Source organism: Alexandromys fortis, unplaced genomic scaffold (assembly GCF_014885135.2).
Source record: "Alexandromys fortis isolate MF-2015 unplaced genomic scaffold, M_Fortis_MF-2015_v1.1 scaffold_70, whole genome shotgun sequence".
Classification (NCBI taxonomy): domain Eukaryota; kingdom Metazoa; phylum Chordata; class Mammalia; order Rodentia; family Cricetidae; genus Alexandromys; species Alexandromys fortis.
In genome coordinates, this window is record NW_026067955.1 from 4,413,525 (window position 1) to 4,483,727 (window position 70,203).

Consider the following 70,203-nt stretch of genomic DNA (forward strand, 5'->3'; position numbering starts at 1 on the left):
TCTATCTCCAGAACCACAGAAAGATAGGAGAGTCATGACTCCATAGGACTATCCTCTGATTGCCACAATCACACTGTGAAACGAAACTCTCATTAGCAATATATTAGCAATATATTTTAAAAGACGGGTTATTTTATGTGTATGGGTGGGTTTCTTGCCTGCATGTCTGCATACCCACCACATACATGCTTGGTGCTTGGGGAGGTCAGAAGAGGATGTTGGATCCTTTGAACCTGGAGTTAGGGACTGTTATGAGCCACAGAGCATCAAGTGATATAAACTCCTGAGCCATCTCTCCAACCCCTATTTTTTAAACTAAAATAAAAACTTAGTAGAAGATTCAGAGGGTACCCCAACACCCCCACAACTCTTATCCCATTAGCAGCATCTCCTAGGAGATGACATGTGTATTGCAGTCCATCAGCCAACACTGACACACCATTATCATCTGAGCCCATGGTTCACACCAGAGTTGCATAACTCTTTGATTACTTTTGGAAACACATTGTCTATGGGCTTGACACATCCTGTTATTTGACCAGCATATGACACGCATTGGGTACATTGCTGTATGGTAGAGACAGCTGTCACAATCTCACACAGGGCAGGTTTATTGCCCTAACAAGTCTCATATGCTTCCACCTCATCCCTCCTCTTCCTCCACCCCAGCAACCAACGATCACCGTTTTGCCTTTTCCTATCACTTCGCCCTCAGCCCTTTCAGATTGGAAGCTGCTTTCAGTGATTTGCATTTGGGTTTCTCACCTGTCTTTTGAGGGCTGAGCGGCATATATCCTGTTCATCCGTGAACAGTATTCCATGACTTATCTGTTCAGGGCTGAGCAGAGTGTATCCTGTTCATCCCTGAGTAGTATTCCATAACTTGTATGTACCACAGTGTAGCCCTTTGTATCTTACAGGACATCCATGTTGGTTGTTCTCCAGGTTGGGAAATTACAAATAAGCAAAGATGCCAAGGTGAAGAAAGCCGCTATGCATGTCCATGTGCAGGCGACCAGGGCAAGATCAGCTTCCAATTCATTGGGCCAGTTGTTTGCAGATCATGGTGGCTTGGTTTTGCTTCTGTGGTGGTGGGAGTGGAACCTGGGCCTCACACACTCTAGACAAACCCTGAGCTGTATCGCAGCCCTATCTTGGTGATCTTTTTAGAATGACTCTTGCCATCTCTAGGCTCACTGAAGTGTTCTTGGGAGGCAAAGACTGTGTCTTGCCTTTCTATATCTCCGAGATATATGTAACAAGTCCTTAATGAACATCTGCTGACACGGACGATGCAAATATATCCCAGGTTTTCCAAGGCACTTCAGATTTCCTGTCTTTCTGTTCTTTACAACAAAGGTGATTTAATGCAAACACTGCCAAGTGAAGATTGAAAATGCTGCGTAAAGCCTTCTGTGCTAAAACATGTCACTGACTGGCTGATTTGAAAGTCCTTTGCCAGATGGAAGTTTGGATATTCAGCTGCTGGAGGAAGGCAGGGGGGGGTGTTAGGAGGACTGGATACCCTGAAGGCCTCTGTGACCTTAGTTGCTTCCACATGAGGCCCTGGTACTCCGCTATAAACTTAAGCACAGGGGTTGAACCATCACACTTCCAAGTTCCCTCAAAGGGGAATATGTTGTGGGATTTCATGCGATAGGGAGATTCTAGGATCTTAGGCCAAGGAGCGTCCTCTACAACTCTCCCTGATTAGACAGAGGCAGAGAAGGCAGTTGGGTGAGAAGGATAGGACTGTGTCAGGTGAGGGCTCACTCATTGAATGGGTCCCCTCCTCAAGCCTGAACTGGAAGGAAGAATGCAGAAGCCTCCTACCTCTACCTTATGGGGGTGGTGTTTTGTGTCTTCCGTGTTCTTAGCCCATCCATTTTAACATATTAATCCTAACAACATCCTCTGAACACTTTCTGAGAGCCAGGCTGGACTCTGTGTCCCTAATGGATTCACACACACACACACAAGCGTGTGTGTGTGTGTGTGTGTGTGTGTGTGTGTGTGTGTACCTGCATGGATGTGGCAGCCAGAGGCCAATCTAGATCTACAGTATGTCACCTTATTTTCTGAGACCGGGTCTCTCACTAGGACTTGGGGCTTACTGACTAGGGTAGACTGCCTGGCCAATGAACTACAAGGTCCTTCCTTTCTCTGCTTCCCCAGTGTTAGGATTAAAAGGGTGTGCCACCACACCTGGCTCTTAACATGAGGGCAGGGATGAAACGCAGGTCCTCGGACTCTGCATGGCATGCACTTTAGTGACCACCTGTATTTACTGAGTGCACGTCCCTCCCCCCATACACACCAGGTGAACTACTGCAGTGAACAACGTGGAGGCCCTGGCCACATGGAGCAGACCCTCCTGGGCAGGGGACAGGCAGCCAACTTGAACCAGTTTCATGGTTTGCTAGGAAATGAAGACATCTGTATTAGGCGGGTGTCAGCAGTGGTGAGGCAGAGTGAGGCCGACTTCAGTCTTAAATGAGTGACCAGGGCGGCTCACTAGCTCAGAGTTGAGGTCTCCACAGGAATGTGATGGAAGCGGGGGGGGGGGGGGGGGGGAGGTGCGTTAGCTCAGTGAGTTTGCGGAAAAGAACCTTACAGATTGGGATCAGCCAGCATGAAGGCCCGAAGGGAGAGCTATGTCCATTACAGAGGAATGAACCTGTGATGGGGGCTGAGGACACCAGAATAGTCCAGAGGGCCTGCTGGACCACAGAAGGACCTGAACTTTTCTCAGATAGAATCGGGAAGCCAGTGCAGGGATTGGAGCAGCTGAGGGGCCTGGTACCTACAACCTCCATGAGCAGTAAGTAGATCAAGACTAGTGGCCGGGAAGAAAAAACGGGCCTGTTAGAGTCACCACGGCATCCAGTGGCCCTGGCCCTGGTGCTCCTTGACACTCACTTTAAACTTGGCCTGGAAGCTATAACCTAGGTCCTGTGCCCGGGGCAGCCCTCAGTGACCAGGGGACATGGGGGGTTCCCAGGCTACTTCTCTTCCAGGTAGGCTGGGGATACCAGCTACCCAGGAGTGGAAAGTACCTTCCACCCACTTCTGGGCTGCCTGCACAGGATGCCATCCTAGCTGCATTTCCCATTCCTGCCAGTTATATGGGGGAGGAAGGTAGCTTCCCACTGCACACTTCAGAAGCTAACTCCCAAACACTGAACCCAGCATTCCAGTTAAAGAGGAAGCAGGAAGACGCAGAAGCAAGGCTCCTGCCCAACCCTATATAACCTGCTAGTCCAGGAATCAGCTGGGTGGGTGGGAGTGGGGTCAGGGAATAGCATAGGGCTCCTCCCAGCATTCTGGAAATAGTGCGTGTTGGCCACGGAGTCAACTGGCAGCCACCAACCATTGCTAAGTCCAGTAAAGATTGGGAACAGCACTGGACCTAGAAAACTGAGCCCTAGCCTGCTGCAGTCTCCAAGTGTGGTCTCTATCCAAGAAAGCCGAAGGAACTTAGGAGGGAAACTACCCAATTTCTAGTGCTGTCGGAAGGTCAGACTTGTGGCACTTCGGTGACTTGTTGACGCAATACAATGCCTGACAAAAGCAACTTAAAGCAGGAAGGGCTCATTTGGCTCCCAGTTTGAGGGTCCAGTCCGTTATCACGGTGGGAAAGTGACGGTAGCAGGCACTTGAGGTAAATGGTCATGGTGCCCCCACAGTCAGGACTCAGGGAGAGGCGGATGCTGGGGCTCACTTTGCCTTCTCCTCTTTACTAAGCCCAGGTAGGCAGCCACGGAACAGTGATGCCCACATTTAGGATGAGTCTTCTCACCTCAGGATAACCTAGTCTAGAATTTTCCTCACAGACGTGCCCAGAGGTTTGCCACCTGAACTCCACCTACAGTTGCCTAGCTGATTCTGAATCCCGTTAAATTGGCAATCAATATTAACCTTATAGGTGTCCAGCTGCAGAAAGGCAGGACATGCTGGTGAAAGCATCGAACACAAATCAAACATTCCTGGGTAGCACAGCATACAAGTGAGTTTTCTGACCAAGGCGGTACTACAAAGTCTTCCCAGAAGAAAAGGGTCTTCCCACCTAAAGGAGGCAAGGAGTCCATCCAGGTGGAAGGGCATGGGAGGCGAAAGGACAAGGCTGATGGCTACAGGGAGCTATAGCAGGGTTTTGAGCGGCAAAGTCTAAGTGCCTTATTTGTTCAAAGGTCACACTGACTGGGAGAGCGGCATCCAGTGGAATCGCTGGGCTGGAGGCAGGTTGAGGCTTGAATCTGCTGAAATCTGCAGATTCCAGCCTCCCTCCACATCCAGATCCTCTTGGAGAAAGGCAGCTAAGAGTGGGAAGCCAGTGAGGGTGGGAGCTTGGGCCAGGTTGAGCCAGCTGGCTGCTGGCTCCCCTCCCCCAAGTCCACAGCCCCTGGGAGCCCCCAGACTTGTTTGTTTTCCTTATAAAGGGGGGAGTCCTGCCCTTTGTGGGATTTCTGCTTGGGATGGGGAGGAGATGTCTCCGTGGGCTGTGCCTGGATTTCCAGCTATTGACACAGACTCTGACAATGAAAGCAAAGGCCAAGAGAGGCAGCGACAAGGTGGCTGATTAAAATGTTCTTCCAAGGGGTTGCTCAGCCCTGCCTGGGAAGGCGGGTTGGAAAACCCGGGCTGGAGCTCTTTCCTCCAGAGCTGGGGGTCCAGTCAGATACAGGTGGTTCCTTACAAATTCTTGGGGGAGCTTTGGCACCTCACCCGAACCCCTGAAACTCCTGCTTTTGTTTTGCGCCTCCATAGTAACCAAAGTCACACATATAACCACAACTCTGAGATTCAGTTTTCTGTTTCTAAAATGAAGATGCCACTTGCTGGGGTTTGGGGTCTGATCCCCCAGAAATGACTGCAGGTAGAGCAGGGCTGCCAGGCCAATATGGAGAAGCAATCCTGTCAAATCCGAGAGCCGGGTAAATGGCTTTGTCTGTTTCTTTGCTTAGTATGAATTTGTCCCAGGCAATATTTGAGAGATTGTGCTGCTAAGTAACATCCAGTTGTTGTTTAAAGGAACTCTGATTAAACTGGAGGGCCTGCGGTTTGACCTGCTAAACCTGGCCAGGGCAAAGTGTAGAAGGATCTGTGGGACTCCTTGGAAAGCTGGATGGGGAGTGGGATGGGAGGAGGATTTGGTGAAGTCATACGGAGGTCCCCCCAGAGAGCTCTGTAGGCTTTCAAAGTTGTTCTAAGCTGGGAGAGGTCACAGGTGAAAGGTAACTTGACCGGTCTCTGTGTACCTTTCTCTCGAGTCTCCAGGTGCTGACTTTCCTGGGCAGGGCATATGAAGGCTGTCCCTGGGGTCTCTGGGCTGCTGGTGCTGGGAAGCAACACCTCTGCAACCTTGACCCTGATGCCCTACTGCCCCTTGAGCGGGCTGTGCAAACAGGACTGAGCCCAATCCTGACACCTACCCGGTTGTTATTGATTTGGGTAGTTTGTGAACACCGGCCAAGTTGCTTAGCCAAACAGTCAACCAGGACTGAGGCTCTCAGTTCCTTCGGGGGAGCCCTTTCTAAATGTGTATGTTGGCATTTCATCTACAGGTTCCCAGTCCCCAAGTGTCACTGATGCCATGGTCAGGCCTCTCCAGGCTACAGGGCTATGCTTCCCCCAACACTAGAGTTTCCCACAACTCTAAAGCTCAGTCACATGGACCTGTTGGGTAGAGCTCTTCCTGCCAGGGTCTAGCCTGGCTCCCTTGAGTTGGGAGTCCCATTGTTTCCAGCTACCCAGGCTGCAGTGGACAGTCTACTCACCAAAGCCCTGCAAGTCAATTGTGGGCAGCTTGATTCTGCCTCTCAGTCCTGAGCAAAACCTCCTTAAGGAAAGAGGCTGCAGGTGGCAAAGACAGGATCTCGCCATTTCACTCCATCACACATGTATGCTATGTTCTACTACCTCAAAAAGTCACCCAGGCTGCTTTTGTGTGTGTGTGTGTGTGTGTGTGTTTTTTTTTTTTTTTTTTTTTTTTTTTTTTTTTTGTTTTGCTTTGTTTGAGTCACAGTCTCATTATATAGACTAGACTGGTCTTGAACTCACAGAGATCTGTTTCCTCTGCCTCTTGAGTGCTGGGATTAAAGACGTATACCGCCATGCCTGACTCCATGTTGCCTTTGGGCCCATGTTTAGCACTGACTTCTAGTGTTTGAGTCCCTGGATATCCATCTTCTTGCCTTCCTGGTCTCCCAAGAATGTGCGACATATTTAAACTCCAAGTGTAGAGACTCTAATTGCAGGTAGAAAAGCAGGCAAGCTTAGACTTAGATAGAAGCGTGGGAGTCTGAGCTCACTGAGACAAAGAGGCTGATGAGTCCTTACTCATTCGGAATCACTGACAGGCACAGACGGCTTCCACCAACCTGTGACACCCTGCTCTATCCTCACTGCGGCTCTGCAGGAAGGAGCTGTCATTATCCCATGTTACAGATGAGGAACCCACGGTGTGTGTTGCACAAAACCCCACAGCCAAAAAGGAAAGTGCTCTTGCAGAGGACCCTAGCACCCATGGTGGGTGGCTTACAACTGTCCATAGTTCTAGTTCCAAGGGATATGGTATCCTCTTCTGGCCTCTGAGGGCACTTGTACTGAATTTCACATACCCTTCACATACACACAGTTAAATAAAATAAAAACAAAATCATTATAATCCAAGAAGGTAAAGAGAGTCAGGAGGAATCTAACCTGTCTACCTGTCTATGAACAGTTTGAGGGTTACATGTTACCAGGATCAGTGTTCTTTCTTAGTGTGTGCACTTGGGAACCTAGAGATCAACCTGGGATGTCATTCATTAGGAACCATTCACTTTGTCTTTTTGAGACAGGGTCTCTCACCAGCCCGGACCTCATTGAGTAGGCTGGGATGGCTGGCCAGTGATCCTCAGAGATTCACCTGTTTCCAACCTCTCCAGCACCGGGAGTTCAAATACATGCACTACACTTAGCTCTTTACGTGCATTCCACTGACTGAGCCATTTCCCCAATCCCAGAACCACTATTGTTATGAATCAATAGTATCAGGGAGGGTCAGCGAGTTGGTCCCATAGGTAAAGGGGCTTGCCGCCAAGACTAGTGACTAGAATTTGATTCCCAGGATCCACACAGTAGGAGAGAACTGATTTCCCCAAGTTGTCTTCTGATTCTCATATGTACACCATGATGTGTGTGTATGTGCACATATGTACATTTGTGTGTGCATATACATGTGCACATTCACGAGCAAATGTGCGTTCCTGTGCGAACATACATATGTACACGTGTGCACATGCATGTGCATGCACACACACATTAAGTAAATTAAATATACTTAAAAAACAGTTTTTAAAAAAAATTAGGGAAAGGTGACATATTCACAGTAGCCCAAGCCAGGTTGAAGGCATCGTGGTAAAGAAGGTGCTGGAAGAAATAGAACTGTATGGTGCCAGGCCAGACACTCTTCTGTTTGAAGCAGACCACACTAGTATAAGGGATTACTGTATTAGGGCTAGAAGAGAGGACTAGTGCCATACTTCAGGAACTGAGCTTAAAATGCCACAACTCGCCGGCCGAGGGGGCTGCCTCTATTTTTTTTTTTTTAACTGTAGTGAAAACCGTAGTACATAAAACCTGCCGCTGTTAAATGTACAAAGGATAGTGCTAACTATTCACAGCCATGCAGCTAATTTACTTTGGGCTTGTCTTGCCAAGTCGAAACTCTGTAGCCCTCGCCACTCTACTGGGCCCTCCCCAGCATGGCAACCAGCATTCTACTTTCTGTTTCTCTGAGCCTGACTGCTTTAGCAGCTCATTAAAGTGATTCATAAAACATTTGTCTATGACTACCTTCTCTCAGGGTCAACCTCTCAAGATTCATCCTCATGTAGCATGTGATTGGACTGCTTTCTGTGTAAAGGCTGGGTGATATTTCCATTGTATATGTGAGTCAAATATTCTTTATCTATCCATTTACCTTGCGGCCTACACTTAGGCTACTTACACCTCTTGGCCATGGCGAACAATCCTGCAATATAGGTGCAGTTGTGCAACTATCTCTTTCAGACTCTGTTTTCAACTCTTCTGGGTACACACACAAGAAGTGGGCCTGCTCTGTCACATGGCAATTCTATTTTTAACACCTCGAGGAACTGCCACACCGACTTGGAATCAGTTGCACAACTTTACAGTTCCACCGACAGCACACAAGGGTTCCGGTCTCCCCACAGTCTCCATAACTCTTGCCATGTTCTGTTAGATCTTAAAATGTCTTTATTTGTTTGTTATTAGTGGAAGGATGTGTGTTTGTGCATAAAGGGGCACATATTTCTAGGTCAAAGGACAATGATGCTCCAGAATCATTTCCATCCTAGTCCTGTGGATGTCAGGGATTGCACGGGGGTGGGGAGGCTCTATTTCCCTTTCTTCTCCCTGCCCCATTACCTTTCGAAGGCCCCAGAACTTCCCCAGAACTCTGTTGGAAACCCTAACTGGTTTATGGAAAGAATCAGTTTCAATACCAGAAGACCTAACTTCTACCACCATGTCCTCCCCACCATGAAGGACTAGACCCTTCAACTATGAGCCTTCCTTCCCTAAGTTGCTTTGATCATATATGTTTCATAGTAAAGTAACTAATACGGTATATGAAAGTTACCCAGCTTTGTCACTGTTAGGATTAGGAGCCAGATAATACACATAATGTGGTGACTTTTCTTGGCACTCCAGGATGCTGGGAAGCTTCTGCTCACTGAAGGTATCAGTCGTGGGCTAGCAAAATGGCTCACTGAGTTAAGCCATTTACAGCCAAATCTGACTACCTGAGTTTGATTGCTAGGACCCAGAGAGTGGAAGGAGAGAACTGACTCCCAACAGTTGTCCTCTGACCTCCACATGCATATTAACACAGAAATAAGAGAATGAAAAATTATTAATAATAATAAAGAATAATAATAATCCCAAACCAGATAACAGTGCGCCCCTACTACTGAGTTGTAAGAACAAAAATATCTCTGGATATTGCCTAATGTCCCCTAGAGGGCAAATTTACCCTCAGTTGAGAAGCAGCAGGTAAGCACAGCTGATAAGCAATCAAAGCATCCATCTCTGTGTGTGCACGACAAACACACTTTTGTAAATCCACTGAACAAAAGAACGGAAAGAGGAGAGTAGAAATAGGAGGGTAAAACAAAAAAGGCTATCAGGTAAGTAATTTCTCCTCTCTCCTCCAGCTCCAGCCCAGTCCCACAGTGAAAGAGCATGTGCACGGGGCCAGAGTTCTGCCCCAGCCTTCATCCCTGCTTGATGCTTCCCTAAAGCACCTGCCCCCTTCCCCCAGCACTGGCCTCGGTAATTCTCCGCCCTTGCTAAGATGGATGCGTTAATACCAGCAAACTATTTCTTAATCTCCTAAGCCTCAGCTTTGAATCTTTAAAAAGGAAAGAGAAACGGCACAAATCTCTTAATTAGGACGCCCAATCACTTCGATAAATATTTACCCGGTTCCAGCATGAAGCATGGAAACCCGGCGCCATTAGTCAATAGAGGTCAGCAAAGTGCACCTTGGGAACAGCAGGATGCAATTCAGCCTAGCTTAGGAGGAGGTGTCGGGGAGAATGTTTCCAGTCTCAGGCTTCTGCTAGAGACAGGTGAACAAACACATTCCAAGCCTCCTCCGCACACCTGCCCCCCACAAAGGCCCAGGTGGACATGATAGCCTATTTGTAAATCATCACCTGGAAGTCTGGTTGCCTTAGTTTTCTAGACAGAGCGAGTGGGGCCACCAAGCAGATCCAAAAGCCCAGGGCTCTCCCTAGCTGAGCTGCCTTGCTCTCGGTCAACCAAGGCCACAGCACTTCACAAGGCAGCTGCTCCTACAGTCAACTCCAACTCAATACCTGGCATTATTTCCTGTGCAGCTCTAACACGGAGGTTTGCGCACAGCCTAGACTTGTATGCAGCCTAGCCCGGGATAGCCTTGTGTCTACCCGAAGGCTAGGGCTTCTCTCACATTCTTGTCCTTGCATACTGTGGTTTTTCAGCATGCTTGCCACGAGTCAGCACCCAGATACTATTCTTCCCATTCTACAGTTGTAGAAATGGAGACTGTGGGAGTGGATCCCTCCCTCCTGACCTTAGCAGCCTTGGGGACATCCTCCATTGGGTGAGAAGGCTCTTAAGATGAGTGTGGGATGAGGACAAGGCCTTTTTAGAAAAGCCAGCGCTTAGCGTCCTTCCTCAGGTCTGGATGACGGCCTGCTAGGAGGTAAAAGAAAAGCTGTAAGAAGGGGAGACGACTTTGGAAGGCTGTGGGAGAGAGAAAGCCCCTGCTGATCTCCTCTGCCCACCAGAGCTTTTGTCTACAGTCCTGTGCTGAGTTCGAATCCTACTTTGCCAATAAGTCCTCAGAGAAGCCCTCGACACCACTCTCCACTGTGGTGGTACTCAGCTTTCTCTCCACCTCTATCCATCCCTATCCCATCAAAGGTTAGTTTCGGATTATCCTTCCTCCCATTCTTTCCTTCCTGCCCTCACCCAGCCTTTCCCTAATGGGCTCAGGAGCTGTAGGGATAGCCAAGGTTATCAAGGACTATGGAAAAGAATGGAAATTCCAGAGTGGAGAGATAGGTCTGCTAGCTCTAGGGTTTCCCAGGGGCTCCGAGGGAGTCTGGTGCTCCTGGTTGGCTCTGATCAGAACCATGCTTGACTTTTCTGTCCTCTGGCCGGACCACACACGTACAGAATGTTCCAGAAGCTGAATCCCCAGCTGTTGGTACGTCCTCATCAGGGCCTCCACAGCTAACTGTTATTGATGGCTTAATGTGCCAGGCCTATACCAAGTACCACTTGAATGATCTCCATCGATCTCGGAAGCAATACTCCAAGGTGGACAGGACTGTTATCTTCACTCCACAGATGAGGAAATGGAGGCTTAGAGAGAGTCCACAAGTACCTCAAAGTCACAGAACTTGACCCAGCTAGAGAGTTGGAAGGGAGCTGAAGAGACCGTGGGAAGTCCCTTTCACCAATTGGAGCCTCAGCCCTCTTCCCTGAAGTGAGCTGGGTTCATCTTGCTGGCCTGACTCCACGGGGCAAGTGTAGTTAAGTTGTGGACTCTGGAGCTGAGTAGCTTGGATTCAAGTCCGTCAACCACCACAGTGACCTTGAGTAAGTCATTGTACCAGGGAGTAGTATCAATTACCCATCTGCTCCGTGGGAGTGCCCTCAGCGGCTCTGCCCTCATTCTCCGGGCGAGGATTAAATTTGTTAATATTTGCCCAACCAGCGCTTAGAATGGAATCTGGTGCAGAGCAAGCACTGGGTTAAGTTTGTTAAACAAACACAAATTCCCCTTCTTCTAGCTTCATGGTGAGGTGCTGCCTTGTGGAGGAAGATCTGGGATTACTGATGGATGGGGGTGAGCAGGGAAGGAGGAGCCGACTCGCTCTAGCCCTGAACATAAGCAATAAGGGAACCACAGAATTAACCAAAGGGAGGTGGGTGGTGATGAGGGAGAACACTGTCCTCTTTGGCCAGCTCAAACAAGAGGCTACCCAAAAATCAATGCCAGTAGCTGTCAGGGTTTGAGGATGACAAGAGGGGAGGTTTTCAACCCCACCCCAGGCCTTGAGACCAGTTCCTCAAAGGGCAGGCCACAGTCTGGTGGCTGGCCAGAGACAGTTCCCTTAATTCTGGAGAAAAACATGTAACACTCATCTAAGGTGTTTCAGATTTATTTTTAAGGAACCAGAGAAACATCTCTGTCCCCACCCCAAGTTCCCACAATCACTTTACAACCCAAATGAGGAGCTGGGGGGTGGGGGCTCCGCTGCTTCAGATCCATCCCGGGCTTTCCATCTCACCGTGTGACTTTTTTTTTTTTTTTTATGTGCCAGGAATTCCTCTCCCACGTGGGGTGGACTCCTAGGTACTCAATTAAGCAGCCAATGAAAAGTCAGCTCTCCGGTAGCAAATGACCCTGACACTTCTTGTAACATAAACAGTTGAAACGTTTCCAATTAGAACCGGAGACAGAGCTGTTTGAAGTCTTTTTCTTCAGTCCCCTCCTTTAAAAAAAAAATAATTGTCAAGCGCTTCGGACAGGGTGTCTGTGCATCTTTCTCTAGCATAAAACAAGCAGATTTTCTTTCCTTACAAAATTTGTGGGGTGGCATAGGGGTGGGACTTCTGAGCAGTAATGAGCTTTGAACTTAAGGGTCCTGAACCTGGTTATCAGCACCCAGCTTCAGGTTCTGGTACCAGAGACAGGATTGGGAGCCGAGGTGAAGGGGCGAACCAGGAGCCAGAGACTCCACCTCCAGACCTCCAGAGAGGGCTAGAATGAATGAATGAGTGAATGTTATTCAGCAAGTGCTCATATGGATTCGTCTTGCACAAGGATGTTTCTGAGTTTGGCCGTGGATCTAGGGCTGTCCTGAATTCCAGTTCTGATCTCTCTGCCTAGCTCAGAGCCCATTACTAAGCTTTGGGCGTTTGTTTTCTGTCTCTCTTTTCTATCCTATAAGCCAGGCCTTGGGAGTGAAGTGAGGACGTAGTGGATAACCATGGCCTGCTTTGTACCTATTAAACACTCAAGGGCTGTCCTTCCTCACTGTGGGGCGCACCGCTGCAGTTCGGCTCGGCTGTGGGGGCGGCGCTCTGCGAAACCGCATCCATCACACTTATCCTCGGTGCGCCAGGCCGGGTGCTGGCGCCTGGGTTCACGGGAGAACTCAATGTGGAGGTTGCCTTGCACCAGCTCACGCTGATTCGTGGGGTTCTCAGGAGCACCTCTGCCCTGGCAGGAGACACGCAGACCGGAGACAGAGCTGCAGTGCTTTTCTGTACACAGTCCGCGTAGACTAGACCTGGAAGCCCAGGACCTCGGTGGCCGTCAGCGGAAGGACGCCGTTGGAGCCAGTTCGGAGGGAGACCGAGGAGAGGGAGGCTGAACTAGGCGCCTTGGCCCGGGCATCTTGAAGGCATTGTGTTTAATAAATCTGGGCGACAAGCACACCCGCTATCTCCCCCCCTTCTCTTTTTGGCTCCCAAATCAAGACCTGCTGTAGGACCCCCAGTTTAAGGGGTCTTAAAATCCCTGCACTTTGATTAGCAGCTTCAAAGAGATCCCTTTAAAGTTCTCCTTTCTCCCCAACGCCACATCTCCTCCCCCTTGACACCCTTCCCCCACCAATCCTAGGACCAGGACAACAAAAACACTAAATGCAAGTTTAAAGAGGGGAGGCGGAGAGGGAGAGTCTCAGACTTCTTCCTTAACGTGGTCCATAGAAATTACCTATTTCAGACGTGCGCACGAGTCGGAACATCGTGGAGTTTGGTTTTTGATTTTCTTTTTTTCTTTCTCTTTTTTCCTCCTTTTTTTTTGTTCTTCTTTTTTTAAACAGGGTTTGTGTGTGTGTTTTTACCTTTTATTATTTAAATTGATACGTTTCATTACTAGGGAGAAAAATAAAATATTCCTTTGATACACAAAATCAAATTGATATTTAGCCTCTGCTTACTTTTTTATGCATGGCTCCTTTATACCACATGGTAGTGACAGATTGTTTGAGCTGGAAGGAAAAGCCATTCAAAGCTAATTAAGCAGCCATTCCAAGCACTATTTGCAAGCGGGAGGCTCAGAAGCCTCGGCATTTGTCAGCGCTCCCCCACCCCGCGTGGTTTTGACTGACAGCTCTGGCCAAGGACTGACAGCTACCCGCATTTTCACCAATCAGTAGTTGAGAAGCTCTTTGCTTGTTTATGATTGGTCTCTAGGCTTGCTCTGGGGCGTGGCCGGCGCTTCCCACGTGGGGGCTGGAGCGAGAAAGGGGTGGGCCGGGTAGAAAGCGGGTGCGCCCACCCGTGACGTAAGGGGGAGGGCAAAGAAGGGGGAGGGGAGAGGGAAGCTCAAAAGAGGAGCCATTTTGAGACTAATGGATGCTGCGGCCAGATGCTCGCATCTGTCGAGCTGGGCTTCTCCTTGCCCCCTCCCCTTTTCGGTGCGCGCCGTACACGATTTATGTTTTTATTTAGGAGAATAAATAAATGAAGAGGAGAGCGCGGTCGCGGGCGGCGGCCGGAGCGGGTTCTGGGAGGCTCCATCTCGGGGCGGTCGCTCACGTGGAGGTCCCCGCGCGCTCCCTGCTCCTCATTAAGATGCAAACGCGAACCTCGGGCTCCTAATGAGGGGAAAATATAGATTCCGGGGGCGCGCGGCTGGCTCGCGCGCGTCCGCAGCGGGCCCGGAGTGCGTGCTTGCGTGTGTGCTTGGTGGGAAAGCAGAGAGGGACCCGGGGACGCCTGGGCGGTCCACTTAGCTGTGACTCTCCGAAGCCTGGGGACCCAGGGTGGGCAGTATGCCCTGACGTGACCCCTGTCTGCGAGCAAATGGGCCCCAGAGTCGAATGCGCCCCCTTGGGCGTTAAGGCTGGTGACCGTGGACGCTCCAGGCTCACAGTCGCTCTTCCACGCGTGGCTGCTGATGCATGTGGTACGGGCCGGCCAGCAGGCCAAGAAACCAGGTTGGAGCTCTGGGTCGTAGCCAGGAGAGCCCCCAGCTCTGTGCATGCCTTCGCCACTTCGGCCCGGAGCGCAGCTGAGGAGCTCACCTCGACAAGGCTGCGGCCAGGACGTAGCTGTCCCCAAAGGGCAAGAACCCCAAACGGGGCCAGCCGCACTACTAAGCCTGTTGTCCGCAGACAGCCGGGCCCTTCCATCTGCACTGCCCGCCAAGCCAGAGTTCTCAGACTTCCCCCTCGGCGGCAGCCGCTGCGCATCAGAGGCGCTGTTTATTTGGCTTTCTGAAAAGAAGGGCGAATGAACAAAGGAGGAAAGCGGGGCGCCCAAGGGTGTGAGAGGGGACAGAAACGGATAAAAGAAAAACTCAGTTTGGGGAACAGTCTTAGGGGTCGGAGGTAACTTTGGGAGCCAGCATTTTATCGGTCCTAAATCTTCTGAAGTGAAAACATTAAACTGACAAAGTGATTCTGTTTGTTTTATAGTATCTAATTGGGCTGCTTTGCAGCCCTAATGAGATTAGAGGGGGGCAATCGTTCGCCGCCTTTACAGAATCAACTGATCCATTACTACCAGCCACAGGTTTTGAGGATTGTACAGCTTGTCCTTTTTTTTCTTTTGTTATTCGTTTTCTCTTCCTCCCCTCCCGCCAAATAATTATTTGCTAGTAGATCGTGGGAAAAAAGAAAAAAAACCTAGCAGCCCAGCACTATAATATATATCTATTTATTATATGTCTTTCGGTTAATTCCTGATGTGAGGAGCGCTGTTTTTCACTCCCAAGCGAAAGTCACCAGCGGGTAGGGCCTGATTGCTACTTTTCATGCATAGTTTTAGACACAAGAGGGCATTGTGACGTCTCGCCCAGCGGCGCCCAGTCGCAGTCCGAATACCGCGGCCCCACGTGGGATCCTCGCGCTCCCATTGGCCAACGCTAGGCGAAGCCGCCACATTATTTTGTTACTTTTCAGTCCCTATTTGGAACTGCTCTCGCGGCAGTTCAGACCTCGTGCTCGGCCCCCTTCGCCTGTCTGTGTGTGGTATCCGTAGGTCCGAGGCACTTTTTGTGTGTGTGTGTGTGCGTGTGTGTGTGTGTGTGTGTTGAGTGCGTGTGTTTTGGGGGTTTGTCGGGGCGCGGAGAGGCTGGGAGGAAGCAAAGAAGCCGCAGAGCTCCCGGGCTCGGGCTACGTCTCCCCCTCCGTGATCTCCAGCCTGCGCGCTCCGAGGCGGCAGGGACGCCGACCGCTCCTCGCCAGGGACGCTGACGCTCTACTTGGGAGCAGAGAGGACCCCTTCGCCCAGGCTTCTCATGCCCGCTGGAGTTAGGATGCCGGGGCGCATGATTTACGCCGACTGAGCCCGGAGTTCCTCCTCGGCCCTGGGAAGGAAGGGCTGGCGGCAGCGACGGGAGCAGAAGGAACAGCAGGCTCTCCTCTCCGAGGGGGGGCGTCGAAGCACCCTCACTGGGCTCCAGCCCTCACCCTCGGTCCTCAAGCCGTCTCCTCTGTAGCCTGCCTCCTTTCTCGTCTCACTGCGAGTTCCGGGCCCGGCCACCTCTGAGACCCGACCCACGCGCCCCGGATGCTCTGGGCTGCCCAGACGCGCCCCCCTCCAGCCTCATCGTGCTGAGTGACCCGCGAGGGGACAGGAGAATCCCCCCACCCTCGGCCTTGGGATCCCGCACTGGAGCCACCAGGGAGCCGACGATGTCCGCACAGCCCCGGCTTCTGACACTGTCCACGCAGCCGGGGGAAGGTGGCCGGCAGAAGCCGGCCGAGCCCTAGGCGCACAAAGCGCGAGCCCGCCGACGACTTTGCCGCTCGCTCCGCCGCTCTTTGTCTGCACTTGGGGCGCACGCCCGACTCTGGGATTTCGCTGCGAGAGCGGGCTGGGGGGGCCGGGGGCGAGCTCTCGGTTCCCCGGCCGCCCCCCGCTCGGGCTCGCCTCCCCCCTCCCCCGCACATCCCCGGCTCGGGCTCTCAGCGCTTCCAAGCTCTCGGAATCGCGACCCCTCCCTGCCATGTATCCGCAAGGCAGACATCCGGTGAGTAATTGCAACTAGGCTTATTTAAGCATCTATCATGGCAGGGTAAACGAGGCAGTTTATCTCGCACCTCCATTTTGCTTGTTGCTACCTTTATGGTGCGCGCGCGCGTGTGCGCTCACACAAAGGGGCTGTGGTGTTGGGGGGGGCGCAATAGAGGGCCAAGGGTAATTGCGCTCGAGTGGCCGGGGGCGAGGGCGGCCTGCCTTGGATGAGGGACTTTGACTCCCTCTTCGTACCCCTCTCCCAAGTCTTCCAAGTCGCCCTCGCGGCACTTGGTCATGGGAACCCTGCTGGCTTTGGGGGTGGTCGGGGCGCCCCCTTCCCGGCCCCGTCGGAAGAGCGGAGAAAAACTTGCTGGGAAGGTTTTGGGGTATGGGGTGGTAGCCTTGCCGGTGGCGCCCTGAGGGAAGGAACCAGGGACCCTGCGGAGGCAAGGGGTTTCGTGGAGCCCGTCTGATGTGCCCACTCCTCTCCCCTGTGTTGTCCTCATGGGCTCCAGGCTCCCCATCAACCCGGGCAGCCGGGATTTAAATTCACTGTGGCCGAGTCCTGTGACAGGATCAAAGACGAATTCCAGTTCCTCCAAGCTCAGTATCACAGGTAAGGTGGGCGGGGGGTGGTGGCCCCCGGCTGGCGTGGAGGGCGGCCGCGCGCGCCCGTTACCCCCCGCGGGGACGGAGGGGATGCGGGCCCCCGGACTGTGGGGCGGCGGGGCCTCCGCCTTTTGTTTCCCCTCTCGGTGTGCCCCGCCTTAACCCTTTGCTCTCCACGAGCGCCCAGCTCCTGAAAGCTCGCCCGGTTGGGGGGGTGGGGGTCAGGGTCTTGATCCCGCGTAAGGGTCCGCCCCCGCGTGGCCGCGATGAGTGCCCTCGCAGATCAAGGGAAGTTTGGAGTTGGTACAGCCAGGCTCCGGGTGGCAGGCAGCCACCCCCACTGCCCAGAGGATGATGGATAATGGGGGTGCGCAGGGTGCTGGGGAAGTGGAGAGAAATGGCTCTCCGAGACCCTGGAGTCCGGGTCTCTGAGGAGGCCATGTAGGCGCCAGGCCTGAGCGCCTCCTCTTGCCCTTACAGCCTCAAAGTGGAATACGACAAGCTGGCGAACGAGAAGACGGAGATGCAGCGCCATTATGTGATGGTGAGAGGCAGCCCGCAGCAGGGCGGAGGGAGGGCAGGGCAGGGCACCCAAGCTGTGGGTCCAGCTGGGACTGAGGCAGGCCCGAGGCAGGCCCAGCTTCAAGACAGCCCCCTGGAGGGCTCACTTCTTTAGCTTCCTCTTCCCGGCCACTTGGAGGAGGGCTGGTGAAGAGTAGGGGCCGAAAGAGAAACAAACCCGCGTTCAAGGCCACCTTTGTAAAGCTTCTCATTTGTGTTTTGGAGGTTCCCCCCCCCCGGGGGGGGGCGGGCGGCTGCTTGCCTTAAACTGGTTAGTAACTTAGAGTTGAATGAGCTTGTATAAAAACCCTCCTGAAGTTCTCCTGCCAGTGTTCGGAAACTTTTCTGTTTGGCAGCTGGGATCTAGCTAGAATGGGACAGAAGAGCCTGCCTTCCCCAGAGGTTTTTTTCAGATTGGAGGAACCTTTTAAAGCCTCCCCCCCCCCCCACACTTCCCTCCTCGAGGATTTCCTCAGTTGGAGTCTGGACCTCCCTAGCTAGACTATGCTCTAACTTAGTGTCTTCCTTCAAGTTAACATCTTCCTTTGGGGAGTGGGCATGGGAGCCACTTGAGGACAGGCCAGTAGCAGTCTTTCCACACAAGAGACCTTCCACCTAGTGCTAAGTAACTCTCAGAGGACAAGAGGAGGCGGGTACGCAGCATTCCCTGTAGAGCCGGCACCTTGTATAAACAGCCTGTATGGCACATGGGTGCTTGTGGGAGGGGAGGCCCGGGTCTTCTTACTGTGGTGTGTAATGTTCTATTGGGTGGAGAGGAGCACTTGACCACTTCCCCGAGTGAGCTTCTAAACCTCCTTAGGCTGTCTTTGTGGGTGGACTTCAGCTTCTGTGGACCCAATGAATGGCTTAGCCCAGGCCTGGGGGAGGGGAAGGTAAAAAAGAGTAGTATCCCTGTGTTGCCTGCTAATGGCAATTTTTTTTTAAATTTGTAGTACTATGAGATGTCATATGGCCTGAATATTGAAATGCACAAGCAGGTACGTGCTTTTCTCTTTTTAAAAATATACATGTATACGTATAAAGCAGAATATGTGGATTTGGGGGGAAGGTGGTCATTCGAAAATGAGCCTGGGGCTGGTCTCCCACTTGGCCCTAAGAGTGAGTGTTCAGCGATGCCTGCTGCTGGGGCTTTGCTCTTCCTTGGTTATGTTGAGTTGTTAGCATTTGTTCTTGTGAACTTAGGCCTGGTCTGGGATCTGGGTAGAAAGTTGCTGGTCGGGGAACTGGGTAAAAAGTTGTACTGTAGGTACCCCAGGATCTGTGCTACCCGCTCCTGAAGTTGACTGACTGCATTTATCTGTTTTAATGTTTCCCCCACCCCTGCTTTTCTTTTTTCTCTTGCAAAAAGAAAAACCCAACAGTGATGTACTGCCTTGATAAGATTACGCTTCAAGGGCCTTAAAAGCCAGGCTGAGCTGTCGAAATGGAAGAGAATGAAGCCACTAACGGCCTAAAAAAAAACTTAAAGCCAGAGTGAAATGCAATCCTCGTGCTTTGCGTTTAGGAGGGAGTTTCTCAACTCCTCATTCGAAGGTGGCTACGTCCCCATTTCACAGGAGGAAGCTGAAGCCCTGGGGTGAAGTAGCTTGCCCAGGGGCCAGCCTTGCCAGGCGTTTTGAGGTGGCTGGCAGTTGAGCTCAGCTTTGTAATCCTGAAGTCAAACCAGTTTAACTAGTGTGGTATCCTTTGATGGATATGTAAACTACCTCACATTGTCTCCCTTCTAATAACACTATACCTCAAATCCAGCAAATAGAAACACCCTTTATCTCAGTGCATATCAGTAGCCGGGCCTGAGCTAGGCCAGGCTGTGGGAGAGGCCTGTTTGTCTATTTGTGTTCTGAGGAGAGGCTGCCTATAATTTGGCTTGGCGGACGATTAGCATTGACTTGGCACGTATAAATGGCGCAGGCCGGTTGTTCTTTTTAACAATTGGTGTTCTTGAAATCTCAGAAGGCTGTTGACTCATACCAGCCTTTGGTGACCGTGACTTGAATGGATTTTCTGCTCTAAATTAACAGTCATTTACAAGGTTTAAATTTTACTCTTTAAAGGGGGCAGGACCCACTGCAGGTGAGAAGGGCAGGTGACCCTGAGGGGAAGCATGCAGATTCTTGCCCGCTCCAGTGGCTTCCTATAGAGCCCTTTGAATCTTGTTTCCTTTCCCTTGCTGTCGGGCCGGTGAAGGGGAGCCAGAAAGGGGCCAGCATTTAGTGAGCAATGTGGGAAGCCAGCTGTGGTTTCCTGAGGAGTTGGTTCCCTAGGCATGCACACATGGAGGCTACCGCATCCTCACTTCTTGGCCCACAGAAATAATAAACAGACATTGCTTTATACGTAAAGAAGGTTCTCCTGGGGAGGAGAGACCAGAAGTGGGTTCTGCCTTAGTCTAAGTAGAGCTGGCCCAGACCTGACTGGAAGACTGCATGAAATAAAACTGGTGTCTCAGGTGTTTTAAGGACTTTGGGGTATTTTGCAAGATACCACTTCCTCCCTTTCTCCAGTCCTTCCCTTCCTCTGTGTAGTATCTTGGGCGTGTTTTAAAGAGGGTAATTGCACCCAGGTTCAAAATTTATAGCAGTAGTTGTTGTTGTAAGAGCTTCTAATTAAGGTGTAATATGTCCTTGCATGTTGAGGTCTGCATGGGTGGTGTTGCCCGTGTCTGAGTGGATGGTTGTTGGGTACAAAGAAGTCACTTTGGCTGGCAGAGCAAAAGTGTTCTGAGCCCTGGGGAGGCAAGGAACCCAGAAGGGTTAAGTATCTCAGTGGTGAGGCTTGTGTACAGAGCAGCTGTGTTCGTCTGGGATTTCTGGCCATTCCCTAAACAGGATTCTAAGACAGGAGAATGCCTGAGATCTGGCCACATTGTCTTCATAAATCCTTTCAATGGTGGGATAGAGGGATTTTTGCCTTCTTTTTATAGGTGGGGAAACCACGGCATCAAGGAGCATGGCAAGAGCTAGGGCTCATTTTAGAACCTCTGGGTTCTGCACTTAGGTCCTTTGCTCCTGGTGCCTTACCTTTGCCTTCCAGCCCCTTCCTGGCATGAATGCCAACAAGTCTCTGGGTTGGGTGAAATCACCCTGTGGCTGTGTAGGAACAAAGAGGCTAAGAGGTGGAGAAACCCTGACTGAGAAGGGAGAAACGCAATACAACCCTGACCTAATGGCGTACTGGCCACTCCCTAGGCTTGCAGGGTTCTGTTGAAGAAACCCCGCCACTAATTGTAGTGTGGGTCTTAGGTGCATTTGGCGATGGTGGTTAGGCCTGAGCAAACAAGTTTATCAGCTGACCTGTTTAGCGGTTGACTGGTGTTTTATCTGCACACACAATCAAGTGACTGGAGTGCTTGAATTATTCATGCAGTGTCCTGCCCTCTAGACTTGACTGTGTGATTACATCTGCCTGGAACAAACAGGCTGGATTCTTCATCTTTAAGTGAGTGGGGGCGGGGACTGTATGTACTTTTATATAATAGATGGTCTACAGGGCTCTAGCACCTTGGGAAAGTGTGTCTGGCTGGTCATTCTTGGCCTGTGTACACGTGCATGCGCGCGCGCGCACACACACACACACACACTCTTCATCATCACCACCATCACGTATTTTTTTCAAAAGCTCTTCTTCCCTGGCTCCATGGGAAATGCCAATTAGCTGAGAACCTTGCGTTCTGCCAGATGGTCCCAAGTATTGACAGAGGGCAGCTGATGAGGTCCGTCCAGCCCGTTTTTATTTTACTGAGAGGTTAAACTCACTGTGGCTGGCTCTGTCCCTGGCTCTTTCTCTGTCTGTCCCCTGCCCCCCCCCCCCCATCATTCTCTTTTTCCCTTTTCCAAGCTGTCAGATCCCAGATAAGTAATAAATGGGTCCTCCTACTCTTTTGCCTCCCTCCCTAATTATGGTAAAGCAAAGATTACAGAATCACAGACCTATCCAGGGACTCTAAGAGGTCACCACCTCCCCGAGGCTCCTGCTTCCAGGCAGGGTGTCAAGGATGATTCAGCTAGGGCCAGGGAGGCGATGATGGCTGACCGTCTCATCAGTTCCCGTCTTGTTCCTGCAGCGCCTTTCCCGTGTCAGCAGCAAATGACAAAGCCAGCTTAGAAATAGACTCCAGAGCGACTGTCATACAGTGACTTTGAGACATGGTGCCGGGGGAAGCTGGCAGGCTGGCCTTTCACCCTCTGTTGGTGAGCACTGATGTTTGGCAAGCTGACTTGAGGCAGTTTGAATTGGGGGCAGAATCATGCCAATACTAGACAGGCACTGTTTTCAGTAACTTAAGCAAGTTCAGAGCCCCAGAGCTAGAAGAGCCCTTTGGCTTCTGATCCAAACCTTCCAGGAGGAAACAGGCCGAGGGACTAGAGCTGGTATGCCCAGACTCCTGCAGCCATAGATGATAACAGTGCTGCCACTGCAGGCTTTCCTCCATACCCTTGGCCTCTTCTGTAGCAAGCCTCTTTTGGTAACTCATAGCACGCTGTGTCTTTAATTACCTCCCCGTGTTCCATGCTATTATACAGCCAGGTTCAGGCTGCAAACTTGGCTCCACCAAAGTCCAAAGTATCCATCCCATTTGGGGTTGTATAACCATGTCAGCTGAACCCTCTGTGTCCACAGTCCCATCTCCATTCGCCAGCTATTTGCACAACTAATGATTCGACGTGTTTGGTAATAACACAGAGAGGATAGGTTCACAGATGAGGTGACGGCCATAAAACCTGTGACTGTTGGACCCCAGCCACAAGGTGGCCATCTACACAGGGCTGAAACGGCCTGAAGACCTCCAGGCAAAGCAGCTTAAGGGGCTGTGTGGCCAGAGAGCCATCGGGCAACAGGGTTTTCTGGAAAAGACCTTGGTGGCAATAAGATGGGGGTACAGGCGCTGATCCTGGGCAGTGTGTGGCCTCCAGCTTGAACTGTGAAATTTTCTTCTTCACTGGGAGCTCCATCATTCACGCCCTGGATTCTTTGTGACCTCAGTTGCCTTGTGGCTCCTCCCTGCAAACACGGGGGTTGTGTGATCTTCCCAGAAGGGTGCCATCCCTGCTCTACCTTGGGAATTCCTGAGCCCGAAGCTCATTTTACTCTGCCCCATCCAGCGAGAGGGTGACCCAGCTCTCAAGGCTGCTTTTCCTCTCAGGCTGTAGAAGACAGAACGGTAGAGAGCAAAGCTCTCTACTTCTCGGGGCCTTTTCCTTCTTGTACATCTGACCATGGAGACGGCTCTAAAACTAGATGAAGATGGATAAGCCTACTGGGAACCCATCTCTCAATTCTGCTATTCCAGAAGCTCTCCTGAAGCAGGAGTGGGTGGTGGGGCAAGAGTTGCCCCCCCCCATCCTCATCCTCCTTGTCCTCTTTGGAATCCTCCCTTCACCCAGGAATGGTTGCCTTTACTGAGACCCTCGATTCTGTATTGTGGAAGGAGAGTTAGCCAAAGAATAAATTCTCTTTCCACATAGGAAAATATTTTTTTTCCTGTATTATTGGACAAAATGCTGGGACAACAGGAGGTGGGAAACAACTCTCAGCAGGGTTCACCCCTGTGATCCCGCATAACACAGTGTGAACCTTCTTATCTCATTTTGGAGCTATGGAGGTCGCCCCTTTGCCAAGCACACACAGTGTGTAATAGGTGCTCAGTGAACACGTGGGGTTTCCTTCTTTGGGTTGTGGGCAGGTGGGTGGACCTGCACTGGGAAAGAAGTGGGGGGTTGTAATTGTGGGCTGCCTGCAGGCCGCTCTCAGTGGTTGAGCACACAGTCTCCTCATCAGCAAAATGAGAGAGCTGGATCCATTCCCAAAACGGTTATTAGGGGTCTGGGATGTGCTTGGGTGTGGGCCGGGCTTGGTTACACAGACGAATAAGACACCATTCCCTCCGCTGGGGCATCAGGCCTCTAAATAAGTAATTGCGATGCGGTGAGGTAAGCGCTAATGTGGCCGCTGCGACACACTTGCTTCACTCTGCCTGGGAAAGCGAGAGGGGTCAGAGAGGATGTCCCTGCAGAAGGACTGTTACTTGAGTGGGGCCTTAAAGGGGAGGGTGGGAGGAGAGTTGTTAAAGGCAGAAGCCAGCAGCTGGAGCTCCTCCCAGGTGACAACAGCTCCTGGCATGGCAGTGAAGTACATTCAGGAAGCCACAGTCAGGAAGAATGGATGGGGGGGGGGGGGGGGGGCCCCCCCCCCCCCCCCCCCCCGCGTGCGCACTTGAGAAGTGAGGCGAGGTGGTGACATTTTGCAGCACGGCCTTATCCAAAAGGCCTCTCCACCCTCACATTCACCACGACTCAGTGGCTCCCTCCGTCCCCATATGGCTCTCCAGGGCTGGCTCCAGTCCATCTGGCATGGGGTGGGAGTGGGGGATGCTCCGGGCGTCTGCGGCCTCCCCTGTCTGCTTCCCCACCATCATGCTCTGGTTTGAACTCTATTCCCCAAAGTGGCATTGTCTCCTTTCTCATACTGGTAATTCTGTAATGACTGGGTATGACCTACCCCTCCCCCATATTTAATTCTCATCAGCCCGGCTCTCCACTTTGCTATTAATGATAGCAGCCAGCAAAATAGCTTTCAACATGCCATTGACAGTCTGGCTTAAGAGCGCTCTTGAAGTAGTGCTAGACAGCTGAAAGCACCCATAATTGTGTACCAGAGTGAGAACTGCATGCTCAAGGGCCTTGTTTTTATATGCTTAAAGGGACAATATCTTGTTTTCAACAAATGCTCTCTGAGACACATCCAAGATGCTTTCTTCCTTTCTCTTGTACCTCTCCTCCTCTTGGCTCCTTCTCTTCCTCTGGCTTTTCAGAATAAAGACTCTCCTCCTGTTGGGGCTAAGAGAACTTAAGGAGAGGGATGACCCGCCTTGAGAGCAGTGAGGGATATATATCCATTGGGCTTGCTTAAGGCATCATTCACTCCAGGCCCAAAACCGTGGGCCAGCCTTTCCCTGCTGACGCCAGGGCCTCGAGTTTCTCAAGGAGGGAGCAAGGCGTCTCAGTCATGGTTGGCATAGTGTTTTTAAGTCCTTTTTGTTTGCTGGGCATGTTACATAACAGCCAGAGGCTAGGGGGTTTGGGCTACGCAGCTGTGCCCGAATGCATGCAGAAGCTGCCATGCCAGGACACAGAGAACAGGTCAGTCTCTTGGAGCCAGACTGGGTGCCTCGCCCCCCTTCCTTCTGAAGAGCCCTTGGGTCTAAGGGGCCTGTCTGGAAACCAGGAGGGGTGGGTAGGATGGGGCTGGTTTTCTTAATTGAAAGGCTCTATCCAGCTTGCAGGGAGCCAGAGGAGATCTCTGCTAACTCTAGAGATTTTACTGGACAATAGAGACCTCCTCCCCCCTTTCTCTTCACCTCAGCCACCCCGTGAGTGTGAAGTGAGAACCAAGTGCCTAGCTATGGGGAAGGTAGGGGTGAGGTCAGAGGAGCCGGGAAGCCTTGTCAGTACCTGGAGTTTAGATGTAGGTGGTCCTCACATCTCTATACAGCCAAGTTCTCTCAGCGAAAGGTAAGGAGCCTGGGTCCCTTTCCTTTACCCGTTCTTTTATTTGTTTATTATTTATTTATTTATTGGTTAATTTAATTTTATTTTATGTGCATTGGTGTGAGGGTGTCAGATCCCCTGTGACTGGAGTTAAAGACAGTTGTGAGCTACGATGTGGTGCTGGGAATTGAATCCCAGTCCCCTGGGAGAGCAACCAGTGCTCTTAACCGCTGAGCCACCTCTGTAGCCCCTCCTTCACCGATCTTGAGTGACAGTCCAAAGTTCTGGGACAGCTACTACGTCACTGTGTATGGACACAAAAACTGGTGACCGCGCAAATGCCGTAGATGAGGGTGACGCAGCCACTTCTGCAGCGCTTGACTGCCAAGGGACGACGAGGCGTTTGCATCTGAAATACTGGGCTGTTTGCTTCCCGATCTAGAGGACCGGACACCTGTAGACCTGAGTGTAGAGATGACCCATATGTGCCTCGGGAAGGGGGCTGCCTTGCAGTTTGGGTGTAGAGGGGTGGGAGGGGGTGTGGAACATTAGGACTGTGAGGGCCAGGGTTGTTTTGTGTTGACTGAACCTTTGTTTGCCCGGTAGTGAGGGGACACAGTGCATTTCTCGGAGACTCTGGCCAGGGGATGCCCTGCTGTGGCAGGCAGTCCAAGGTTCTCTTCCTGATCATGGGCTGAGGCATCCAGAGTATTCTCAGGTTTCTAAGGCCATTGGGCTCTAAAGGTTGTGATCGGAAAAGGCATGGTTAGTGCCCTGCACCCTGATTGGAAAGTGTTTTCTGTTTCTTTTTTCCGTCCTATCTGCTATGAAGTCGTCGAAAGTGGAAAGTGGAAGGAGCAGAAGAAGGGGTGATAAAACTGAGGTGTGGTGACAGGAATGAGGAAGGACCAAGTGACTGCTCTGTCTGGGTTGCGAAGGAGCTGAGGCTGAAGGAAAACTTGAGGCTTGCCTGATCTCCGCATTTGGTGGCATTTGGTGGCGGGGTTCCTAGGGCTTGGCCTTTGTTTATCTTGGCTTTACATCCTCTTTCAGGTTTGGGTTGGTTGCTTATAATTCTGAGAATGACTCTGATGCTGCTAAACGTGTTTAGTTATACCGGGAAGGATCCATCTTCCTTCAGATGGAGACACAAACTCAGCCCGAGTTCTTCCCTTTGGTCTGTCTCAAGGGACTGTGTAGCACGACTCGGGTTAGGAGGAGCACCTCCTTCTGGTTGACTGGGAAGGCTTTGGACTCTACCCAGTTCAGCAGCCACGTGAGAGTGAAGGAGGCCAAGACAAGGCCACCTCCACTCCCCAGGACTTTGAGGTCTTTCTTGACTTAGGGTCTGGCATTGAGGGAGCTAGTCAGACAAGCCGCACATAGTTGCTTCAGGAGCTAGGGAAGATAGTTTAGCATAGACCCGTGTGCAGGAGTGGAGTCCTAGCCTTGGAAGGTGAGCATCATGCCCTCACCTTTCACGTTGGCCAAATGGGAGGAGCCGTTCGGTGGAATGCAAGCTACATGGGCCTGGAACGTGGGGCCAGGTGCCCAGCATGGTAAAATTGTATGACAGCAAGGTGGGACAATATTGTGGGGTCAAGCCAGTCCCTTGGCTCATCTAAAGTGTCACTACTGTTTCTCCCTGCGGAGTCCCTTCCCTCGGTTTCTCTCCAGAAGATCACAGCCCTGTTTAGCTTTCTAGGGGGCAGCCTGGTGGGATCAAGTTCATAGCAGCTCCTGCCTCGGCCTGTCGTAGATTTCACACACTATCCCAGAGAAAGTGAGGAGCTTCCTTGAGTCAGGGTCACCAGCAGCTGCCCTCTGCTGCCACAATCCTCCTGTTGTGGCTTTGACATTAGCTTTTATGCCATGTCCTGTGGGTGGGGGTTTCCTACGGCCTTTAGCTTTCCCCCACCCCACCGGATTCTTAGCTTGCTTCTCAAGAGACCCCTTCTTTGCAGACCCCTTGAATACTTAAGTTGAAAGCCCAGGCCTACAAGGTTGGGGCAGTATTTCTGACAAGCCTATTTTTACATGGGCAGCAGTGAAGACAACAGTAGATTTGGAGCTTCTTGTCTGGGACCTCTAGAGGCAGAAAACCAGGAGCTTGGGTAATGGGGGTGGGGTGGGGTTTTCTTAATGGCTAGAGTGGGGCATTAGGGTAGGTCTCTGTCCCTTGATCTGTACCCTACCAATATGACTCTGGGCAGCTGCTTGACTTCTGTGAGATTTAGTGAGTGCTGGTCTATGTAGTCCTACCTGCTAGCTGAGCAGGCTTGAACAAAATTGTCATAACCCTGGAAGTGCTGTGCGCCTGCTCTGCCCAGCATGGTCGCCCATAGCGGCATGACTGCTGAGCCATTGAAATGGGGCTCCCGAGGTGACTGAAGAACGGAGTTTGAGATTCTGTTTAAATCTAGTTGCACTAGCCCGTCTGTGGCGCATGGCTTTCTGGACATTGGGGGTTTGGGGAGTGTGAGGGATTATGGGAGGGAGGTCCAGGAACTTAGCACATAGACGGGGCTCAGCGGAGGAATCCCACAGTGGGACAGAGAGAGCCTCAACTTTTCCATGGCCTCAGAGAGGGAGAAGAAAAGTGAGGAGGAGAGGAGAGGGCCAGGCTCCCTAGACTTCCGTGGGCCATTTCATGTTGCTGCTTAGCCACTCCACATCCCAATCCTGCAGTGTTAGGTCCCACCCCAAGCCCATGTAGCAGGTGCACTGCTGTTTGAAGGGGTTGGATGTGTGTGGTCTCAGGGTGGACCCATCGGCAGGGTCCGGTCAGGGCCTCTATTTGAGCAGGGCCATAGCATGATCCCCCTCACCCCAGAACGACTTTCAGTCTTTCCAGTAAGCATGCACGCACTGGGGGCATATCCAGCCTGCTCTGAGCTCCTACCCACTGGTTGGTTGTCAGTCGGCACCGCTGTGGTCCTGACACGGTTTCCAGACACTGCTCATTGTCCTATCCTCTAAGGGCAAGAATCAGCACTGGCTGAGAGGACCCCTGGTGTAAGGGAGACCTGTGGGGAGCATCCCCTTGCTCTCTGGGGTCCATCTGTGAGATGGCAGGTTTTCTGTCTGAGAAGAAGTCAGTTTGAGTGAGTTGATGGCGAGACGAGGGCCCCGACTTGATTTCATGGCCTGTGAAATGCCTCGGCTGACTTGAGAAAAGGAGACCCGTTGACCCTCTGCATTGCAATTTAAGGAGGGCATATGCTCTGCGCTTGTGAGCTCGCACAGAATAGGGCTCTGTTTCTGCCGACTCGGTCGGCTGCGTACCACCTCGTTTTCCCTTCATGCTCCTCTCTTTCCCAGAGAGCCCCCGTCCTCAAAATGTCAAAGAGGTTGGTTTCATTTGTACCCCTGACCTGGTGAAGAGACCCCCAAAATTTAATGAGCTGCCTCAGCAAGGGTAATGTGACTTTTACAGCCTGTTGAGGGTCAAGGGGGAAATTTGCATAATGCTCCAAGGGGGGGGGATTAGGTCGCTGGGGGTTGCCATAGCAACCCTACAGGGATGAATTGAGAATTTTTCCTCCTCACAGGAGTTGGCCAGTGGAGTCTGGGAAGGTGGGGGGAGGGAACAGGGGGTTATCCGAGGGGAGGGCGGAGGAAAGGGGAGGGGGTTCCTGGGATGAGTGGGCAGCTTGGGGGAAGGTGTAATCTGAAAAGCTCCCTCTGTTCTGTCCGTACAAGCAAGCTCTTTGAGAGCCGTCTCCCTTCGTAGGGGGCGGGAGGCAAGCAGTTTAATGTGTTTGGGAACCAAGAAATTAAAGTGAACAAATATTTAAAGATTATTGGATCTTGTTAACAGGAAGCTGGGTGCATGGAAAGTGAGAGTCAGAGAAATGAAAGTCTTAGCATCTCAGAGCTCAGGGAGGGACGTGGGCAGTCAGCTGGGCTCAGTTCTGTCTTTCTTACAGCGCGGAGGAGTGCCTCCGTGGCCCTCTGGGTGCTCCTGTGCTTGGCATCCGGGCATATCTGAGAGCTCTCAGTGTGTTATACCCCTGCCCAAGAGTGCTCCAGACTGGGTCGTCATGCTTTCCTACTGAGCCCCTCCCCCACTCGCTTGCCTGGCACGTAGACTTCTTACAAGAACAAGGAAGGCTAATTTCTTTCAGGGAAGTGCCTAAAGGGTCATGTCACCACTCAGAAACCCCAGGCTCTGGGAAGCCCTTGTGACTTCCTTCCTCCCTGCCCTCCTCACTGTTCCTTCCTCTCCTGGGAAGGGCACAGGGGCTGGTGCATGAGGTGGCCATCCCAGGCTGGCCTTGCCATTCTTGCCCTCTATAAGACAAAGGTCCTTGGGGTCATGTGGAGACACAGGCCCTTCCTCATCCTGGTTTTCCTAGCATAAAGACCCCAGCAGGCTTCTCCAGAGGGTGTAAATATTTAATGGTGTTGTAGTTATATATAATTTGATCAATATGTCAGTGCTAAGAGAGCCTTTAAAAAGGCTCACCTATCACCAGGCAATCTGTGATGTAAACCAGCCGTCCCCCTTCCCTCTGCCCCCAGAAGCAGCAAGCATCATCCCCCAGGCTGCTAAGTGGATCATTTATCCCTTTCTTGCTCCTCAGCAGGGTCTGTGGCACAGAGGGACTGGGGCCTGGGAACACCACCCTGGCTTTTGTTAGCTGCCTTGCCCCTCCCCCTCCCCCGATTTTCCTTCCTTTGTTGATAAATACCACCTGGCTCAGCCCAAGGAGAAACTGACTGGCCAACAGTACCATCTTGTCAGTAATTGAGGGGCTATTAATTTAGAATTGCCTAGGAAATACAAGGGATATGTCAAGTGAAGATTGCCCAGACACTTTGTTCTGGAATCTTCTAATACTTGGCTGCTGGGTAGTTATGAAGCCTGGCCAGAGTCAGCTCTCTCTGCGCACAGCTCACAGCTCCAAACTCCTCTCCTTTTAATTCAGGCTGAAGCAGGTTCACTTTAGTTACCCAGAGAACTGGGTAAAACTTGATTCAAACTGGGGAATCCCAGAGTCGATCTGATACTCCACCTCAAATGCAGGAGTCTAGCGGATTAACTGGAGACAGGATCGGACTTTCCAAAGATCACGTATGTCGGCAGGTTAGACACAGCCGGGATGAAAATCACTGGTACTGTGTGGCTTTGAAGTGTAGCTCACCCTTCAGGCCGGGTGTCTGTACCATGTCTCTCTCACATGTATCTGTAAGTAGGTCTCTAGACTCACATTGTGATGACTGTCCATGACTCTGTCCTGATCTCCAAGGAAGACACCCTTATGTTAGAGATGTAGCCAAGAGCCTGCTAGTGCCGGACAGCCCTTTCCCTACACAGCAGACATGGCGCTGCTTCCCTGTAAATGAGAACTTTGGAGGTGCGTTTCTTTGTGCACTCCAGGAGGCACTTAGAGATGTGTGTTACTGCTTGTGTTGGTCGGTGTCCGTCGCTGTGACAGAACACCTTGACCAAGGCAACTTAAGGGAGCTTGGGAGATGTCTCAGTTGGGAAAATACCTGCTGTGCAAATGTGAGGACCGGAGTTTGGATCCTGACACCTCTGCTAACGTGTGCGTCTATGCATCTGACTGGAGGAGAGGACTAGAGGCAAGCTGACCCCCGAAGTTCACTGACCAGCCAGCTTAGCCGAACTGATGAGTTCACGGTTCAATGGGAGAGACCCCGTCTCCAAAAATAAGGTGAATGATCAAGGAAGATACCTCCAGAGGTCAACATGTGCACATGCACATGCCTGTGCACACACACAAATCAAGTGGGAGGGAGGAAGGAAGAAAAGAAAGAAAGGATGTGTAGAGAGAGCTGCCTCACAGATGGAGGGTACAGTTGATCGTGGTGGGGAGGCATGGCCTCAGGAGGCGTCTGGTCACTTTCCTTCTGCAACAGGAAAGCCTGTACTGGAGCCCCGCTTACTTTCTCCTCCTCGGCTCATGGGATAGCTTCGGTCTATATGTAGACTCAACATTTCCACCACCTCAGCCATACCCAGACTCTCACTGGCGTGCACAGAGTCTGCCTGTTAGGTTGATAATACTGGCCACCGTGTTTCTCTTGCTGCAGGCTCTAGGACAGTTGTATACAGGTTTAGGTGTTGGAGAGAATCAAAAGCTCACAAGAACACAGGACGCCAGAACCCAGCCCTAGTCCACAGCAAGCCTGCCCACTCTCTGGTCCTTTCATCCAGCTGCCAGGGTGTGGCTTGGCACACCCCCACTACTCCTCCATTTAGGCGCTTATGTGGCGCTCTGCTTTGCAGAGCTGTCTGAGTTAGTGGGAAGTGGGAGGTCCCACAGTGAGTCAGGCCGCTCAGAAGTGTGTGGCGGTCTAAAGTCTGAGTCTGGTCCCTGGGACCTAAATGAGCCGCCTGGTCTACCCTTCCCTTTTCCAGGTAACATGATAGCCCAGAGAAGAGAAGTGGTCTGCCTAAACTCGGTGGAGACAACTAAGAGTAGAAGCTGGGTCATTTTCTTCCAGCTTTAGCTTTCAGTGCTCCTTAAACTGGCAGGTTCCTCCCCTGCTTTGTTTTCGGTCTGGCTGAGGTTCAGGTGAATTGCGCTCCAAGTCCACAGCTAGCCGTGATCGGGTGGTTTAAAGCTAGCTAGCAGTGGAGTGGCTGTTGGAGACACCGTACTGTGTCTAGCATGGTCAGTTACAGGAGGCAAATGGGCCAACAACTGACTGGATGCTGAACGGCCAGCTGCAGCAGCGATTGCTGGGGGTGAGGACTAAGAGTTGACTCCATCCCCTCCTTAACTCGGTGTCAGAGGTCAAGGGTCAGGGATGGCCTGAAGTTGGAGCGGATGCAGGTGGTAGATTGCTCTTCTAGACACGCACTTTCAGGGTGTTCGGGTATCCTCAGCTTTCGGCCAGACATCCAGCGGTCCTGCTTTAATGGCAAGAGGAACGTGCAAACAAGAGCTACGAAGGCACAGGGAACAGACTGCTCTTTGGGAAATTACACTTGCCCCCCCCCCCCACTGTCTTGTTTTGTGTCATTTATTCGCCTAACAATCTCAACGGAGACTCAGGGCAAATATTCCTCCCCAGTGCCCTGGGGTAGCACAGACTCAGAAAGGGACCCCAGCCCGGCCCTGGCTGCTTCTGCCTGTATCTCAGAGATCAGGAATGGGCCTGTCTACCAGCAGCGTCACCACCTTTGAGCTGTACGTGAGAAGCACTTTGAAAGGCCAGAGCAGCGTCCCCAGACACCTCTCACTAGAATGTTCAAAGCCGGCCGCCTTCCCACCCCTCCTGCCACATCTCAGGTTGAAGACCTGACTCACAGGCAGAGATGCCTTGTGTCCTCAGGTAGTGGGGAGGATGGGTTGGGCTTGCCGGGCCCCAGCTGCCACACTGGTAACAGACTGGGCCTGAGCACCGGGAGTTTTCTAGTACACACTCTGGCTCCAGCTCATGGTTTGTGACCTGTCCTAATTGTCGAAATCACACATCTAGATTTTTGTCCCCCTTTTCTTTGCAGCGGGTGCTTAGAGGTTGTTTGAGTTGGATCAAATGCTGTTTGGACAGCTGTGGTAATCAGAAATGCTGTCAATCATTAGCCCCGACGGTCGATTTTCTTTCAAAAACATTTCTCTGAGCCGTCTCAGCCTACTGAAATTTGGCTTCCTGGCCAAAAGTCATTTAGCGGAGTCGCTTAATTGCCGAGTGTCAGTTTCCCCATCTGGAAAATAGAGGTTGTTGGTAGGTGCCTTCCGGCAGGGCTGTGAGAGCTGGCATGCAGAGTGCTGGTGGCGGTCAGCTAGGTGGATGCTTCCCTGTTACTCTTGAGACTGGCTCTCTCTGGGCCGCTGGTTCCCCTTCCTTTAGAACAGTGGCTCCCAACCTCCCTAATGCTGCGGCCCTTTAATGCAGTTCCTCATGTTGTGACCCCCAGCCATAAAATGTTCTCATTGCTACTTCATAAGTATAATTTTGCTTTTGTTAATGAATCTTAGTATTTGCTATGCAGGATATCTGGTATATGACCCCCGTGAAGGGGTTGTTCATCTCCCCAAAGGGTTGCGACTTACATGTTGAGAACCACTGCCCTACCATGACCCTCCCAAGCACAGAGCGGCCTGGGTACAAGATGGAGAAGGCTCAGTCTGTGCTTCTATGTCGAGAGGAGATGAAGAAAGGTATAATGGCCAGCAGCTCGTGCCCCGAGGAAGGGCAGAAACAGAAGCAAATGCAAGCTCAAGTCCCAAGACAGGGAAGCCTGGTGGTTGTAGAAGTTTTTCAGATGTATTCCAGATGTATGTGCCCCCCACCCAAGTGCTCTTGGTGATTTGTCTAAATCCTTCCTGCCAGCCAGTGGCCTCTCTGTCATGCTTGAGTTTGGGTGTCAGTTCCACAGGCTTCTGGACTTCCATTGTACTTGTGCTTAGTTGGTGTTTGTGGTGATGGAAGATGAAGCAGGAGTGAAGGCTTCGTCTCAGCCACCCACAGGGCCCCTGAGCAATCCAGTTGTGGTCACTTGGTGGCCAGAGTTGCAGGCCTTGACTTGAACATGGATGTGCAAAATCCCAGGGAATCCCTTTTCTTAACGACAGAGGATACCGGGCTTTGGGCCTTGGCAAGGTGCGAGAAGTGTGGTGTCCTGTCCCCCGCCCCATCCCCCCCCCCAGGAACCTGGCAGTCGAGCTTGCTGCAGGTGTGGGGAAGGGCAAGGCCAGCTCTTTACTTTTCCCTATCAAGACCCTGACCTTTGACCTGCTTTAGAGGAGGTAAGCTCTGAGCTGTAGTGAGCTGTAGTAGGTCAAATGGCTGCCAGGGGACAGAGTTGGCCTCTGCCTTCCTGCCTGTGTATTTGGGGAATTGATGGGGCAATGAGAGACCCAGTGTGCTGGCTTGTGGTTGGCCTGGCTTGGCGTATACTTTTACCCTGTTGATCAAGTGTTTGAGCCACTGCCCGCCTCCATCCCCTGTTCCAGCTGCCTGTCGACACTTTGTCCATCACAGCATGTTGCTCACACCAGGAATCATCACCATAGACACTCTACAGCATGAAGTATTCGTGCGCACGCACACAGTGGGGCTGAGGAGCTGGCTCAGTCACTAATGCCCTGTACTGGGGTTTGTGAAGTCAGGAGAATCTAAGGAGCTCATTGGCTGGCAGTCTCGCTGTAGTGGTGAGCTCCAGATTCAGTCTCAAACCATGGAAGGTGAAAGAGAAAGACGCCAGGTGTCAGGCTCTGGCCTCCCCACGCCTATGCAGCAGGCACGCACTACACAGACACGAGAGAAAAAGAATAAATGCTAGTTAGGTTATTCGTTGGCCAGATACTATTGAGCACATACTGTTTTCCCCTGTCTTTGGTTGTCTGAGGCACCCGGGCTGATGTGTTGGTGTTTTGCTCTTTATAAGACTTTCTGTTCCTAGTTAGCACATGTGACGTGAGCGAATTCCTTCTCGGTCAATTCCGAGTGTGATGCAGGCTTGCTCGTTGATTCTAGAGCTCTGGCTCTCTCTCCTGTCTCCCATCCTTGTCTGCAGAAGAAGCGAACAAGTGAGAGGGCCCTGGTTTCGGGGTACAGTTCTTCCTGCGTATGTAGGCTGACTGAGGCTACGCGAAGTGATCCTCCAAGGGTCCTTAGGGCACAAGTGGCAGACTGCTTGGGAAAAGGCCAGAGTCAAACTGTGGTTAAGAATCTTGCAATATACAAGACAGCCCAACGGAACAAACAATTTATGACCAGCGAGGTTGAGAAACCTTGACGTGTGGCTTCCTTGTTGCTGTCTGCCACTGTTGGGTAAATAAGGGTCCCAACAATATATTCCAGCTCTCAGCTGGAATGCTATTTGCCCTTACTCCCAGAAAGCTTAGAAATTGGGGACCATACTGACACAGTTGGTCTGGGGTTTGAGGGACAGTCCTTTATAGTAAAGAACGATTCTGCTACAAATACTCGGAGCAGTGCCTGCTGGGAAACACCCTGTTCCGGAGGAGACCCAGGTGTTCCATCATGGCTCTATCTCCACCAGGAACTTGCAGTTTAGTGGGCAGGTTTTCTGGTTGGATTGCCTGACTTCTGTAGTCTTAGGACGCATGGCTGCCCACGCCCGTTAGGCTCTTGTCGGGGCCTGTTCTCTCCACAAACCGGAGACATATTCTTTAGTGCCCGGAGATGATGGAAGGGGCGCTGGCCTCAGGAGTTGCCCAAGGCCAGCTTCTGTTGGTGATGCTTCAGAGGGCATTGTTTCACTGAGGCACGCTAGATTTCGCATGCAGAATCATTTGACATGCAGATGATCACAGGTTTTTAAAAGGCTGTTGTCATGGTTTTGTCTGAAAGATCGCTGCATGTTGATGAAAGCCGCTCTGAGACCTGAGTCCTGGCTGCTCAGGATTCAGACAAGATAAGAAAGCCAATTCCAAGAGTCATCTGTCAGCGTCCCAGGCCTTCCTGTCGGGTTCAGTTAACCATTTAGCAGCACTCTTGATCTGAGCTCTGAGCACATGGTCCTGCTGGAAGCTCTTGGTATTCTAAGCATGGACTTTGCTGGGAGGCGGAGTAGGCAGAGAATTGATCTGCTGGTTTTGTGAGCAGCCTTTATGGAGGGAACCACAGGGCTCCATTCTTAAGAGTTGACCCTAAGAGCTGAAGACTTAGCAGTGTGTTTTCTGGTTGTCCCACAAGGGTTAGAAGCAATGTTGAAAGTGGAAAATGAGGGTGAGGCTGGCTCTGGGGGAGCCCTTCACTCCATCATGTCCATGGGCTCTCTTGCCTTTGACCTTTCCAGTTTGGAGAGGCCTTGCACACAGTGATTCTCTCAACACTAGATTTCAGTTTTATCATGGGTTTTCTGGAATGTGAAGCGGTTTTTGTTGATATACATGGTGGAAATACAGTGGGGATTCTCTATAGAAGATGCGAGTTGAGACCTGCCAAACTTGGGCCACCTCCCCAATGAAATGGGAGCTTTCTAAAATGCAACCATGGAGCCCATGGTAAGGAGCCGCAGTGGGTGTGAATGTGTGCGTGTGCGTTAGAGAGAGAGAGAGAGAGAGAGAGAGAGATACCACTTTGACTTTTCTCAGTGTTTCAGTGTCTTGATTTCTTTGTGTTCTCTTTTTCCTTTGCAGACAGAGATTGCAAAGAGACTGAACACAATTTTAGCCCAGATCATGCCTTTCTTGTCACAAGAGGTAAGGCCTTCTCCTGTTTCCTCCTCTTCTGCCCAAGGCAGCACAGTGTGGCCAGGCCTCCCTCCAGCCCCCGAGCTCAGCCCAGTCTATCATACTGATCCGCTGATAGGATTGGCAAACCTTCTCCAGCCAGTCAGGGGGCAGGGCTCACGTCACAGGGACCCCCGTTGCTCCTTTGTCAGTGGGAGAGTGCTCCTCTGCCACACCTGAATTCTGGGAGGAGGGTCTTGGTTTTCATCTGCAACAGTGATGGGCACCATGTCCTACCCACACATCCTCACTGGCCTCTGCTTTCCCTATACCTGGTTCCAGTAAGACTGATTGCTTGGTGGCAAAGGTCAGCCCCTGTGTGGGCTGCTGACTCCCCAGGTGCAATGTACCCTCTCCAAAGGAATGGCACGCAAGTCTTGTCACTTTACTCTTGAGAACCCTCAAAGGAGGCAAAGGGCTGGACTTGAGCATTCTGAGGGAAGAATCTCGAAAGCGGCTCAGGAAGTACGGAGCAGCAGACTGATGGGTTGACCTCATTGGCCTCTGATTCTGTCCTGTCTGATCCTGTTCCAACACACGCAGGGCCAGGATGCACCCTCCAGTCCCCTTGGTAGCTGGGACCACAGCAGCTCCCTGGTGGGGCTCTGAAGCTGAACCAGGTTCTGACAAGATAGATAGAAGAATTAGATATGGCAGTACCTTGGGTACCCAGTAAGGGAGATGTCATTGTGTGTGACCGATGCTACCTTAGGGCTCTAGGGAATGTATGAAATATAATTTTTAATCATGGGCTTTAGGTTTGGCTAGATTGAGTGGAAAATACAAAGGTTTCCCATAGCCTCCCCACACCAGGGTGGAGTATTTGTTAGAATTTCGAGTCTACGCCAACACATCATTGCATTCAGAAGTCTGTGACCCTGTTAAGAGTTCCTTCAGCCATATTCACGTTCTCTTTCTAGCTACTCTTTGCTCTCCCTCTTGGTAGCCATAGATCAGGTCCACGTTTCTTCTCGGCCGTTTGAGTGTAAATCCCACATGTTCTAAGTCACCACTAGCAGCTATTGGCGTGTTCTGAAATTTGATGTCCTACATGGCTATAGTAATGATTCCATGACTAGAAAGCAATCACTCCAATATGCAGCATCCAGATTATGTTCACATTGCACAGAATAAAGGTTTTCCTGTGTGTGAGGTAGAGGAGACCGTGGACCAGTAGCCATCTGTGGCGCTCATATGTTTTCCTTAGAAAGCCGTTCATTCTCATTGAAAAGACTGATAGAAGAAAGTGACTTCACCTGCCACCCTCAGCCCTGTGTCCTGGGCCCACTGGGCCCTCGGGGGAAGGGTCCTGAGAGGTTCCTGGTGCCCAGTGATGGAGGATACTGAGGATGGCCACACCTGACCATACTTTATTCCCCCCGCCCCCAGCATCAGCAGCAAGTGGCGCAGGCCGTGGAACGCGCCAAGCAGGTCACTATGACAGAGCTGAACGCCATCATCGGGGTACGTGGACTCCCCAATCTGCCTCTCACCGTGTGTATAGCCCTTTTATTCCTCTCATTTGCCATGACCAGAGATGAACTCTGACCTTAGGTGCTCTCCGAGAATGGCAGCCCCATGGCCCACCGTTTCCCTAAGTAGCTGAGGGCTTAGATCTATCGGGCTCTTTCCACATTGTTCCTAGTCCACAAACTAAAGAAATACCAGACACATCTCGAGTCTACCTATAAGGTCATTCATCCCCTGGCATCTTCCAGACGTCTAGGAGGTACTGATCAGTGTCTGGCTGCCCCTGTCCCTGTCCCTTCCCAAGGCTGGGCTGCCCTTCTTTGGCCTCCAGGGGTCAGAACCATCTCTGCTGTTGATTGATGTGCACCGTGCTGTGACAGTATTGGGGTTGGGGGTCCTGCTACTCCGTGCCCTGGGCTGCATGGCTGAGTGCTCTTCGCACGGCCTTGTGAGTTTCAGCTGTACACCTGGATGGAACCTGGATGAGTCCTTTGGCTGAGGCGCCCTTAGTGGGTTCCTTCTGCTGCAGTCTGGGGAAGGCTTAAGCCTGCACTGATTCTTGGTGGTGTTGGGGGCAGGGAGGGCAAGAGGCTTGGTGCTGGGAAGCAGCACTCTAGGGAGAGAAGCCATGATATCTTCAAGCTTGCAGAATCTTTTGTGATCATCTAGTCCAGGGTTCTCGTTTAGGAATTATTTTTAGAAAGCTTATTCTCTGACAGTTTCATCATACATATAGTGTGGTTTGAGCCTATTCACCCTCACTACCCTCTTCTGAAAAAGTACTGTTTTACATTTATTATCGAACCCGTGTGTGCTCGTATGTGTCAGCATGTGTGTTGGCTGCCGAAGGATGACACGCAGGAGCCAGTTCTGTCCTTCCACTGTGTGGGACCCCATAGTCAAGCTCAAGCTGTCGGGTGTGGCAGGAGCATTTTCAGCCACTGACCTACCTCACCCCCCCCCCCAATGATCTACTTGTATCTTCCCAGTTCCTCTGAACCCCTTCTTCCCACAAGCCCCCTTTTACTGAGTTTAATTAGGATTTTCTGAGAAGGGGGTGAGGTGGGGTGTGATTTATCGGAACATAGAACCCATGGTCTGGCGTTTTTGGAAAACGGAAGCAGATAATTCTTGGTTGCCATGTGCATTTTGGGATATTCAGCAACAGCCTTGCTCTGTACTCTCGGAGTGAGCAGCACCCCCCCCACACACACACATTCTTATGCACCCCAGATGTCTCCGGATGTTGCTTATATCTATGTGGGCAAAAGGGTCTCTGGTTGAAAACCACTGGCGTGGCAGAGCTGTTATTTTACAGAGATTTAGCCATCAAGCCAACCTGAGAGCGGGCTCTCCCTGCCTGCCTAGAGCATCCTTGTGCACGGCCTGGGTCCTACAGTGCTGGCGCAGGAAGTTAGAGGTGGGATATAAGCCCCAGGATGTCTCCAGAAGTCTTTCTCATCCAGCTCCTTGTCTGTATTCCCTTCCAGGCCCCTCCTTAAGGCCTCCAGGGCAAGTTCTTTCACCAGTCTAGAGGGGTTGCAATCGGGTTCCTTCTCTCCCTTCCACTTTTGGAATTAAAATCCACACACGAAAATACTCTTCTTAAAGAAAAGAGTGAAATTGGGAAGCAGCACCATTGGATTGGCTCCAGTTCCTTTAAGTAGCGTTTAGGAAGCTACAAGTTAGGTCAAGGCAGCCCTAGGCAGATATTGGAATTCAATTAAAGCCCACGAGTGGGGCCTGTGACCCCCATTTTCAAGGTAATTGCTTCTTGGGCTCTGAGTGAATGCGGCCAGCGCCCTGTCATTAGGCAAGCAGCCGTCTAATCGTGGCGCGCCTGACAGAGCCTCGCGAGGCAGGGATTGCCAACAGCTGGGGCAAGCCAGTACGGGGGAGCTGTGCCTGACTGCCCTCCAGCGAGGGGCTTGTTTCTCTTCTCCTGGAAGAGGGAGGGGAGCCACCCTGATAAGATAAGGACGCAGGCAGGGGCGTGCTCCAGTCTGGGATTCCCTCAGGTGGAATGGACTAGGAGGGCGTTGCTAGTGGCACACCTGGCTTCGGGTGGCTGATTATGGCCTCCTGACACGGAGCTGGAGTCTGAAGTCCTCATTTAGCTGGACTGCTAGCAGTATCAGGAACCTGGGTGCAGCCAGGAGCATGTCACAGGGTTGGAGTCTCCCAGGGGTCTTCCTCTAAGATGTCAGGCCTCACCCAAGATTAAGAAGGTGTGTGCGGAGAGCTGTAATGAAGGACAGGTGAAGCGACTTGGGCTCCTGGCCAGACTTTCCTCAGCTCCCAGTTGTCCCCAGGGAACTCACGTCCCCTTGGGGAAGGTGGGCTGAGAGGTGGAGTCTCTTCTAGAACTTACTTCATACAGGGTTCTGTAGTGGACCCGAGGCCTTTGCCTAGGACGTGGTGGGCACTTGGCTACTCGGTATGAACTGCCAAGAGAATTATTTAGTGGATGTATGTGAAATGTTGGCTTGATATTTTTCTTAAGAGGGAAGAGGAGGAGGGAGGTTAGAACTGTAGCTTGTCCCAGACCATGCAAGGTCTGCGAAGCCGCCCTGCCGGGGCTTCCTGTCTTTGCTCCCGGAAGCTGGGTAATATGGCGGAGCAGGAGTCAGCTGGTGGAAGGTTAGAAGGGACAGAATGGTGGCAAGGCTCTGCCTTAGCATCAACTTCTGGAAACGCAGGGGCTGACTGAGCTGAAGCAGGGGAATGCCGATTTGGGAATCCTGGCTTGGATTTCTGCTGCGTAGTGGCGTTAGTTGGCCCTCGTGGCTGTCCCAGTCTCTGAAGTGGAGATAGCAAAGGTCACCATGACCTGTGAAAGCTGCTGCTGAGCCCAGAAGCTCTAATGCTGCCGGGGAACCTTGGGTACCCACTGGGCTGGGTGGAAGACCTGCTTTTCCCCATGTTGGGGGTTAGAGAGGCATCCTCGAGGTTATCCAGACCCTGTCTGCTTCGTCTGTGGCAGCTCTTGGTCTATTTGGCTCTGGAATTGAAGTGGTTAGACAACTTCCCTAAGTTTAACTCAAATTATGAACCTCAGAACCGAAGCATCTAATCAGCTAGCAGAGGCATGAAGCGTGAGGTGTGTAATCCGGTTACACATGCTCTTCAAGCAGCACTTCCCAGCAGCCTCTGCTGTCAGCCACGCCTGCCCATCCCAGACCATGGGCACCGGGCACGCAGAAATACCACCGTGGGGACATGAGCTCTGGGGTGTGGTTTCTTCGTCAAGGATGAAGATGGATGTGCTTGGTCTGTGTTTCTCAGCCCTCGGGGTTAAGGGCAGAGGGGGAATCACTGACTTCCTTTCTTTTCGTGATGGAGAAGAGCCAGTATTAGGAGGAACAGTTCAAAGTGGAGGCAGGTGGCCTCAGACCTCTTCACTGATGACATTTCTCTACCGTTGAGAAAGCTTCCGTTGAAAGCAGCATGACCCTCCCAGACTAAACCATATTTGAGTACTTTGTGCTCTGAAGCCAGAGGACAGGATGCAAAGGCTAGACACATCGCCTGAGGGTGCTTGCCCAGGGAAGTGACAGGCCATGGTCCCATCTGCCTGAGAGTCATACCATTGCCAACTGTTCCTGGCCTCGTCAAGGAGAAAATGTGGCTGTGTATTGTCACCACGACCACTGGCGTTCATTTGCACCTGTTCTTGCCTTGTTGAAGAATTTCCAGCTCAGTTCTTCCGCCACTCTGTCTGCAGTCTTCTGGGCTTGCCCCGATGGTACCTTCAGACCACCCTGAGGAGAGCATGGGGGGTGTTTCTGGCCGTACAGAGCCAGCTGCTCTTGCCGCTGTCTTGGAGGATACTCCTTGCTGAGACACCGGGGAACACCCTGGCCATCTCTGAGTCGTTGACAACTTTTATCACAAGTTTCTGCTGTGGATTTACCTGTGGATTTTTTGTCTGCCCCTCTGATGCTGGCTGTAATAGCTTTCTCTAACTGGACCTCCAAGGCCGCATCTGGAACCTCTGGTTAAAGCTCTCGGCTGACTTATATTCCTACCTCTCTGCTGCTAACCTCCTCTGGCGTTTCACTTACTCGCCCAGTATGTGGGCAGAGGGACGTGCCAGGACTGTTGGAGGTCCTGGGTGGATCATGTGACAGACAGCCATCTTCCTGAAACCCATCAGCTGCTTAAAGACGACGTGTGGATTGTACCCATTTGCTAAGGTTGCTTTGCACCCCAACTTGGCTTTTCCATGGGATAATGTGAGCTCTGCACAACCTAAGGATGAGCTTCACTTTGATGTCCATTTTGTGGGAAAATGGGGCCCAGAGAGGTCAGATGACTTGTCCAGGGACTCATCGCTGGGAGCTGGAGCTGGAAATCCACCTCCTGCTGCTCTGCCTGGCTCCCGGGTCTGAGTTCTCCAGACTGGGAAAGGAAGTTTCCTCCGACCACAAGAGTAAGAAGGCAATAATCTGTCTTGACTGGGCAGAGTGGAGCGGGAGAAGAGACCTGACTGGGAAGGCTGAGAATCCAGGTGTTTGGATGCATCTTTTGAAGACCCAAAAGTCTTGGATTAATCTACATATACAGCCAGCAACGCTCTCCCTCCACTTTGTCTCTTTAAAGCGTCTTGTTTTTCTAGTTCTGCACCATGCACTATAGATTAAGTACCTAAGTCCTTGTTTTTTTGGGTTTTGTTAAGTAATTATCACCCCAGAACTAAAGGACTCCCCAGCAAGGGGTTTAAAGCCAGCGGGCCCCAGTGGAGACTCTGTAACGATATCTAGATAAAGCTGTGTAGTCCAGCCAGACTGTGGAATACTAAATAGTCGTTCAAAAGGAAAGTTAACTTTTTTTCAGAACTCTTTTTAAATCGGGTCATATAACCATGTGGTCGCTCATTTGTGGAGAGTCACGTGGACAATTGTAAATCTGAAAAATCTGGATTCCAGACAGACTGACAGTGGCTTCTGAGGGTGGGATGAACGGGGAACTTAAATAGAACAAAACTTGGAAATCTTCAAAACAAATTTTCTTACAATGAGTTCGTGTATTTTATGAGGATGTTAAAAATTCACTTTCTTTAAAAGGGAAGGTGGGGAGCTGTGTTTAGCCCCCGTCTAAGAGCAGTTCCGTCTTAGCCGGGAGGACTGGAAGTCTACCTGGCACACCTGCGACTCTGCCCCCAAAGCTCCCTTAGCTTAGGTCTGCTGTGACACTGGCAGACCTAGAGTCACATCTCCCTTAAGGCCATTGGCCACCAAAAGATTTTACAGGTACCTAGCAGTGGGGGTCATCTCAGGTCCTCTGTGGTCCGGGGCAATGGCTGTGGGTGCCAATCTTAAAATAGCTAAGGAATGTAGCGTCTGGGGCCAGAAGTTTAAGGCTTGACTTGGAGGTAGAGCTAGATCAGCAGTTTGAAGGGAACGTAGAAGCTTTTAATCCTTTTCCAAACACCTGTAGGGATTCCCCGGGTCCTGTTGACTTGAGAGCGGTTGTTCCACCGTGACAGGCACAAGCTCCCTCAGTCCGTGGTGATGTCTTGGCTTGTTACCTCATTGCTGTGTTTCTTCCTCACCTCCTCCATCTTGCTTTGGAGTTCTTCGGAGTACTCTGTAGATGATGTTAGATGATGTTAGTCCTATTTAGGGGTCATGGGACTTGGGCTGTCCACTCCAGTGGCCCTGTATCAGTCTGTGGTCTGTAAAATGGGCACAATCCTTCCTCTCCTGAGTGACTGTCAGAATTATAGGATCTCTTTGGATAGTGCCCAGGGATGTATATGCACATAAGGTGGCCTTGGTTGCTTTCTCTTAGGCTAGTCAAGAAGAAAGATGTGTGCATGGGTGGGGGACAAGCGTACCCAAGGACCTAGCCAGTCCCAAGAAATGTTTCCATCTCCGAGAAATATTTGGCACAATATAACCTGTCCCTCAGTCTTATGAATAAGGGAGCATTCTGTCTTGGCTGCTGGGGGAACTTGGAAGCCTCTGAGCTAGGTAGGAGCTTGGATTTGGGGGAAAATGAGATGGGGATCCTTGGTGCTGGCAGTGAGGTGTCAGGCAGCAGAGTCCTGGCTTAGGTGTGAAGAGGAGCGGGAGAATGCTTGGGGTGTGTGTGTGTGTGTGTGTGTGTGTCTGGGTGTACTGAGGTTCTTAGGACCGTTGGTCTCCTACAGTAGGTGCTGCCTCTCCCCCTTGTGCAGACGAGGAAATTTAAGGCTCAGGGAGTCGAATCTCTGCCTCAGCCATGCAGATAATAAGTACTGGGACATGGCTCCTGATCCGTCTGGTTTCAAAGGCTCTGCTGTTCCCGGTTCTGTGGTTTTTTTCTGTGTTCTCTGATGACCGAGGACATCAGCTTTTATTCCACCAGTCCTGGTACTCCTCTGCTCTGGCCTAGCCTGTCCACAACCCACTCTACAAGCCTTGGGCTTCTTCAGAATCATGGAGGCTTTGCCCAGGTTCCAGCTTTGGGTGGGAGGTGCTGGCTGCTGATGTTAAAGGCATGTATGCATGAGCTATGAGCTTAAAAATGGATTCCTCTCCATTGAAAGGAAGCCCTGGTGACCGTGTGGGTTTTAAATGCATGCATTATTTATCTTGGGCTTGAAAACGGGCATGGGAAACTGTCCTGAGACTGGAGCTGGGGGCTGACGCTGGAAGACATAAATCTTCTACGTTGCAGTCCATTAACAGATTTTGTTCAGCCAGATGAGCATGTGGGCACTGAGGGGGCAAGTGGCGGTGGAGGGGGGGCTCCCTGTCGCTTACTGGTGGAGGAGCGAGAGGGAGGGGCAGAGCATCACCTCTGCCGTGTCCTACCTACCATCACTTATCACCAACTTCATTGCAGCAGCAGCAACTCCAGGCACAGCACCTCTCCCATGCCACACATGGTCCCCCGGTCCAGCTGCCACCCCACCCGTCAGGCCTCCAACCTCCTGGGATCCCCCCAGTGACAGGAAGCAGCTCTGGGCTGCTGGCACTTGGTGCCCTGGGCAGCCAAGCCCACTTGGCAGTGAAGGATGAGAAGAACCACCATGAACTGGATCACAGAGGTGTGGCTCTGGGTGGGCTGGTGTGGGCAGGGTGGGCTGGGGCTGGATGACACCCTGGAGGGAGCAAGTGCTATTATCACCTAGAGTCTGGAGTTAGCCAAGGCTTGGGGCCATCTGTTGAGTCCTTAGGCCCGGTGACCTGCCCTAGAAGCAGTCTGTTTGTCTACACCAGCTGCCATCTTCCCAATAGCACCCTGCCTGTCTTGAGAGCCAGCCCAGCATGTCCTGCAGGACGCTTTCAAGATTGGAGGAGGGCCTTTGCTCTCTTCCTCTATCTCGTCAGGTTCCTAGTAGTGCAGAAGCCTTAGAAGAGGTACGCAGTTAGTCCTCAAGCCCTGCTAGGGGTGTTGCTCAGTTGGTAGGACTCTTGCCTAGCATGCCTGAGCCCGGCGTTCATTCCTTGGCACCATATAAACTAAGGGTGCAAGTACATAGCTGTAAGGCCAGGAGATGGGGATGGAGGCAGAACACAAAAGGTTACGGTAATTCTCAGCTGTGTAGTGAGTTCAAGGTCAGCCCTGGGTCCTGAGACCCTGTCGTAGACTAGTTGGTGCTCCATTTTAAGTGCAGGTCTCAGCAGATCTCCAGCAGAGGTGACTAGAAGGTTGAAAAGTCAAAACACTCACCCGGCCTGTTCTGAAGACGCAGGAAACAGAACTCTTAGGACTCTGAATGACATCAGATCTCAAAAGGACCTATCTGGTCCCAGGCAGCCCCATACTAAAGTTGCCAGCTTATATGTTTGGCTTTTAGGTGTTTATTGGGCCACATGGTCAACATCTTCCCAGCTCTCAGGGACTTTGGGGGAGGAGTCACCATCCTAGCTCTAGTCCATGCTGTATCCTAGGAACCAGGAGCCAACTGTTTTGTCCCTTCTTGGCAGAGGAGGAGAGGACCATGGGAGCTGCTGCTTAGCTGGACTGGTGTAACCAGAGGCCTAAGCATTTGGGGGCTTTTGGCCAAGGAAGGGAGAACGGTGTTAAGAAAACAAACAGTAAAAGTCACTTCTAAACTCCATTGAATTTTTTTTAAAACAATAACCTTCCCAGCTCCTGCTCGTAATTCCAGAAAGCACAATGACAAGCAAGTCTCTCTGACACTGTCAGGGAGAAGATGACGGTGGTCTCCCAGGCCATGCTGGGGCCTGGTGAGAAGAGGACCACTGGAATGAGAATTGAGATGCCCAATTTCCAAGTTGAGAACTGGCACCCAGGGATCTGGCATCAGGCTAACCAGTGAGAAGTGGCTTTAACAAATCACAAGTTAACTGAGTTGAGAGTGACCTTTTACCCTTTTTTTTTTTTCTTTTCCTTGTGGGTCCTGACCCTCTTCCTGTCATGACCTTCTCATCCCAAAGAGAGAGAGTCCAGCGCGGTAAGTGTGGGTTCTCTGGGTCTTGGTGTGGGGGCAGGTACGGGAGGAGGGTGGGCATGCCCGGGGGCTTGCTTGTTCCTAGAACTACAGGCAAGTGGCCTGTGCTGCTCACAGCTAACCCCAGAGTTTCCCATCCTGCTCTGTGGGTGGAAGCTGGGGATTTATCATTTGTTTATGTGTACCCAAAGCTGGACGACCTAGCTTCAGGGTTGACGTGCGGGCGACAGTGTCTCCGTGACAGATCCAATGCTAGGGGTAGGAGTTGCTGTCCTCCTCTGTTGAAAGTGACCTTATGTTAGGGAAACCTATTATTTCTCCAGGGGGTAGGCGCCTGCCTGAGTGAGCTCTAACTCCCCCTCACAGAAGTGGTCTGCTGAAACCCTCAGCCTTGCGTCTTCCCAGGGGCTTTTTAAAACCTGGTATGTCCCCACGTCTCCTGGGCCCGTGGTTCATCAACCCTATAGGTTGGGTGCTTGCTCCCAGCATTATCCTGAATCCTCCTTCCTTCAAATGCCTGAGGTTTCTCTCTGCTCTGCGTTTTTACTCAGTTCAAGAAAGTGCTAGCAAGCAGGCATTAAGGCCAGGCCGCCTGCGTGTCTGCCAGCTCAGAGATTTGCTGTAAATCTTTCTGATCACACTGAGGCTCCGAGGTTCTGTTTCAAGTGAATAAGCCCTCTGAATAAGCGCAGTGGAGTCTGGATAAAAAAAAATCCTCCAGCGATTAGCAAAGCTATTTTATTCCTCACCGCCACGCTCATATCCGGGACCATCTAATCTTCGAGGATGGCTTTGGCTATTACCTCATGTTAAGTAGGACTTGGAATGTCAGACCGTTAACTAGCCATCCAGGCAGCAGCCTCCTCAGGAAGCTCCCTCGACCTGACCTGCCTTCCTTCCCCATCCTCCCCGCCCCCCAGACTGCTTTCAAACCTTCCATAGTATGAGCCTCTTGCCCTTTCCTCTTGCCTTGCCTGTGCTTAGAAACCCAGGTCCCCCCTTGGGCTCAGGAATGACTAGGCACAGAAGAAAGGAAAGATTAAAACTGAAAATCCATTTTGATTGCTTTGGTGTTGATCCTTAAACGGCAGCTTTTTTTTTTTTTTTTTTTTTTTTTGGAGAGGCAGTTTGCTTACATAGAAGGCTGGTACAGGTGTGTGTCCGTCCATGTTGTGTCTGCTCCCCCTACTCCCAGTCCAGTCTCAGCCTTATGAGATGTTGTAGTGTCTTGTCTTGAACCTTAGTTTCCTTATGCATACCATGGGAGTTACCCTCCCTACTCAGCAGCCTCTCAATCTCAGCTTTGATAGGAAGAGCTCTTCTAACAGGAGTCCTTACTTGGTCAGAGCTGGCCTTCTCCGGGATGTGGGCAGTTGAAGCCCAACACCCCTCTCTTCATACCTATTCACTTTTGGCCCGTGCCCCTTTGAAAGCTCTCTGCTACAAACCCATAGAGACTCCCAGGCGTTTAGCCCTTTTGCCCTATAATGCTCCCTGGCATCTGATCTGGGCGGACTCAGCACAGGGACTGGAGAATGAACTGAACTGAATTCCATGCCGTCCTATGGCTGGGTAGCTCAGAGTGGGCTCTGGTGTGGGGGCGGGCTGTGGGGGCTGTGTCCTCGCGGCTGTGGTGTTGGATGGTGGAGATTGAAATAATCGGCCTTAGGAAAACAGGTTGTCAACAGTCGAGGCCTCCGGCAGGAAGGACAAAGCTGTGTCAGAGAGGGGAGGGGGCTGGGTGGACAGGCTGGAAGCTGTCCCAGAGGGGTTAGTCTGGAGTCCAATTAGAGGTAGCTTCATTCATATTTCCTTGCCTAGCTGAAGCAATAAAAAATACTTAGTTTTTTGGCTGCCTGCCAACCAGAGGCGGGCTGGATCGATGCCGCTAAATGCCTGACATGACTCTCCGGTAGCGGCGAGGGTTTTCAGCCTGACTGCATGAGAAGAAAGAGTTCCCTGTTCTCGCACTAGGTCGCAAGGAGAAACACAAGCAGCCACCCTGTCCCCTCCCTCCTCTCCATCACCCGCCTGCGCAGGGGCAGCCAGCCTGAGGGGCTGGAAGCATTTCTGCTTAGCACGGGGTGGCCGCCACCATCGGAGGAAATGAAATGAAATGACGGTGATTTTTTTTTCTGCCTGTGCTTGCAGCAACTAATTGAATTGCGGCTGTGCTCGCATCGCCGCCGCTCGCCCGGCTGCGGGGAAGGTTGAGCTGCAGTTCCATTATAACCTCCATTTTTTTTCTTCAAGGCTTGATAACTCTGCCATTTTAATTTGCTTCAGGCAGAAACTTGGCAGGGAAGGGCTGCCCAGAAAACCGGCTTAGGAAAGGAAATTAAGTTCTGCGGCTGGCTCCCTCCCTCCCGCCCTATTCCCCCCAAACCCATCCACCTGCTGGCCATCCTGTTCCCTCCTAGTGCACCCTGTCCCTGGGCCAGAACTGGCCTCTAGTAAGATGGGGGAGAGAGAAGTGAGGGGTCACCCGTCTCGCCTTCGGTGCCCTTCTTTGTGAGCGGTTCTTGCTCCGTGTTCCCACATGACTCCACGCATCTTCAGCCTGCCTCGGGCTGAGGACTTGTGGCCACTCTCTTCCCTGACCTCCCAGGGAGGGCAGAAATGCCTTATTTATTCCTTCACTCCTGACCTCAGTGTCGCTCTCAGCGTGGGTAGGTTTATCAGTCACTTTTCTTATCACTGTGATAAATAACTGGATCATGGTTGGAGAAGGTGTAGTCCGTTAGGGCTCCAGGAGCAGCTTATGACTGAGGCAGCAGGAATGTGAGGCAACTGGTTACGTCATGCAGTGAGGATGAAGCTTGCCCATATTCCTCTATGGCCTTGTGTCTGCCAACCAGACTCTATATCCAGAAGGTTCCAAGACCTCTCCAGTGCCATCAACTGGGACCAAGTGTTCTAACACATTAGCCTGTTTCACATTCAAACCATGGTGGGAGCCGGGGAGGGTAGAGGTATACACTGAGATCTTAGAACGTGTCCTGGAGGGGCATCAGGGCTTCACGGTTTGTACACATCCCTTGCCAGAGGCTCCCCCCCCCCCATGTGCACAGCCTGGGGATACCCTGTTTCCAGCCCTCTGTGCTGCACATGGGCCTCAGGTTCTCTTTCTCAGACCTGTAGTCCCTAGGGATTATCCTCTCTCTGTGTAGCAGAGGAAGGACTGAGAACTCTAAATTGCTCTGCCAAGCATGAAACCCCTGGATGTTCCGAGGGTGCCTTCTGCTGAGACCATAGCTTGATGGCCCCTGCAGGACACTTGTCCCCTCCCTGAGTGTCTGGGTGGGGTCCTATCTTCAAGAGAATGTGATCCCGCAGGCTTTGTGTCTTCATGAGTCTGGTTTCTCTTGAGTTTGCTGGAGGCGTGGCGGTGGAGGGGCAGGGGCTTGGAGTTGCTCTTTTATACTTAGGACTCTGTCGGCAGCCCAGCGCCTTTTCCTCTATCCCTGCCGAACTTACAATGGAAGGTCCATGTGTGCCCCTGTTTTTGGTTGGGTCTTACAAGATTCCTCTTTTCTTTGAGTAAACTGAGTGACAGGACTTGGCCTCAGAGTGGAAACAGCCCGCTCACTGCAGGGTCCACTATTGGATAAGCAGCATCTTGTTTCCAAAAATGGAGGCTAGTTTGGGGAAGCTCCCCAGGACCCACGGCACCCTGGGAGTGTCCTGGGTGAACTGGATCTACAGGCACAGGGTGTCTGCCCACTTCCTCCTCCTGGCCCGTTGTCATCTGCTCTTGTTGACTTGGAGACTGTGTGCAGTATCACATTCAGCATGGAGTTTTGACCCCAAGATCCTCCTCTTCTAGAACAATTCGGTGTCGCCGTCAGAAAGCCTGCGGGCCAGTGAGAAGCACCGGGGATCTGCCGACTACAGCATGGAAGCCAAGAAGCGGAAAGCGGAGGAGAAAGATAGCCTGAGCCGATACGTATGTAGGGGTTAGCGAGCGGCATCATGGGAGAGGGCTGTGTGCTGGGCTGTGGCCCCAACCCTGGCAGCTGGGTACTGAGTCAGAGACTGGTAGTGGGACAGGGCCCAGAGGAAGTGGTCAGGTGAAACTTTGGGGAGAGAAATATTGACAAGGGAATTGTCTCAGCCTTTGTGGGGTCTGGGGAGAGCTGAAGGCTCTTTCTAGACAGTTCTCTGCCGTACCCACGCTCAAAGAGAGTTCCTTTACCTGAGTGTGAGCCCCACAGCCCCCACAGACCGCTTCAGGCATTGAGCCACTAAGACATAGCTTTTAACAACTTGATAGCTTGACCCAAACCTTTGAGATCCCAGTGGGAGCATACACGTCCCATTGCCAAACTGAACAAGAGTGAGATCTGAGACTAGAAGGGCTTGTACTAGAGAGCTCGTTGGCCCTCCTGTATGTCCTGTGTGAACATGCTCCACAAAGCTCAGCTGCGCTGTGAAATGAAGCTAGTCACCCGCCCCAGAGTAATGGGAATGCAACCGTGAGACTTGGCCTTAGGAATGGCTGCAGCCAGAACAGCTGGGGAGGGGGCTCTGACTTTAGAAAGCTTGGGACTGAGATAATGAGGCTGCTTACCCCAGAGCCCCAGAGCTGAGCTAGAAAGAACCCAGGAGAAAGGCCAGTTCCTGCTTGGGGTGCTGGTCATAGAATGCAGAGGGCACAGAGGCAGAGACAGCATGAGCTTTGGGGTTTGTCTGGGGAAGATGTTGGGGTGTAAGGTGGCTTGAGCAGATCAGGAGTCGATGTGAGCTCTTATTGGCCGGCTGGCTTCTCTTTTGCTTGTAGGACAGTGACGGTGACAAGAGTGACGACCTGGTGGTGGACGTCTCCAACGAGGTAAGGGTAGCCCCAGTTGTAGGGGTCCCTTGGATGGGATGGTTTATGACAATGGAGCCTCTGTTCATGGCGTATCAGGGAAGCAGGAAGACAAGGTGGGCCTTTGGTGCGTGGTGACTGTGTGTGCGGGTGCTGACAGGTGCCCTGGTTCCTTGTTTTAAATTAGAACCTTCACCACAGTCCCTGCCAAGTAGGGACTTCTGTTCAAGCCATGCTTGGCTTCATGAGGGATCAGGACTGGGCATTTCTAGGTGCCAGTTAGTGTTCTGGACTTGTATGAGGCCTGGGGCAGGTCACTCCTCCCTCTCGCCAGGTTCCTGTTCACCCCACCTGTGAGGTGAAGGGCACACACTCGAGGTTAAGAGCCAACTGCCTTCCACCCAAGTCCTCTGCCTTCCTGTGTCCAGGGCAGGGACACCTGCCTGCAGCTTCAGAACTCTGTAACACTTGCGTTCCCAGGACCCAGCAACGCCTCGGGTGAGCCCAGCACACTCCCCTCCTGAAAATGGGCTGGACAAAGCCCGCCTGAAGAAAGATGCCCCTACCAGCCCGGCCTCGGTGGCTTCTTCCAGTAGCACGCCTTCCTCCAAGACCAAAGACCTTGGTCATGTATGTGGGGTCTGCCTTGGCACCGGACAGATGTGGGGAGGGAAGGAGAGAAATGGGAGGTGTGCAGAGGCTGGAACTCAAGTTGGGGTGTGGAAAGAGCATGGCTGTTGGGATTGGCTGCATTCAAGTCATTAACCCACACCAGCCGAGCCTCTCGCTGATGAATGTATCAGAGCCTTGGTTCCTTGTTTTAAATTAGAACCTTCACCACAGTCCCTACCAAGTAGGGACTTCTGTTCAACTCATGCTTGGCTTCATGAGGGATCAGGACTGGGCATTTTGCCCAGCTCTTGGGAGAAAGGAATCCTCATGGCGTCTCTTGGTCTCTGTCTCCCCTTCTCAGAATGACAAATCTTCTACACCTGGGCTCAAATCCAACACACCAACACCAAGGAATGATGCCCCAACTCCAGGCACCAGCACGACCCCAGGGCTCCGGTCAATGCCGGGCAAACCTCCAGGCATGGACCCGATAGGTATAATGGGTAGGCACCATGGGCCCTGGTCGATCTGGTGGGGCAAGGGTGGTTGGTCCTTAGCCAGGCTGGGGTCAAGCAAATGGTGAAGAGCAGAGGAATGTGTTCAAGCTGGGGCTTCACAGTTCTGCCTGGTGATCCTCAACATCAGGCTTAAGGAAATAGAAGCCTGAACCTTTGACATTGGGATATCAGGGTTTATGAGGCTTTTTGACATTGGTACATCAGAGTCCACTTAACGGTTAACGGTTTTGTGAGGCCCTCTTCTCTAGGCCTCATGTGCTACCCTTTGAAAAGAAATGAACCCATCATTGGGCTCTGAAGTCAAGAGTCCATTTGGGTGGGTTCATCGTGGGCTGCTGCAGAATACAGGAGGGCTCTGGCCGCAGCTCTGTCTAGCAGAAGGGGGCGCCCACCCTCTCTTCATGCCCATTCGCCACTGATGCCCTCCTCATTCACCTCCTCACAGCCTCCGCCCTGCGCACACCCATCTCGCTCACCAGCTCCTATGCAGCACCCTTTGCCATGATGAGCCACCACGAGATGAATGGCTCCCTCACCAGCCCAAGCGCTTATGCCGGCCTACACAACATCCCACCCCAGATGAGTGCCGCCGCCGCCGCTGCAGCCGCCGCCTATGGCCGATCGCCAATGGTGAGCTTTGGAGCTGTACGTAGACCTTTTGGCTCCTTTTTGGGGGTGGGAGCATTGAGCAGGGAGTGGGAAGCTGGCAGGGTTGGTGTGGTACATGTCCATGCATGCTGAAAGGGACCCTTGTGTTTTCTTAGGGTTTCTATTGCAGCAGTGACATAAAGCAACTTGGGGAGGAAAAGATTTATTTCACCATGGGCTGGACCCACCCCCATCTATTGCTAAATAAGAAAAGGCCTTACAGCCAGATCTAATGGAGGCATTTTATCAATTGAGGATCCCTCCTTTTCGATGACTGTAACTTGTGTCAGGTTGACATAAAACTAGCCAGCACAGTGTGTGCACCTGACATCTGCTCAGGGGAGAGCACCCGATGAGAAGGCGTTTATGTACTGGGTGGCAGACCTGGGCTTTGCCCTGTCTGCCTGCTGCTCTCAGATGACTAAAGATAGCTCTTGGACTGCCCTTTCTAGTCTGAGGCCAGGGCTTATACCCTGAAAGGGGATAAGAATCCCAATAAGAGCTTAGTGACATCTGGCCAGGTAACAGGGTTTTGGTGAGGTGGGGCTGGCGGTGACAATAACTGGGGATAAACAGGATTAAGGCTGGCAGAAAGGACTTGCTTTTTCAGGACAGTTTTTCTCTGTGCTTCCTGTACCTGGGGTGGCTTTAGTTCACAGGCTTACAGCACACTCAGGAAGGAGAGAAATGGGACCGGGCCCACTCTGTCTGGCAGAGCAGAGGGATGCTGGTCAAGAGATGGGGTTTATTGCTGTCCTGTGTGTTTACTATCCTGGCAGGACACTTCTCCTTCCTAGCATTTGCCTTCTCTGACAAGGGCTCTGTTCAGCAATGCTGTCACCTGATTGTGGAGAAGCCACAGGGTGTAGCACGCGCAGATGATTGTGACCATGGGGAACATGGGGAATGTGTGGTGGCGAAATGACTCAGCCGCTTTTTCTTTACAGGTTGGTTTTGACCCTCACCCCCCTATGCGGGCCACGGGCTTGCCCTCAAGTCTTGCCTCCATTCCTGGAGGGAAACCGTAAGTACTTGGTTATTCTGTTTGCATGCTTCATGGGGTAGACAATGATAATACCCCCTCCATCCTCTGAGCACAGGGTCCTGCTGGATGCAACACCCTAGGCAAGGTCATGACCCAAGGAAATCAGTCACAGAAACCCCCCGCCAGGGCAGCTGAGGGATGCTTAGGCCTGGGTATTTGGCTCTGGGAGGACCAGAGTGCCTGTAAGCAGAATTCATGGATCTGTATGGGCCCTGGGGATTTCTTCAAGTTCTTCCTGCTGCAAAGACCCCAGCTCCTTCCCTGCCTCCAATTCCCCTGCTCTTGGAACCGTGGGTTATTGGGAAATTGAAGGTTGAGCCATGCATACCACGTAGAAACTGGCACTGTACTTTAATAGCTCTCATGCCACCATGGCCGTTGAGAAGGTACCCACAGTAACATGGGCAGAAGAAACTGGATCCCTAGTGTCACTGACACACACATATATGTGAAAGGGTAGTCCATAGAATCCATGGAACTCCTAAACTGATTTGGAGCAAGGCTGTATAACTGGAATAAAATTCAAAGTTGGAATATTATGTAGGTCCTAACCTGATGAAGCCATCCTAGTACCAAGGGGCTCCTGGATTTAAGGGAGAGGGGCTTGGAATCAGGGCAGAAAATCATGGTGTGTCTATACATTGACTTGGAAGGGGGTGGACGGTAGGAGTGACCCACCTTCTTTTTGCAGGGCGTACTCCTTCCATGTGAGCGCTGATGGACAGATGCAGCCTGTTCCCTTCCCCCATGATGCACTAGCAGGCCCCGGAATTCCCAGGCATGCCCGGCAGATCAACACGCTCAGTCACGGGGAGGTGGTGTGTGCTGTGACCATCAGCAACCCCACCCGGCACGTCTACACAGGTGGCAAGGGCTGCGTGAAGATTTGGGACATCAGCCAGCCAGGCAGCAAGAGTCCCATCTCCCAGCTGGACTGCTTGGTGAGAGTCCGGGGGCCATGGGCATCTTCTGTAGCACGGAGGGGAACAGGGTGAGATCTAGCCGTGGGGGAGGACACTAGGCCTGTGGCCAGGCTCAGCTCTGGGTTGGCTGAACAGCTTTGGGTAAGCTGACTAACCTCTCTGAGCCCTAGTTGGGACATCTGCAAGTGGAGATAACAATGAGACTCCTAAACTCAAAATTTTAGAGAAACACGTGAGAAATTGAGTGGAGCTGCTAAGTTACCGACTGTGGCCCTTTTGGTCCACGGGAAAACAGTGGGTAACACTTAACCCTGTTCTTCTCCTTCCAGAACAGGGATAACTACATCCGCTCGTGCAAGCTTCTCCCTGATGGGCGCACGCTCATTGTAGGTGGTGAGGCCAGCACGCTCACCATCTGGGACCTGGCCTCGCCCACTCCCCGCATCAAGGCTGAGCTGACTTCCTCAGCTCCAGCCTGTTATGCCCTGGCCATCAGTCCTGATGCCAAAGTGTGTTTCTCCTGCTGCAGCGATGGGAACATTGCAGTGTGGGACCTGCACAACCAGACCCTGGTCAGGTGAGGAGGCTGGCAAGGGAGCAGCTAGGGGGATATATACCCACCCAGCTCATGATCTCAGCTCTGTGGAGGTGTAAGGAGCAGTTAGGTACAAAGGCCAAGGGCAGCTTTGGGGGAAGGCGGGGTGGGGGGGGGCAGAGGTTAAGTAGAGGGTGGGAGAAAGAACAGCATTGCTTAGCGGTGAGGCCCGGGTGGGGCAGAACTGCTGATCTTCCTGTCCTGCCTGCAAGACATCATGTGCTGCCCGCTTGGGTTCTGTGTGACCTGGGGGTGGTGCAGTGTCCTCCTGAGTCATACTGCCCTGTGCAGTTGTGGACAGCAGTGCCTGCCCACAGTCATCTCCCAGTGTTACCCATGAGACCCTTGGCACGTTTTTGACTGTAGCCTTTAGACTGTGTAGCCTGAGGCTAGTTAGAGACTTATACAGCCTAGATTGAGGGGTGTGCCCCAACAACAGCAGGGCCTGCTACCCTGAACATTAGACAGAGGAAGAGTCATATAGGATCTTTCTGCCTTCCTCTCCATTGCCTCCTCTAGAGCAAAGTGGGCCCACCAAGGGGCCTGCCTGGATACATATAGAATCAGGGGGTTACTCCTTTTCTCAGGGAACCTGTCCTCGGTAGCACCCCTGAATGGAGTAGGAGGGGCCTGGTACTCTAGCCCTGCTTCCTGCTGTCCAAGGGTTCAAGGCATGCGAGCGAGCACTTTGCACCTCCAGTTCCTCTCTAGCTTGGCTGCAGGGCTGCCCTAGTCCTTGGGATGATTCGTAGTGAGGGCCTTCCAGGGACTCACCCTTCCTTGCTTGGCCTTCCTAGGCAGTTCCAGGGCCACACAGACGGGGCCAGCTGTATAGACATCTCTCATGATGGCACTAAGCTATGGACTGGAGGCCTGGACAACACTGTGCGCTCCTGGGACCTGCGTGAGGGGCGGCAGCTGCAGCAACACGATTTCACCTCCCAGGTGTGTAGCCCAGGCACTGTGCTCCCTCCTCTCTCAGGCCCTAGTACCTGTGGGGGGACAGAGGGACCACACAGGGTCGTGATTGCCAAGGGGCCAGCATGAGCCAGCTGGGAAGGTTTCCTGGAAGAAGCAGTAATAGTGTAGCGTGGGCATGGCCTTGGAGATGGACCCCCTTGACTCATCCTAGTTCCGCAGCATGCTCCCTGTGTTCCTTGGTTTGCTTCGTTCCCTCCCACCTCTGGTGTGAGCATTTGACTCAAAGCTTAAAACCTTGACCATGATCCTTGGTATTTCTTGCCGTTAGACTTGCTTCATTATTTTAGCGCTCAGTACCTTAATGTAGAGTGTGGTGGTTGCCAATTTCCTAAGGAGTGAGGGCAGCTTGCAGAGTCAGCCAAGTGCACCCCCTCCTGCTCTGCCCTCCCAGGAACTGGTTATTGGGCTTGGTTTGGGGGTGGAGTGAGGAGGGTCCAACCTTGTCAAAGGAGCTATTCTCCAGTCCTGCGGGCAGAGGGGACACTAAATTGTTTGTCCCATCAGATCTTCTCCCTGGGCTACTGCCCCACGGGGGAGTGGCTGGCCGTGGGCATGGAGAGCAGCAATGTGGAGGTTCTGCACCACACCAAGCCGGACAAGTACCAGCTGCACCTGCATGAGAGCTGCGTGCTGTCCCTCAAATTTGCCTACTGTGGTAAGCCCTGAGGCCCCAGCCTGGCATGGGAGCCAGTGTGGGCAGCCTGGTCTGCTAAAGGGTGGGGAAAGAGTGGGATCCACAGTCTCTGAGTGAACTGAGCCTACTGGAGGGGAGAAGTGTCTTATCCCCCATCCTTGTCCCTTGGACACAGATGGCACCCTGGGGCCCTGAACTCACAGGACAGGAGGCCAGAGCCCTTTTGTGTTGACCTGTGTTGAGGTTATGGCCACAGCTTCTATGCAGCTGTAAACACATGGTGCCAACTCTTAGCCCTAGAGAAACTGGCTGGGAAGAGCATGTGGCTTTGGGGGATGATAGGAGCCACAGCCAGGAGCCCACTTGCTGGGGAGTCTTCTCTGGCGGCTGGTTCTCGATACTGTTGGGCTTTTGCTGTTCTGGTGCTTGCTGTCACCTTCCAGCCATAGACAGGGAAGGACAACTGGCCTGAGTGGCTTCAGTGGGGGATCTTTTGGGGAGAAGCACTCAACTCGGTTAATTAAATCTTACTTTCTTGGTTCGGCCCCTCCCGACTCTCCCCCTTGATGCAGAGTAGGGCATCCTTTAGGTATCTATGAGCCTCGCTTGTAACTGCTTTTCAGGAGTGGAGAACAGCAAGCTCTAAGACCTGGTTCAGCATGTCTGAGGGTGTTTCCGTCATGCGCAGGCACACCTGGGGTGGGTTCTGCTGTGCCCCAGCATCAAGCCACAGTCTGAGGGTTCCTTTACCTCTGCTTTCAGGCAAGTGGTTTGTGAGCACTGGGAAAGACAACCTTCTCAATGCCTGGAGGACGCCCTATGGAGCCAGCATCTTCCAGGTACGCCCCTTCTTATCTTCTTCTCCAGACTCATCTGAGTCAGTAGGTGGCCACAGAGATGGGGGAGGGCAAGCAGGAGGCAGGACAGGATGACTCTGGAGCTAGGAGCAGACCTGGCTCATCCCTGCCTAGCCCACAGGGTAAGAGCATCTATGAAGGGACTCAGTCAGTCACGTGGCACCCGGAGAGTAAAATAAAGTGAGCGTGGTTGACTCCACGAAGTAGCCATTTCATCCAGTGAAACCCATTCAGGTTAGGATGGCCACCCCGAGCCATCAGTGTGAAGTGGCATTAGCACGAACATGCATTTTTTACAGGTTTTTAAAGATCCAGAGCCCCCTCCCACATCTCACACACACGTCTCTCCACAGTATAACTCATAAGCACTCGCTCTCAATTTTTCTTCGATCACTCTCGTTCTTAAACGCACACGATCACAGCAAACCACTCACAGCTCCCTGCTTAAATGCCTGGTCCCATGTGCCATGCACGTCCCTTGGGAGGTTTCTAGTTATGTTGAGGGAGGTTTCCAGTTATGTTCGTATCAGTCTTTCTGGCCAGTCCAGCCAAGAGTCCGTCTCTTGATGCTGCTGTGGCCCGGAAATGGTCCTCCTTATCAGTAAACTTAGAGATGCTCATGCTAAGTGTCCCGTTTTCATCCTTCATCCTTCTGCCAATCTTCATACTGAAGCCAGCTCAGGAGCTGTTCTAGGTGGAGAGCAGGTGGGAGGGGACTCACTGAGCCCTAGGGGAGGTAGGCCTCTCTCCAGCAGTGCTGCTCCAGCCTGAGCTGCGGAGTGGGAGGTGATTTTGCTCCGAGCCCTAGAGTGCCAGGGTGTACCCGGAGTGAATTCCTGTCTGTTTGCTCCCCACACTAAATGTCTTCCTCTTTCTCCATGTCTTTCCTCCTCCAGTCTAAGGAATCCTCATCTGTCTTGAGCTGTGACATTTCAGCGGATGACAAATACATTGTAACAGGCTCTGGTGACAAGAAGGCCACAGTTTACGAGGTCATCTACTGAACAAGGACTCTTAACAGGCCTGTCAAACTCTGGGAGTCACCCACGCAGCCCTGACGGGGAGACGCTGGCCAGGCCCCCGAGGATGGCAGTGGAGTGGGGGAGCAGCAGTGTGGGGCTGCACTCCAGAAGCCGGAGAGGACGCACGCCCCTTTGTGGATTGATGTGTCTGACAGACTCGACGGGCTTTCTCTTCTCCCCCTTACCAGTGCTGGCAGATACTTCACACGGATTCATCTGGAGGCTTCTGCTTCCATCCCCCGCCCCCACAGACACCCTCATGAGTCCGTCTCTTCGTCCCCTTTCTGACCTGTCCCCTCCCTGCTCTGGGGTAGGGGACACTGGAGTAGACCACATTGTTGTTCTGGGGAGGGGTGCCTCGTTTTCTGGTTGTGCAGTGCACGAGGTTTATGAACAGTGTAAATAAGAGACTGTGGTTGCTGACCGGCCAGCGAGGGAGGAGGCCCCTTCCCACCGATGCTCGCCGTGTATTTTGCCTGCTGTATTTGTAATCCACTCATGGTGGTGGCTTTTCTTTCTTTCTTTCTTCTTTTTTACTTTATTTTATTTTTTAACAACTTTGTTCCTGTGGGGAAGGTAGGCAGAAAGAGAAAGTGGAGTAGGGGGAATTCCTGGTGATGGCCAGATCAGCCTGGCCTACTGGGAATACCTCCACACGGGTTTTACCACCAGTCAGGGCACGTAAGGATGGAGTGATAGGCAGATGGACAAGCAAACTCAGTACTGGGATGGGCCAGCCTGGGCTATCATCCACAGGAACAGCAAGGATTTCCTGTGTATTCCTTCTCCCTATCTCTCTTTCTGTCCCCCCCGGGCCCCGTCTTTCTCTTCGGGGCACACTCAATCATTGTGAAGAGGAATGGAAGTTCAAGGGACTCCCTCTCAGACTCCTCCAGAGCAGCCTAGAAAGGATTCCATATGGGGGGGTTGGGGGACACAGCGACTCAGCTCAGGGAGCTACCAGAGAAAAACAGCAACTGGTGTGGGTGCTTTTTTTTTTTTTTTAATTTGAATAAAAAGAATTAGAAGTGATATCCTTTCATAAGATGCCTTCTCCCCTTTCCTGCTTTTTGCCCTTTCTACTCCCTGAAGGGGTGAAACGGGAACCCCCAGGTGTGTGAGTCTGAGAAGATGGGTTCTCTTCCCACTCCCGGGGGGGGCTGAGGGCCACAGCCTGGCGCACTGTGCTAACCTGCAGCTGTCATAGGCTTGGGCAGATGGACTGTCATCCGCAGGGATTGCCCCTTGGGTACCGATGTTTGTGGTATTAGGTTTGTTTTGTTTGTTTTGGTCTTTTGTTTTATTAAAGAAAAGCTAAAGACCGTTTGAGCTCTGCTGGTGGGCTCTCCATGGATGTAGCATATGGAAGAGTTTTTATATTGCATTTTTATGGATTATTTTATAATGTGGGACTCGGTGTAGGAAGGAAGCGCGCCTGTGAAACCTGCCCACCTCCAGTGTTCCAGCTGAGTGGTTGTCCCCCAACAGGATGGGTGTTGGGACATGGAAAGGCCATGGCACCCTGCACCTTCCTGAGAGAGGTGTGTCGTGCCTGTCTGGAGTCTGCCCATCTGTCTCTGGGTTTCAGATGGTCACTGGCCACCACTTGGTAAGGTTCTAGCCAGGACGGGGAGGGTGGAAGAGAGTTATTCCTGAAGAAAAAAAGAAAATTGAAAAGTCATTGTAATGAGCTGTTTTTATATTTTTAAAAGTTACTATTTAAAAAGGTTGGTTTGATTGTTGTGTCTTAATTGCCTTTTCCCTCCAGTGTGTCAGTCACGCCTGGGAAAGCGGGGACTGTGGTTGTTCCATTTGCATTCTGGAACCTGGGCAGCATCTCATCACACAGTCCCTATACCCGTGTCACCTCAAAGCCATGCATCCCTCCTTCCACCTCCCAAAAAGACTGAACAGGGCTATTGTGCTTTCCATGATCTGGAGCCTACATCGCTGTCTTGGTGTAAGCACCAAGCGGAAGTAGGCTGCGAACCCCTGGATGAGATGGATCTCAAAGGGCAGGCAGGCCATGGAGTAGCACCGACATCGTGTATGGCTGTCCGCGAGAAGCCACTGGGCAAAATCATTGAGAAATTTCAAATGAAATATAAGAGTGTCATGACCTTCAGGATCCTGAAAAATCTGCATTTTTTTTTCAAGCCTCATTAATGTAGATGTGACCGGAGATGTTCAGTCTCTAGATCACAAACGTGCTTTTAAATGTTGAGCAAGGCAGACAGGGCAAGGCCTGGTGAGTGATCTCAGGAAGGCTGGGAAAGCAGAGGAGATTGAAAGTGAATTCCCTGGTCTTCATCTGCCCATTACTGAAACAAGCCTCTCGTAGAACCCAGGATTTTAATGGTTCTCTGCTTGTTACTGTGGCAGTCACAGCAACGGTTGCCTGCTGTCCCTTCATGCAAGGGGAATAACTAAACAAATGAGGGTCTCAGAATGAAGCAGTCTGTGTAGACAGAACAGCTGTCCAGTTGGGTCATTTTGCTCAGGAGAAGCTCAGTCTGAGGTAGGCTCTTACAGCACCATCCTCACCAGTATCCCCTCTGGACCACCCCTTTCTCCACCCAGGATATAGCTAGAAGCCAGTGACAGCTTCTTGTTTGGAGTTGGGGCTTGTGGACCTTGGAGGTGGTGAGGTCATATAAGCCCCACTAAGTGACAGTCCTTGCTAGGACAGAAGGCCACTGTTAACTCCCATTTCTGAAAGAGTTTGCAGTAGGCTCCTTGGCCCAGAAGATACTGGATCTGGTCAAGGTTCCAGGGAGAGAACCCAGATTCAGTCCCTGAATCCTACAGGCACCATAGTGTCTTTGCTACCCACCAGCCTCAGGCAAGCTCACCAAGCCTGTCCCATGTCAGTGCTCACCAGCTTCCTTGGGTCCCCCCTCCCTCACCCTCTGCCTGGTACATTGACTTTAGAAACCAGTGTTTTCATGACAAGGTGATTCCAGCACAGCCAAGGGTTACCAACTATTTCTTCTAGTGTGCCTGATCGGTCCTGCATCCCCTTCAATCTCTGCCCCCAGAAGAGGATGAAGAGTGGTGAGGGGCCTTAGCATTTTCTTCCGCTTTTCAAGAAGTTACTCCCTATTAATTTGCATATATATATACCTAGGCTCTTGGCACTCAGCCTTTACGGTATTCCATGCATCTTGGTGCCTGTGGTCTCTGCAGCTAGGTGTAGCTGCCCAGGTCAGACCTCAGCATCTGGCAGCTCGGATTAGCTTGTCAAGTTCAGAGCCGGAGTAGTGGTAGAAAATGATGCTTGGAGTTATTCCATTGTTCAAAGCAAGGTCTTCTCGGTGGGAGGAGAGACTGAGCCATTATCCCTATGGGGGGGGGTGTACAAGTGTCCAGGTCATCTGTGATAGCACCTGACTAGACCAGTCTCAGAAACAACACCCCATCTACCATTTTTTGCCCCCTGGATACCTCCATCTCCAGATGATTAACACTATAAGGGCTCAGAGTTTGGGGTTCAGGGACCTGGGTGTTAGGGCTAAATGGGTGCTTCATAAGGCTGATGGGTGTTACGAAATAGCCACTAACTGTCCAAAATGATGGGAATATAGTTTTTGCTTTTTAAGAACGGAATTGGAAAATAACATTTTAAATATAAACTAAATCAGACAAGCATTAAACTTCTAATAATTATTTGACACTTTTTTTTGCTACTTCTAATATTCCACACTCAAAAAAACAGGAAAAGACCCAGATGTGGTGGCACATGCCTTTAATCCCAACACTTAGAAGGCAGAGGCAAGTGGATCTCTGTTAAGTTCAGGGCCAGCCTGGGCTACATAGCGAGCTCTTCTATCCTCATGAAGTAGTTAAGAACTGTTACACCATCTGGCACAGTGTCTCACTGCTGGAGTTCCAGTACTTAGGAGGCTGAGACAAGGTGACTGCTGGGAATTTGAGGCTAGCCTGGGCTATATAGTGAGTTTCAGGTCAGCCTGGACTACAGAATAAGACATTGTCTCACCTCTCACCCTACTGCACCCCAGCCATCAACTCCAAATTAAAAAATTACAATAAAACGACCTTTGGTGTCTAGAGGGAGATCTACATCCAGTTTGTTGTTTGTTTTTTATTTTATTTTACATAATGCATTTAAGCCCAAACCATCTCAACCTATTACCTGTCACTCTCAGGACAGGAAGGGAGGAGGAAGCTGCCCACTGTACAGGGCTCAACAGCTTGTTTGGAGGGTTCTAATCCAGGGAATGAGGCTTCCTGGGCCTTCTTCAGTGTTGCTGGTGAAAGATTTCTCATGGAGAGCAGATGGCTCAGAGAAGTCATAGGCCTACTCTAGAACTTACCTGCCTGTCTTGCTCATTCTCCCATCCACCAGCCTTCTGTTACCCAATCACCCATCTGCTCTTTTACCCACCCATCTACCTACAGTCCATCTATCCCATCCATCTGTTCAGGGGTGCTCATGTGATAGAATCTTGTATGTTGCTAGGCCTAGTTCCGGTTGTTAAGGATCAATATGAATACCTTCACACCCATTGAGACAGTAACAAAGTCAGTTACTGTGCTCTGTGTTGGCACGGCAGAGGCTTTGCCTGGGCAAGAGACTGAGTGCAAAGAGGCCCCAGGAGGAGCAGGAACTAATCATACCTGAAGGATCTAGGTGGCATGCCAGAGGCAGGTGGGGAGGGAGGTTCCAGAGAGAAGGGACAGCATGTTCTGAGGTCTGGAGAAGAAGCATAATCCCAACACCATGCCCAACCCAGCCCCATCTAGTTCTTACTCCACCTTCCTCCTCCTTGCTCCAGCTCAGCTTTCTTGAGCTCCAGCTCTTGCTGCCACCTTCCCTGTTGGTTTTCCCTGGCTGTCAGGCTGAGAGTATAGGCTGAACAGATGGGTAGGTTCCCACTTAGCCAAGGGATGGAGGTGAATAAGGAGGAGGAGGAGGAGCAGGGCTACAGCTCAGGAGCAGAAGGACCAATGTCCATGCTGGACTCTAGACCACTGGGTTCTCAATGAGCCTGACATTAAAAGACCCTGAGATATGTTCACTGAGCATGCCCAGGTCCATGTCTGGGTGGCATACCCATCCTAAGCTAGCCACTGCATTCACAGTTACCTTCTGCACCCTGAAATCCCCCTGCTTACTTTAACTGGCACTAATGAATCCACCATTTCTGATGCCTGAGCCCCTGGCCAGACAATGAACTCTGAGAGCAAGAACCATGTCTTGTATTTACACCAGAACCTAGCACATCCTAGCACTTAGGAAGTGTTAGTTGAGTGAATGAGTGTGTGACTAAGGCAATGCTCATATTCTACAGTATTTTATGTATTTTGGTTAGAGCTTCATAAATAGCTCCTTTGCATGTCTGTAACTGTCCCACCAACACCATCAATAAGGGAACTTTATGAATATGTTCCTTTTGTCCACATCACACAGATGGAGAGTCCCTATGACATTGATGTTGGTTGGATAGTTGGCTGGCTGGATAGATGGGTAGACAGACAAACAGCTAGATGATTGGACAGGCAGATAGAGGTACTAATGGATGTGTGAATTAATGGATAGGTGATAAATAGATGATAGATAGATAGATAGATGATAGATAGATAGATAGATAGATAGATAGATAGATAGATAATATGTGAATTGTCTGTAAGGATGAAAAAATGGATAGATATAGATGAATGATGTGTGAGCGGAGGGATGGTTAGGTATGGATGATGCGTGGATGGATACATGGATGGTTGGATCATAAATGGATGAATGAATTGTTTAGGAATTTGGATATGTGGCTGTATGGTAGATTGACTCATGAGAGCATGCTTAGAGTACAGAAAGAACTGATCCCTTGGGGGCTGGGGAGATGGCTCAGAGGTTAAGAGCACTGGCTGCTCTTCCAGAGGTCCTGAGTTCAATTCCCAGCAACCACATGGTGGCTCACAACCATCTGTAATGAGATCTGGTGCCCTCTTCCTGACTGTAGGCATCCAAGCAGACAGAATAGTGTATACATAATAAATAAATAAATCTTTTTTTTTTTTTTAAAAAGGACTGATCCCTTTGGGGGAGGGGATTAGAAATCTTGGGGTGATGAGTATGGGAAAAAAAGCCCAGAGATAAAAAGAAGTCTGTCCCCCCCATCCAACTCAGGCTCTTTCAATTTTAGTATCTACTACATGATCTCCCTGGCTCAGAGCATGCCCTCCCATACTAAGAGGAGAGGACACATGGAATGTGGACACAGCATCTCCTGGAATTCACAGGTGGAAGTGTTTGGAATATGTTTCTATGTCTCAAACCTATTGTTTTTAGATTTGAAAAAAAGCAAGACTCAAATGCCCGATTTTGACAATAAAACATCAAACTAAAAGGACATAGATAAGCTGGCCTAGGGTCAGAAGAAACAGCTCAGTAAAGTGCTTGCATGGGGAGCGTGAGGACCTGAGTTTGAATCCCCAGTTGTTATATCCACCTGTTCTGGAGAGTTTGATGTCAACTTGACACAAGCTAAAGTCAGGATGGAATATCAATTAAGAAAATGTCTCCATAAATTATAGGCAGACAGCCGGGTGATGGTGGCGCACGCCTTTAATCCCAGCACTTGGGAGGCAGAGGCAGGCGGATCTCTGTGAGTTCGAGACCAGCCTGGTCTACAGAGCAAGTTCCAGGACAGGCTCCAAAGCCACAGAGAAACCCTGTCTCGAAAAACCAAAAAAAAAATTATAGGCAGGCCTGTAAAGGCAATCTTAGTAATTGATGGGGGAGGGCACAGACCATTGTGGGTGGCACCATTTTTGGGTTGGTGGTCCTAGATTTTATTAGAGAGTAAGCTGAGCAAGCCAGGAGAAGCAAGCAAGTAAGCAGTACTCCTCCATGGCCTCTGACTCAGCTGCTGCTTCCAGGTTCCTTGCCCTGTTTTCAGTTCCTGTCCTGACCTCCATTGATGACAATGATATGGAAATATAAGCCGAATAAAGCCTTTTCTTCCCATCTTGCTTTTTGGTCATGGTGTTTCATCACAGTAATAGAAACCCTAACTAAGACACCAACATATCTAAAAAGTTGGGCATGGTGTGGTTGAGCATCTATCTCTAGCCCTGGGCATTTGATCCTGGGGGACTTGCTAGCCAACGAATCTAACTGAAACACTGAGCTCCAGGTTCAAGGTGGAGAAGCGGGTAAGGGCAATATCCAGATGTCAATCTCTCTTCTCCACATGTGCCACACAAGGGAGCTCATCCATGTATACACATATACAGCAATACATAAAAAACAATGTGTTGGACTAAATCATTTTTACTAGCACACAGAACGAGGCATTCCCAAGCTCAGACTAGCACCTAAACTATGTAAAGCAAAGTTTCACCCAATGATGAGAAATGGAGGTTGTAACAAACCTCAAAGAAAAACTGGTAGAGCACATGGAGAGGAATGACCAGGGATGGAAAAGGTCTGGACGACACAATTGATAGGGTTATGAGGCAGAGTCCCACAAGCAAACTTTGCAAAGCACACAGTGTTTTCAAGGGCACAGGTGACTCAGGCTTACCAGTGAAATAAGCAGATAGTGTCTTACACAAGCCAGCACCCATTCATCACTTTTTCAAAATGTATTTAAAATTTTATTTCTATTTCATGTGTACAGGTGTTTGCCTGCATCTATGCCTGCGCGCTACTGCGCATTGCCCATGGAAGGGAGAAGAGGATGTCAGATCCTCTGGAGCTGGAGTTCTGGATGGTTGAGAGCCATCACATGGATGATGGAATTTGAACTCTGGTCCTGTGGAAGAGCACACCGTATTCTTAATAGCTGAACCATCTCTCCAGCTATTGTGACTTTTCTTAAAGTATCCAAATAGAAAGCTACTATGGTTAGCTACACTAAGCATATAGCCAAGTATTAAAATACAATAAAGTTTCAGAAGTATTATTTTACCAAGGGTAAAAATCAATAATATTCTTTTTATGATATAAAATTTTTATTAGCATATATCAATAGTACAGAGTAGTGGGTTTTGATATGACATTGTCAGTGTCTGTGCTTTGATGACATTTAACCCCTCAATTAACCAATGCAATAAGGCAAAATTAAGTGACAAACACAGATACAGTGACTGAAATAAAACAGGGTTGTAATCATTTGCAGACATCTTGCTGCATAGAGAGAGAATGTACAACAATTAAAACAAATAAGCATTTAGTTAAGTGATGGCACCCAAGATCAATATTCATAAATCAGTAGCACTCTTACTCATACTCAGAAACCAGTGGGAAACCCAACATAAAGGAAAATGCACTTAGAACAATAAAAGCTACCCATGAATAAATCTACATAAGATATTTATGGAGAAAAACCCACACCATTTTATCAAAGATTAAAAAAAAAAAAACCGAAACTATAGATCACAAGCTAAACTAGTAAGTGAAGAGAAAATTCAAACTCATTTAAGAAGCTGCCTTTCCAAGCAGTCTATAAATGTAATAATAGGCAAACTCTGAGCAGGTTGTTTTCTGTGTAATCTGACTCTAAGATGTATATGAAGGGTAAGGAGCCGAACTATCAAATATGACTTTGAAGAGAAGCATGAAGGGAGATAATCTTAAGATAAGAAGACATCAAAAAATAACAGGAAAGTGTGCTATTAGTGCAGTACAGACAGACCAACAGAACACACTTGTGTGGAATCCATAGATGGACCTTGTGTAGAGGGAAGTAAGACCGAAACACAGATGGTGGTAGCTTCAGCAGAGGAGAGAACTGCCAACAAGTATTTTCTGGACAATGGGCCATCTTTGCCCATATCCACAGCGCAGGGGTCAAACCTCGGACTTTGCCCCTGTTAGGCAAGTATCCTACCACTAATCTACTAATCACCAGTCAGTAGGCCACAATCATGTTGGGTTAGGGTTAGGGTTTTAAAACTTACACATTTTCCTATATGATGAAATCATTTACAAGTATTAAAATGCATGAGCCAGAACTTTATGTATTAACTAGGCTAAGACTCAAAACATAATGCTGAGTCAGTCTCAGAGATATGGTTCTGTTTATGTAAGACTTAAACCCACACAAAATAACTATTTGAGCATAGACATTAAATAGACATCCAGATAGGTGTTAAATAGATAGTTGTTAGAGATAGATAGATACATGGATGGATAGATAGATAGATAGATAGATAGATAGATAGATAGATAGAGGCAGATATAGATGGGATGGATGACATACAGATAAATAGATGATGATAGATATTAGAATTACTCTATAGTTAAAGATTTAAGAAAAATGATAGCCTGAAAGATCTGGACTCCATCAGGAGTCAACTCTACAATGGTTTCTAATGACTAAAAGGGTCTAGGGTAGCGTGGCACCCAGTGGCAAAGAATAAAGCTCCTAGAGCTCACTGGGTCACCAAGGTCACACATGCCGCAGTCTCCAGTCCTCCATCTTATCACCCACCATATACTAGAGGCTACATGAGCCATCCCATCATGTCAACAGTTTTGTTAGCAGCAAGAGCAGGTGTCTCACCCAGAAGCAATGTGGGTAAGGTGTAATGACACCATATAGCCGTCACCCACCCTCAGTCCTACCATCTCAGGGCATCGAACCTAACCACCCCAGCTCATCCACTCATGATGCAATCCCCTTCACTGGACTTTTATTTGTGAAGTCACAGACATTCCATCACTGAAGTAGTAAAAATTTTACCAGCCCCGAAAGGTAGAATCTAACTGTAAAACACAGCTGGATACCATCATTTAACAAACGAACAGTAATTTTAAATGTCATTGCTATGTTTGAATGTGACACACTCTCTATGGGCTCATGTGTTTGAACAGGGTGTCCAGTTAGCAATCCTGCTTTGGGAGTTTGTGGACCCCTGGAGACCTGTGGTATTTCTAGCAGAAACAGGATACTAGAGACAGGCTTTGATATCCTGTAATATGTGACACCCTCTTCCTGCCTGAGCGCTCTCCTTCCTGACCCATAGAAAGATGTAAAGACTAGCTGCCCTACTTTCCCACTGTCTAGCCACAAGTCACTCCTACCGCCGAGCCTCCACCCACCACCGTGCCGGATTGAAACCGGGAGCCAAAACCATCTCCCAGGTTCAGTCAGGCATTTGTCATAGCTCCTGCAGATCCTACAGCCTGTTTAGACTCAGGCAGGGTTTAGGAAGCACATACTTATCTGGGAATTTCTCCTTTTGTATGACGGCCTTCGCTTATGATCATTATGTAAATTCATTAAATAATTAGCATAACTGGAATCCTATACCAGAAGCCCAGGTCTGGAATATCATGGCTAGTAGGTCCAGCTTCCCAACCCAGAAATCAAAAATTAATAGTGGAGCAGATTTTAGTCTACAGTGCCCTTTCGGGTTGGTGTAGGTCACACATTTCAGCGTACATTCCTGGTTTCTAACAAAATAATTCCTACTGTAAAATAATTTTAAAAAAGAAGAAGAAAAAAAATCTAATGATCTACATGAAGGCTACCTTTTTTTTTTTTTTTTTTTTTTTTTGCATGTACTACATTCTCTGGCTGTGTTTCACATGACACACCATCTTCTCCTTGGCTAGACCAACATTCTCCTAGGGCCTTTTTCATTGTACGGACTTAGTATGACCTGTTCTACAAAGCCCAACAGAGATTTCCCAAACACCCTGGCTCCTTGCTGTTCCTGAATAATTTCTTTTTTTTAATGAGAAGTTCTTTTTTTAATTTTATGTTATTTTTATTTTATATGCATTGGTGTTTTGCCATGGGGATCTGGTCCCCTAGAACTAGAGTTACAGACTGCCATGTTACATGAGCTGCCATGTGGGTGCTGGAATTGAACCTGGGTCCTCTGAAAGAATAATCAGTGCTCTTAACCACTGAGCCGTCTCTCCAATCCCTGAATAATTTCAAGTTTCCTTGCAAAACCAAAGTGGCTTGATTATACAGTCTCAGAGTTTAAATAAACAAAAGCAAAGCAACAACAACAACAACACACACACACATACACGCGCGCGCACGCGCGTGTAGATCCAGGGTGGACTACTGGAAGGGATTAAGGGCTTGTACTGTGGATCCACCCACACACTCATTTCTCAGCTTCACTGAGTAACAGTAGGAAGGAGCCCCAAGTTGAGAGATTAGGAAAAATCCCAAGAAAAGGAACCCTAGCAATTGTGTGGGACCATCAGTCTTCCCTCTTTGCCCAAGACTGATCCACTGTGCTTGGAGAATGCTCAAAAGACATTCTTTCTCCTGGCTACCTCACCAAAGTCTGTCACTGT

The 70,203-nt window shown here is 50.9% G+C and overlaps 1 protein-coding gene across 12 annotated transcripts; it reads left to right on the forward strand.

Moving 5' to 3' along the window:
* Positions 1 to 16,411: 16,411 nt before the first annotated feature.
* Positions 16,412 to 60,647, forward strand: Tle3 (TLE family member 3, transcriptional corepressor). 12 transcript variants are annotated; one of them, XM_050151962.1, is made up of 20 exons: positions 16,412 to 16,552; positions 17,055 to 17,155; positions 17,629 to 17,692; positions 18,663 to 18,707; positions 36,305 to 36,367; positions 37,787 to 37,891; positions 44,699 to 44,903; positions 46,261 to 46,277; positions 50,101 to 50,220; positions 51,055 to 51,105; positions 51,565 to 51,714; positions 52,058 to 52,199; positions 52,660 to 52,859; positions 53,810 to 53,886; positions 54,599 to 54,848; positions 55,160 to 55,407; positions 56,223 to 56,370; positions 56,911 to 57,061; positions 57,803 to 57,879; positions 58,794 to 60,647. In XM_050151962.1, the coding sequence occupies exons 1-20, from the start codon at positions 16,529 to 16,531 to the stop codon at positions 58,899 to 58,901; spliced, it is 2,346 nt and encodes a 781-aa protein (XP_050007919.1). In that variant the 5' UTR covers positions 16,412 to 16,528; the 3' UTR covers positions 58,902 to 60,647. The 12 variants fall into 12 exon arrangements, with proteins under 12 accessions (XP_050007919.1, XP_050007922.1, XP_050007921.1 ...); XM_050151965.1 differs by having other exon boundaries at positions 52,660 to 52,844; XM_050151964.1 differs by having other exon boundaries at positions 52,058 to 52,190.
* Positions 60,648 to 70,203: the final 9,556 nt, after the last annotated feature.

Excerpts from the sequence above, each read along its gene's own strand:
- Tle3 (XM_050151962.1), top strand. The coding sequence starts at position 16,529 with ATGTATCCGCAAGGCAGACATCCG. Across the intron at positions 56,371-56,910 it reads AACACGATTTCACCTCCCAG|ATCTTCTCCCTGGGCTACTG; the intron begins GTGTGTAGCCCA and ends TTGTCCCATCAG. Across the intron at positions 57,880-58,793 it reads ATGGAGCCAGCATCTTCCAG|TCTAAGGAATCCTCATCTGT; the intron begins GTACGCCCCTTC and ends TTCCTCCTCCAG.